At 38.2% G+C, this 72,089-nt stretch overlaps 3 protein-coding genes and 2 long non-coding RNA genes across 7 annotated transcripts; 4 read left to right on the forward strand and 1 right to left on the reverse strand.

The window, feature by feature from the left end:
* Positions 1–17,378: 17,378 nt before the first annotated feature.
* LOC145820302 (uncharacterized) lies at positions 17,379–19,519 on the forward strand. Its single transcript, XR_014361567.1, has 3 exons — positions 17,379–17,503; positions 18,427–18,479; positions 19,245–19,519. It is a non-coding gene; the product is annotated as an uncharacterized LOC145820302 (long non-coding RNA).
* Positions 19,520–19,909: 390 nt separating this feature from the next.
* On the forward strand, positions 19,910–21,980 carry LOC145818969 (uncharacterized). The gene is made up of 2 exons (XM_082912943.1): positions 19,910–19,986; positions 21,503–21,980. Exons 1-2 carry the CDS (start codon positions 19,910–19,912, stop codon positions 21,978–21,980), a joined length of 555 nt encoding a protein of 184 aa, XP_082769069.1.
* Positions 21,981–23,511: 1,531 nt separating this feature from the next.
* Positions 23,512–25,652, forward strand: LOC145820303 (uncharacterized). Its single transcript, XR_014361568.1, has 3 exons — positions 23,512–23,636; positions 24,560–24,612; positions 25,378–25,652. It is a non-coding gene; the product is annotated as an uncharacterized LOC145820303 (long non-coding RNA).
* Positions 25,653–31,373: 5,721 nt separating this feature from the next.
* Positions 31,374–41,205, forward strand: LOC114263493 (Myb/SANT-like DNA-binding domain protein). Its single transcript, XM_028204039.2, has 3 exons — positions 31,374–31,632; positions 39,870–40,225; positions 40,348–41,205. The coding sequence occupies exons 1-3, from the start codon at positions 31,554–31,556 to the stop codon at positions 40,927–40,929; spliced, it is 1,017 nt and encodes a 338-aa protein (XP_028059840.2). The 5' UTR covers positions 31,374–31,553; the 3' UTR covers positions 40,930–41,205.
* A 1,538-nt stretch (positions 41,206–42,743) lies between these two features.
* PDE191 (Mitochondrial transcription termination factor family protein) lies at positions 42,744–50,492 on the reverse strand. 3 transcript variants are annotated; one of them, XM_028204037.2, is made up of 4 exons: positions 50,259–50,391; positions 44,400–44,479; positions 44,149–44,233; positions 42,744–43,968 (listed from the first exon to the last, which is right to left on the reverse strand). In XM_028204037.2, exon 4 carries the CDS (start codon positions 43,961–43,963, stop codon positions 42,977–42,979), a length of 987 nt encoding a protein of 328 aa, XP_028059838.1. In that variant the 5' UTR covers positions 43,964–43,968; positions 44,149–44,233; positions 44,400–44,479; positions 50,259–50,391; the 3' UTR covers positions 42,744–42,976. The 3 variants fall into 3 exon arrangements, with proteins under 3 accessions (XP_028059838.1, XP_028059837.1, XP_028059839.1); XM_028204036.2 differs by lacking the exon at positions 44,400–44,479 and having other exon boundaries at positions 50,259–50,492; XM_028204038.2 differs by lacking the exons at positions 44,149–44,233; positions 44,400–44,479.
* Positions 50,493–72,089: the final 21,597 nt, after the last annotated feature.

Consider the following 72,089-nt stretch of genomic DNA (forward strand, 5'->3'; position numbering starts at 1 on the left):
ATGCCATCTAAGGAGTCTTTCGGCTTTGTTTTAACATGCTAAAAATCTGTTTTTAGTTGTTTAATGCATGCCATGTTTGGTCATGATAAGTGTAGTTCAATGCCTTATCGACTTGCCTTGAACACTTGGACTTTTTGTTGCATGCTTGACTTGATTTATAATTTGATTTGACATCATTTTATAACATGATTTTAGGGCTCATGTTGCATGCTAATTTGTCCATGTTTCCTTCTTTCAAGTGTGCTTGAATGTTGTTTGATTCATGCTTAAGTGTTGGTCCTTATGTGCATGTGTGTGTGCATGCCATTTAGCTCTCACTTTTTAGCACTTTGGCTACTGTTTTAGGCCTATTTTAGAGTTGCCTAATTCATGTATAAGTCCATCTTGCCATCCATTTGCATTGCTCTATGTATGCTTGCATGATTGCATAAGTGCCTTGCCATGTCATGTTGCATTCCTAGCTTGTATGCCTAGGTTGCATTGCATTTTGCATGCATGCCTTGTTCCTTGAATTGGTGATAGGAATTGGGCCTAATTTGTTTGATTGGTTTGCATGCATTTGAAACCAAAGTTGCATGCTTGGTTCCTTGGGCCATCATGCATGGAAATGCGTGATTGGTGGTCCGAGAACCGAGGCACATGTCCCTTTGAGTCATTACAATGATAAGAGACATGTTTGGTGCATACATGCCTTGAATTGTGCTGTCATGCCTTGTTTTGCCCTCTGTTGCTGTGAGTTGCAGGTTCTGCAGGAATACTCTGCCGACCGGCAGTGTAATGTGCCGACCGGCACAATTTTCTCTGCCGACAGACCCTATTTTGTGCCGATGGCCATACTACACTGCCGGTGGAAGTTTCATTCAGCCGGTGATGATCCCCTCTGTCCAAGGATGCAGTCCTGAGGCTTTGACAGCCTCCAGAGGAGGAAAGGAAGGAAAACAGAGGCAGCTTGCGCATGGTGGCGCGTTTCCCGAGACGCTTTCCTGCTTTAATTAATTTAATTTAATTTTTTTTAATTAAATTAGTTAATTTGTAATATTAATTAGCTTGCGTAGTTAATTAATTTGTAATATTTATTCGGTCCCTCCGAGCGAGGGCAAATCTGTAATAAGTGTGTGTGTGGGTGTGTGAATGTCTTCCAATCCCCACTTCTTTCTTCCCTTTTACTTACCTGCTTTGATGGTTAGTATTAGGTCACATTTATTTCAGCATACCTTATGCTATGCATGCGTGCATCCATGCATTTGTATTACATGCATTAGGCTCGGTACATCACGCTAATTGCATCAATACTTCAATTTTCAAACTGAATACGTGATAATTGTGCATTTTCACATGACATGTTTAGGATAGCCGAGCCTATTCTAGCAACATTTTGTATGCGATGCATTAGGCACTTCACATGGACTTGGATCATGCATGTTTGCTAACAAGTTCTTTGTTTTGGCACGGAGTACTATGTAAGTATTTCCGCTTTAGCATATCGCATGCGTGTGAATGTTAACATGACAATATGCTTAAACATGTGGCTAGATGCTTATGTGTTAAACTGCTTTGAATGCCTGTGGGTGAAGGTTGGGTTGTTTGAGTTGGAAAAACTCGTTGAAATCCGTATTTTAGCCTACTTGCGAGTAGCAAATTCCAAAGCATTTTCAAACCAAACGGATATGCAATGTTTATTTCCAAATTAGGCAATCTAGTCTATACTTGTTTGCTGTGCGCATAACATAGTAATTCTAGGCTAATAATTGGAATAAGAACACATAACGTTTTCAAAATTGGATATCATGGTTAGTAGAGGCCGGTCTTCGGACCGGGCGAAAGGGGGTGCTCATAGCTGACCTTCCCCGATCGTACCCAAGCTCCCGAGCCGAGACAACTCCGGTGATGACGGACGTGTGGCCTTCGGCACCGAGTCAGGGTTTCCTAAATTCCCCATTTTAAAATATTTAGGTGGCGACTCTGTATCTGGCAAAGCAGTCCATGTTTGGCACTACTTTTTCAAAAATCTGTTTCTCAAAACGATTTACCAGATTTGGACTCTTTGGTTCAGATTTAGAACCGCGACACAAATCGAGAGTCCGAACTGTAGCACGAGGCCCCCTCCGCGGGCGCCGTCTACAGTTTCTGGCGACTCTGCTGGGGATTTTTAGAGAGTTTGACTCGAACTCGTGATATCCTGTTTTGATCTCATTTATGTGTTTCTTTGCATTGCATGTGCATTGGTGCGCCTAGGAACACAGTGTTTGCCATCTGCCATTCCTGAACGGTTTGCCGGAGGCTTGTCTTGTCAAGGCATGTCCATAAGGCTGACCGGCTATGGGCTCTGACAGCATGGGAACACAAACCCCGGTTTTACCGGGGCACCCCTTTTGACCATTCGACCTAGTTCATATTCGGATCCATAGTGACCATTCCAAGTTAGGACAGGTTGCTTACCCGATGTTAGGTTGTTTGAAAACTGCTGTGTGCGTAGTGAAACCCTAGTTCCTGACGAAATAGGACAGGGAAACCCTACCCCAACATAGGGGTGTTTTGGCTCTCTCTTACTTGCTATGTGCTTCTAGAGTGTATCTCTACAGGAATGCATATACCAGTTTGTGAGTTTGAGTATCGGGCCCGAGGGCACCAGAATCAGTATTGTTGAGAATCAGTTATCAGGAATCAGTTATTCGCGGGTATCGGTTCAGTTTTCGGGAACAGAAATCTGGGAACAGTGATCAGCAGTAGGGTACAGTTGTTTGGCTACACCCGTGTTTGATCAGTTTGGGCTGAAGTGCTGTCTGTTTTTCTTTCAGTTCAGAGAGTTGCAGAGTTGAAACAGAATAGCCAGTGTCCCCCTTTGCTGAGGCAAGATTTATGGCGGCACAAAGTTCAGAAGAAATTGTGGTTATGGCAGCTGCATCGGAGCAGGGGACCGCTCCGCAGAGTGAGGCCAATATCAGTATGTCATACCCGCCCAGGTCGCCCGTTGTGCACCCGGTTTGGGCTCCCCAGTTATACCAGGCTCGTGAGCCCACCACCTTCGAATTGATGGGGATGATAGGCGATCTCCAAAGGTCTGTGGCAGACCTCGCCTATGGAATGTCGGCTTCACCGCCAGCGGCGCCGTACGCCGGGAATTTTGTACCACAGGAGCCCCCGCTACTGGGGCGGATTGTGATAGAGCTCAGCCAGCCAGAGGTGACTTCCGGCTATAGCCACGACATGCCAGTACCAACCCCGACCCTTGATCAGGCTGAGGCCAAAGGGAAAGACAAGGCAAAGATAGACGCCGACCCCATTGAGCAACTGCTGTGGGCAGTCGAGGCTTTGAAGGCCAGAGGGATGAACAAGCAACAAACATCTGCAATAGTGACCAAAGCTGTAGATGATGCTTTCCCCGCTCCAACCAAGGGCAGTTCAAGCCAGACAGAAAACCAGGACGGGCCCCGTCATGCCCAGACAGTTCCAGTAGCTCCCACCCCTACACCGGGAAAGGTTCAAAAAGCCAAGGCTGCGCCAGCTGATCCTTTCGCCAGCGCATCTGGCAAGAATCTTCAAACTGCAAAGTACCTGCCCCGAGGGCGCAGGGTCTTTCACGACCTCCACATGCCTTTGTCTAGGGCATTGATAATATTGGCGAAGAATGGGCATCTTAAGCCTTTGGAGCCCCGGCCGCTCCCGAAGAATCTCCCCGCCACCCATGATGCTACCTTGTACTGCGCGTACCACCAGCAGTCCGGTCACAGCACTGATGGATGTTCCCGCCTTCGTCATGAAGTGCAGGATTTGATCGATAACAAGGTTATCCTACCACCCACCTCAGGCAAGCCCGTTACCACCCAGTTGCTGGATTTCGAGGGCTCAGATACTGCAAGTATGTGAAGAGAACCGCCTGCGGGCAACATTTGGTACATTTTTTATGAAGCGTCTGGCACGCATTTTTGAGTATCGGTGAAACCGAGTTTTTGTAAATCCTGGCTTGGATGTCGAGTCAGTCTTTTGTTTTGAGTCTGTCTCTTTGCCTTGAGTCAGTCTTTTTTGCTTAAGGGTCTGTCTTGTTGTATCGAGTCAGTCCCCGTGGTATATAATACTAGGTGATTCTGGGGTTGTTGCCTCGAACACCGTTTTGTTTTGTAATTATCTGTTTTTGTTTTGAGTCTGTCTCTACCGAGGGGCCAGTCGCACCAACATAGCCGATTGAAACAGCTGTTGCTATCTCAACCTTCATGCTTGCTTTCAGCATAAGGACCAGAGAATTTGAATGGGCTGACAGTACATCTCGCCTGCTCTCCTGCGCGCCAAACTCATAGCATTAACCTAAGTTTTTCAAAAAAAACTTTTGAACACTGCGGTGATGAAAACGAAGGGGAAGGAATTCCTCGGGTTTTGCAAAATTTTGATCATTTTGAGAGAAAGAGAGGCGTGCTGAGCCTTTTTATGAATGAAATCATGCTTGTCGGCGTGAGTACTGAGAAGGACCCTGGCCTGATCCAGATTGGTTCCACACTATCTTCGGCGCGAGCGATTCGTCGCTTCCTTAAAAACTTTCAAAAGCAAATGTTTTATGCGGCCCTGCGAAGACCTGTGTGGAATCGCTCTTGAGATTGCGCAGCCTAGGATCGCTCTTAGCCTCAAGATTCAACCTATTTGTTTTCCGAATTTGAAACCGTTCAGAATGTTCAGAAAGTTCAACGGACAAACGCCATGAAAGGCCCGTGTGGCCAGTTTTGAAGCAGCCCTCGAGCAAAAGGCACCAAAGCCGAATCGGAATGAGTAGATCTCGCCGGAGGAAGCTCGTGGAGTAACCCTGATGGATTCTCCGCGAATCAGTGCAACAGCCGTTCTCCTAGACACAGAGAGGCTTCAATTTCAAAAAACCATTTGGCATGGACTAACTACGCTTTTACCCTTTGAGAGGCTCGCTGGGCCGAAAACCCGGAAGGGCGGCCCAGGCAAAAGTTAGAGCAAGAGAAAAATACAAAAAAAGAAGAAAAAAAAAGAAAAAAAAAATAATAAAGAAAAAAAAAGAAAAGAAATGAAAAAGAAATAGAAAATGAAAAGAAGCTCGCAAGGTCGAAAACCCGCATTGGGCGCCTTGGCAAAAGTGAGAGCCAAACAAAGTGAAGGTTAAAATACCCGAGTGGACCTTAACCGGAACTACGTAAGGCTTGATTCCCATGTTTGGGATACGTAGGCAACTTCATCATGAAGTCCAGCCCCCAACGCTTTCATAAGCGTCCCAGTCCATGCAATGGTTTCGACTTCAAAGTCCAGTGGCCAACGCCCTCCAAAGGCGACTGTGTCCATATATTTGTTGTGACCGTCTTCGTCATCGCAGTGTCCAAGAGCTCGACCACCGCCAATGAAGACTGTCCGCGGATTGCTGCGGCACCGTCCCAAACAAGGGGCAACTTTCCGTTGCCGCGAGTCGCCGTGAGCCGCCACTCAAACTAGGGGCAACTTTCCGTTGCCTCCCATCCCCTTCAAACCAGGGGCAATTTTCCATTGCCTCCGATCCGAGGTTGCGCATCTCGAAGAGTAAGTTCCATGCTTGTCGAGCATCAGCTGTTTGAAAAATAGTTTTTGAAAATTTTTACTGAGGTTGACTATTTTCTCGAAAACTATTTCATTTTCCAAAACCAGACCATTGTCTTGGATCCAAAAGGAAAACTTTCAGTGCTTGCAGCTTGACTTGCATGCCTTTCAAATCAAAAATCGAACGAGTACGTTAATTCGACTCTCATTTTGATCAAAACTGTTTTAGTAGAAAGCAAAAACGAAAAAATGGTTAAAATGATGAACTAGGGGCATAGTTGAGTCAGGCGTTCTGTCTTTCCCCCGTCATCAACGTACTTGCCAGAAGAGCACTCTGCCTGCCGGAAGAATAGCCGTGAGCTAACGATGTTGAGCATGAACCCACACCTTTCTATTTATCCATCAGTCACCCCGGGGAGGGATGAAAAATGAGAGATTGAAGAATAGAGAGGTGTAAGTTGAGAGAAAAGTGAGGAAAAGGGTTTTGAGAGAAAATCCGAGCTTGAGAGCCGAGTGATGTGAGAATCACAAATAAGAAGGGGTGGGAAACAACACCCAGATTGAACTGGCTCCTCGCGGTCCGAGGTCCCCCATCTTCATTTACGCGTCTGTGCGTCGTGTCTCTTTCATTTGATGGTCTCGTCTTTTGTTTTGAGTCTCTCCCAAGCGTGTCTCGTTGTGTTTAGGTCGTGTACCTTTATATTTGAGTCCTCCCCGCTGTGTTCGGTTGTAGGCTCGACATCCCGGTTTGAAAAACCCTCATTCGATTTCAAAAATCGCTTATGTTCAGAATGCTGTGCCATTCTCTACATTTGAACGCATTTCGACTCCAACCGGTTCCATCTTTGAGGTCCGTCCTGTTAGACTGGGCTGTTTGTTTGAGAATTCGCCGTGTGCAGAATGAATCGAATGCTGTGTTATGGGCTGTGTGCAGATCAATCCCCAACAGAGTAAGGGCCGTGTGTCAAGAATCAGGCAGTGGGTTGCTTGGGTTATTTTGCTGTTGGCTGTTTAAGTTATCTGATTATTACAGTGCAAGTGTTCAATTTTCAGACAACCAATCAATTCCATTTACATTGAGGTGTAACATGATGAGATGCGATGCAATGCATGAGATGTGTAAATGTAAACACTTTTTCAGATAAAAAGTCTATTTCATTTCACTATCTTTTCAAATGTACAAGCTTTGGAAACAAAACCTGCCTGCGGCAGTACAAGGTAATCTATCTACCAACAAAAAGAAAAGTACAAAGAAAGAAAGAAAATATAGCGAAAATCTGCATCTATGTCCAGCGACTCCGAAGGGCCGTCAGTCTGTCCTGGTCCTCTTCCTGGACGAGGGTCCAGGAGCATCAACAACGTCGTCATCAGAGCCCGAGCTAGAACCGTCTCCGGTCTCCTCCTCCGATGACCCTGCCTCCGCCTCTGACTCCTCGTCGTCGTCATCGTCCAGGGCTGGAGCTCGCGAACTGCTCCCGACATGAGTACGCCCACCCCTAGTGCGGGGAAATATCCTGCCCTCCTCGTCTCTCCCCCGAGCAGGGACAGCAGGTCTAGCTGGAGCACCTCCTGCCATGGGAATCTGGAAAGGAGGCTGAAAAAGTGCACAAAAGTGAAATGCATCAGTATACTGTGAGCAGTTTATCAGTGTAGAATGCAGTTTGTGAGTACAGTGTATGCATGCCGTGAGCAGTTTAACAGTGCAGAATGCAGTGTATGCAGTGTTCAGATGCTGTGAGATCAGTGTGTCAGGTGTTGTGCCGTGCATCAGATTATGCAAAACAGTGTATGAATGGTTTGAGGCCAGTGTCAGAAGGACATACCGGTATGCTGTAGACGGCCAGGAGGTCAAACGTCCACTGAAGCATCCCCATCATCGAGGCATTCATCGCCAACGACTGACGGGTGTACTCAGAAGAGGCCTGCAAAAGTATCAGATGCATCAGTATTCTGTGGAATATCAAGTAAACTAAAATGAAATGACTGTACGAAGTGCAGTGATACATACCGGCGGAAGGTCGGGGATGTCAGTGAACTCATGCCCAGCCGGTGGAGGGGCGAAGGGGATCTGATAGGTCGCCCCACCCTGCCCCTGGAAAGTCAGCACAGCGGGCAGGGCAGGCCACCCAGCTCCTCGTCCACCCCGCACTCCGCCCCTGCCACGGACTCGGGCCCTCCTCGAAGATCCAGTCCCTGCTCCTGCTCCGGTCCCAGCCGCCGATGCTACAGGCCTGGTCCCCCTCTGCTCGACGACCGCTCAAGGGGCGCATCAGGTACGTCCGCACGTACTCCTGATAGTCGCCGGTGCCTCGGAAGCCGGCCTCCTCCCAGCCGATGGAGTAATCATCCAGCTGCTCAGAGGTCAGCCCCTCGGTCTCCCTCATCTCTGCAGAAGGGTGAGCCGGGACTATCTTCTCAGGTAACCCGCGGGTCTGGCGTAGAAAACGCTCCCCCAGGTACCAAGCCCGACAGACCGGGCCCTCTAGCAAGATCCGGAAACGCGAGGTCTCCTCAGCACCAGGGAACCGACCCCGCATCGCCGACGGCAAGGAAGCCCATGGCCGCCATGTGATCTGAAAATGACAGACAGTTTGTTATCTACTGTTATTGAAACATGCAGTGGGAAAGCGAAGCTAAATGAACTGAAAGTAAAGCATACCTCGGCCGGGGTAATGGTATCGAAGTATCGGCGGAAGAAGCCGAATGTCTCCCGTGGTCGCCGGGTGCATCTCCCGTCAAAGCGAATCGAGAAAGGAACAGCCGGAGGAGGCTCCGCAACTGGCACAGGTGCAAGCCTAGGGAAGTAGGCGTAAACCCACAACTGCAAAACAGATGTCAGTATGACCATCAGATAAAGCAGGATATACAGAATGAAGCAGAAATGGCAGAGCCGTGTGTTGAGCCGTGTATTGTGTACAGTGTGAGCAGTGTACAGTCAGTGTGAAGCAGAATGTATGTGCGTGCCGTGTGTACAGTATACAGTAAGTGTAAAGCAGACTACAGTGTGTGCAGTATACAGAGTACAGAAAGTACGAGACAGAAATGAAAAGCGGAGAAGAAATGTACCTCCCAAGCCCGCCAGTAACCTCCGAGCAGCTGGCCGCTGCCGCGAGAAGCCGAGCTCATGTACCCATAGAGAGTGGCCAGAGCAGCGCCACCCCAGTCATAGTGCAAGATGTCCCGGACGTCCACCAGTGCGCTGAGAAGACAGAGAGGCACGGTGTTCGCCCGGTCGGCGAAGATAGTAGTCCCGAACAGGAACATGAGGAAGCCGCGGGCATACCTCTCCACGTCCTCCTCGGTCATCTGAGTCTCCTCCCCCAGTGCGGGCTGGACCCTGAACTGTGCCTCGAACCAGGAATATCGGACGAAGCCTGGACGAGCTAGCGGTGGCGCCTCCCCCAGTAGATGGACCTGAGCGGCGGTCCACTCATCCATGTCAGTGTCGAAGGGGATCGGATCACCCCCTACCCCGATGCCTGTGAGCATCGAGAAGTCATAAGGGGTCATCGTCATGTCCCCTGCAGCAGAAAAGTGGAAAGAATCGGTGGTGTCCCACCACCTCTCCGCCAGAGCGGCAAGAAGAGGTCTGCAGGTGGACAACCTGGAGAGCCCTCGGTAGAAGGTGCCGAAGCCCGCCCGATCCACGATGCGCTGGACCGCATCAGGGAGCTCGTCATACCACTCCCGTGCACCGGTATTCCCATACCCGCGAATGGTATGGGAACCCTCCTGCAAACAGAAAATGACAATTGCAAGACAACATTCAAAATGCAGTTGTGAAAAGACAGATATGGCATGTATGCAAGTTTGTCAGATTCAGGCAAATACCGGGTGCCGGTGTGCTTACAGAAAATACGCGTGATGTGTCAGCGTGTTTGGGTGTTCCAGAACAGATGTAGCATGTATGCAAATCTAACAGATTCAGACAAATACTGGGTACCAGTGTATGTGCAGTAGAATGCAGTGTGTGCCGTGTGTTTGAGTGATTCAGGGCTAGTGCAGTGTGTGTGCATGTGTCAGTCTCAAGCAGATATCAGTTGTATGTATGTTTACAGTCAACTACGGTCTACGGCATATCAAATTTCAGCAATTAAAGAATACAGCTAACTATGGCAGTTTTGTATCCTACATTGCAGAAAGTAAAGCAGAAGATGAAGAGTTACCTCGGGAGTGCCGAATGAAAGGTGGGAGGTAGACTCACGCAGCAGTAGCTCAGGGGCCGCGTACCTCTCGAAACTCCGGAACTGACGCAGGCCGTCTGGGGGCAGAACGTGAATCGCCGGCCGGTAGGTCACCGGATCGAACGGGCGCTCGCTCAGTGGTAGGAGCTCGACCCCGGGATCCATCTCGTGGTCCGGGGGAGTCCCGCCACGTGGAATGTCGTCCGCCATATAGAGAGTGGTGTGAAAATGGTCGGAAAAGGAAAACCGAGCCGGAATACGAAGAGTCAACTGAAAAGTCAACTCCTGAGAGGGTCGGAAATGGCCGGGAAGGCCGGAATGTGAAGAGGCACGGAAATGAAGAGGAAAGTGAGGGGAACAAACCCCGAGAAGGCGAGAACGCCGAACGAGGCACCGAAACGAGAATGTGATCGGTGGAAAATGTCCGAAACGCGAAGAGGATCGCGAATCCGACGACGAAACGAGCGTAGAACGCGAAGAAACGGGCGAAAAATGAGAGAGAAGCACTCTAGAGAGAGAGAACAAGGGTTTTCGGTGGTAGGAAATGAGGAAATAGGGCATGAAGCCCTATTTTATAACACTCGAGGTGAAAAGACAGAACTGCCCCGATTCAGCAACTGTTTGCCGGTCGGCAATGTTTTGTGCCGACCGGCACTTTTTTGCGCCGATAGAATTGTTTTTGTGCCGATGGCCAGCCGGTGGCCTCCCCTTACTGCCGGTAGGGTTCCCACAGCCTTGTTTAGGCCATTTGAGAAGATTGTGGTCTTCATAGCTCAAGAAAGTGCAAGAAAGTGCATCTCCGACGCTCAACCGGCCTCCGTTCTGACCGCGGACCGTGTCTCCAGTGCGTGGCACTCGAATTCGTACAAGGTGTATCCTTTTTGTATCCTTTTGAATTCAAAAGTTGCCCCATGTGTGTTGCACGAACTCATCACACTACTTCGGTGCATTACATCGCGCTGTCACGCGCCACACATTTGCATTGTTATGCACGTGTTACATGCGTTGCAACACGCACCCCTTTGCATTGTCGTGCACATTTCTCATGCATCATCATTGCATTTCCATTCCATGCGTTGTCATGCATTTCGGAATACATGCGTTGTTGCGCATTTGAGCCCATTTACACTCCGTGTGGCATGCACGTCACACCTGGCATCGCACTTTTTTGTGCATTGCATTTGTTCGCGCTATCTTGCGCACCTTACTTGCACTTGTCAGTGCATTGTATTTTGTTCGCGCTGTTCTGCGCATCGCACTGTTTTGTGCATTGTATTGTTCGCGCTGTTCTGCGCATTGCACTGTTTTGTGCATTTCAAACCTCGCGCTGTTCTGCGCATCGCACTGTTTTGTGCATTTCAAAATTGCTCGCGCTGTCTTGCGCACCTCAATTGCACTTGTTAGTGCATTGCATTTGTTCGCGCTATCTTGCGCACCTTAATTGCACTTGTTAGTGCATTGTATTTTGTTCGCGCTATTCTGCGCATTGCACTTGTTAGTGCATTGTATTTTCCTCGCGCTGTTCTGCGCATTGCACTGTTTTGTGCATTGTATTGTTCGCGCTGTTCTGCGCATTGCACTGTTTTGTGCATTTCAAACCTCGCGCTGTTCTGCGCATCGCACTGTTTTGTGCATTTCAAAATTGTTCGCGCTGTTTTGCGCATCTCATTGCATTTTGCATGCATTCCATCGCACTGTCCTGTGCACTCGCGTTGCCTAACGCATAGCGCTGTCTTGCGCATCATACCATCGTGCAATACCCGCGGTCTGGCGAGACCTTAAACACGCACGGTCTGGCGAGACCTTAAACACGCACGGTCTGGCGAGACCTTAAACACGCACGGTCTGGCGAGACCTTAAACACGTACGGTCTAGGAGACCTTAAATCCTTGGGAGGTGCGAAACCTCCGGTGCATTGATGTGCACGTTTTTTTTTTTTTTTTTTATATATATATTTGGCATATAAGTCCATTTGCATCAACTTACATTCCATACGGCATGCGTGCCTCATTCTTGCATTGTCATGCATGTTGCTAACAATATTGTACCTGTTAAGTTTGTTTTCTTTTCAGGAACGATATTGTATTGTACGGTTCATTTGAGGCCGGAGTGACCAGACGAACCGGACAGGTATTTCACGGTCTGGCGAGACCTTAAACACGCACGGTCTGGCGAGACCTTAAACGCGCATGGTCTGGCGAGACCTTAAACACGCACGGTCTAGGAGACCTTAAATCCTTTGGAGGTGCGAAACCTTCAGCGCATTGTCGCGCGTCTTGTAAATACTCCCGTGGTCTGGCGAGACCTTAAACGCGCACGGTCTGGCGAGACCTTAAACACGTACGGTCTAGGAGACCTTAAATCCTTGGAAGGTGCAAGACCTTTATTGCATTGGTGTGCACACTATTGCTTTGTACATATCTTAAGCCGCGTGTAGTCGCGCATTCCATGCAACATGCATCACGTGCATCATTTGCATTTCAAAAAACAAAAAAAAATGCATTGTCATGCATACATTTTGCATTCCGGTCTAGGAGACCTTAAATCCTCTGAAGGTGCAATTCCTTCGGTGTTTGTCGTGCCCAAACGACTTTTCGGTGGTCTGGTAAAGCCACCTGTCTGTGCTTGCGATGAGTTCCTAGAAGACCAACTGGGACGGTGGAAACTAGAGTTCGAACGGCTTATGCCTAGAACGCAAAGGTTCGGGAGTTCCGAGACTAAAGTCTGGTTTAAATACCCAGAGGTTTACCCTCGGCTTGAAATCTGTATGGAAGCCCCATAGGTTGAGGCGGCATGTCTACGCCTCAGTTCTGGATACTGAACCAACCTAGTATATCACCCTGTTGGTAAGATAGGGAAAGTTGCAATCATAGTCATTGCATCATAGTGCATTGTCATGCATTTGCATTGTAGTTTGCATGCATTCATTGCATCACCTTCCGCCTATGGCTTGCGCCTTTCCAGGTTGAGCTTGGTCTGGTATGTGCCCTTACATTTCATGTTAAAACACAGTTCTGTATGTGTATCGCGCCGATTCCACGTTGATATGTTGGTTGAGGGTTGCGGCACCTTTTCTGTGTTACACATGGCTCGTACGTGTGCATGCCTTTCCTAGGCAAGATTTGGTTTGGCTTGCGTGCCATATCCATTGTATCCATATCCATTCCATTGCATATTTGTAGATATTGCATTGTAGATTGCATGCATTCATTGCATCGCCTTCCGCCTTTGGCTTGCGCCTTTCCATGTTGAGCTTGGTCTGGTATGTGCCCTTACTTTTCATGTTAGAACACAGTTCTGTATGTGTATCGCGCCGATTCCACGTTGATATGTTGGTTGAGGGTTGCGGCACCTTTTCTGTGTTACACATGGCTTGTATGTATGCATGCCTTTCCTAGGCAAGATTTGGTTTGGCCTGCGTGCCATATCTATCCATTACATTGTAGTGTAATTTTTGCATCCGGCATTAGGATCGTAGTCCTTCCTCCAACGGGTTGTTTCCCCACTTATGTCAATTCCACCCAATACTTGTTTTTGCGTCTGTCTACAATACTCATAGTTCAGTTGACCGTTCTATGGTAGACAGACTTGTTACCTCCATCAATCTATTTGACATAGGTGTGGTTTCGAACCGCTCGTGATTGGATCACGATCCAAATGCTTTGCATGTAGCTTGCATTGTTTCAATTACATTGCATCTTCATTTGCATTGTTTATACATTGTTTTGTATATATTGCATTTCGTTTTGCATCCATTTTGCATTGTCATGCATGTTGCTAACGATATTGTACCTGTTAAGTTTGTTTTCTTTTCAGGCACGATATTGTATGTACGGTTCATTTGAAGCTGGTGCGACCAGACGAACCGGACAGGTATTGTATCTCCTGAGTGAGACATTTTGAGAATTCCATAATTCTCTTACATCCTTTCTGCATTGTAGTGTAGTTTGGTATGCTAGCTTAAAACTGTTGCATGTTTGCTTCGTTACAGCTTTCTTTGCATGATCATAAGTTATGCTCGGCTCCGTGCATTGTCTTGCATTTTGCCCCTGCCTCCGGGCGCATATCTTATTTGTATTGCATGTTTGTCTAAGTCTTCGGCCTTGTCAAAAATGGGTCGTCTCTGGGCTTTGACATTCACTCCCGTCATTGTTATGACTTTCGAGTTCTGTCAAAGAGGGGCAACTGTAGACACCCCATTTTTGACCGTCCTCAAGACTTGGACGTCACCGTTTGAACATTCGGTGATTATCCATGTTTGTGTTCGTTTGGAGTTCCCGGAGGTCTCGGCTCGCGCGCCCCGCCTCAGGATCCCCGAACTCGACCGTTTAGTGTCTGGTTTTGCACCAAACACTTGCATCTTGCCTTTGAGAGGCAGAGTGGGGCTTGTAGACCATCCCCACCCTTCACCGGAAGTGGCTAGATGCCACCGGCTGGTTTTTGCTGCCACCGGCAATTTAGTTTGCCGGTCGGCACTATTTGTTGCCGGTCAGCACTTTTTTGTGCCGGTCGGCACTTTGTTTGGCCAAGATGGCATTTTTTGCCGGCCGATTGCTGTTCATCTGCTTTTGCAGATATTTTTGGACAGCTGTATAACTTTTGCTCCCCTCCATACACGTGTATGGAGGGATCTCCCTCTTGCAAAGCTTGTTTGGTAAGCTTTACAAGAGGCTTATAGAGAGGACTCTCTCTAAGGCAAGAGAAGGAGAGGCTTAGACATTTTAGGGAGAGAAATACAGAGAAGAGCTCTGGTTTTTCTAGGGTTAGGGTTAGACATACACTTTCTATCTCTATTTCCCTCTCATTTTGCACACTAGGTGTTTTGTGCCTTACTATTGCACACAAACACCTAGTGTTTCACCTTCCTCTAGGAGCTGAGGTTCTAAAGAGTGTGTTTTGGAGTTTTTGTCTTGGATTCAAGCTCAAGGAGGCCATTGGAGCATCTTTGTTGAAGAAGGCATCAAGGGTGAGAAACTAGTCCTTTTTTTCCCCTTTTTTGCATTGATTTTCTACTAGTCTTAGAGCTGTTTTTGTGATTATTGTATAACATAAAAAAGTTCTATTTTTAAGCCCTCTTTATTGTTTATTAAGAGTGTTTTGTTGTTTGAGGGTTGTTGACCACCCTTAGGCCTCAAAAGGCCTCATTTTGAGCCATTTTGTGTTAGCTCCGGGATTTTGGTTTTGAGGTCTCTTCACCACTGAAATCTTGAGGGATTTCAGTGGTGAAGATGATCCTTTGAAGTCCCAAGAAGGAGAGGGCCACCCCCTCTCCTTGTTGTCCTTGAAAAGGGCACATTTTGGCCTCTTAAAGAAGCCTATGCTTGAGTGTGTGTTGAGCATGTTTGGTTTGTTTTTCATGCTTATATATCCATGATATAACATGATTTAAAGTTGGTTTTGGAACCTTATGCATGTTTAGCATAGTTGCCATGTAATGCCATGTTTATGCCTTAATGTGCCTTAGGTTGTTAGCCTTTGTTGGAGCATGTTTTAGGCTTGCATTTGTGAAGTTTATGTGCTTATTTTGCCATGCTTTAGCTCTGTCCATAGTCGTTTGGGTTGATCTTTGCATGCATTATATAGCTCCTTTGTATTTGGGCTTGTTGGCCTTGAGTATGTGCATGTGTAGCATGCCATCTTTGCATTGTTTTGGTGATTTGGGATCATTCTATATGTCATTTCAGTCCCATTTCCATGCTTGTTTGATTGCCTTGCATGCCTCTTTAATGCTTTGAAAGCATATGTTGCAATGCTCCATGTTTTGGCCATGGTGTGTGCCTTTGTATTTGGGCCACTTAGATGCCATCTAAGGAGTCTTTCGGCTTTGTTTTAACATGCTAAAAATCTGTTTTTAGTTGTTTAATGCATGCCATGTTTGGTCATGATAAGTGTAGTTCAATGCCTTATCGACTTGCCTTGAACACTTGGACTTTTTGTTGCATGCTTGACTTGATTTATAATTTGATTTGGCATCATTTTATAACATGATTTTAGGGCTCATGTTGCATGCTAATTTGTCCATGTTTCCTTCTTTCAAGTGTGCTTGAATGTTGTTTGATTCATGCTTAAGTGTTGGTCCTTATGTGCATGTGTGTGTGCATGCCATTTAGCTCTCACTTTTTAGCACTTTGGCTACTGTTTTAGGCCTATTTTAGAGTTGCCTAATTCATGTATAAGTCCATCTTGCCATCCATTTGCATTGCTCTATGTATGCTTGCATGATTGCATAAGTGCCTTGCCATGTCATGTTGCATTCCTAGCTTGTATGCCTAGGTTGCATTGCATTTTGCATGCATGCCTTGTTCCTTGAATTGGTGATAGGAATTGGGCCTAATTTGTTTGATTGGTTTGCATGCATTTGAAACCAAAGTTGCATGCTTGGTTCCTTGGGCCATCATGCATGGAAATGCGTGATTGGTGGTCCGAGAACCGAGGCACATGTCCCTTTGAGTCATTACAATGATAAGAGACATGTTTGGTGCATACATGCCTTGAATTGTGCTGTCATGCCTTGTTTTGCCCTCTGTTGCTGTGAGTTGCAGGTTCTGCAGGAATACTCTGCCGACCGGCAGTGTAATGTGCCGACCGGCACAATTTTCTCTGCCGACAGACCCTATTTTGTGCCGATGGCCATACTACACTGCCGGTGGAAGTTTCATTCAGCCGGTGATGATCCCCTCTGTCCAAGGATGCAGTCCTGAGGCTTTGACAGCCTCTAGAGGAGGAAATGAAGGAAAACAGAGGCAGCTTGCGCATGGTGGCGCGTTTCCCGAGACGCTTTCCTGCTTTAATTAATTTAATTTAATTTTTTTTAATTAAATTAGTTAATTTGTAATATTAATTAGCTTGCGTAGTTAATTAATTTGTAATATTTATTCGGTCCCTCCGAGCGAGGGCAAATCTGTAATAAGTGTGTGTGTGGGTGTGTGAATGTCTTCCAATCCCCACTTCTTTCTTCCCTTTTACTTACCTGCTTTGATGGTTAGTATTAGGTCACATTTATTTCAGCATACCTTATGCTATGCATGCGTGCATCCATGCATTTGTATTACATGCATTAGGCTCGGTACATCACGCTAATTGCATCAATACTTCAATTTTCAAACTGAATACGTGATAATTGTGCATTTTCACATGACATGTTTAGGATAGCCGAGCCTATTCTAGCAACATTTTGTATGCGATGCATTAGGCACTTCACATGGACTTGGATCATGCATGTTTGCTAACAAGTTCTTTGTTTTGGCACGGAGTACTATGTAAGTATTTCCGCTTTAGCATATCGCATGCGTGTGAATGTTAACATGACAATATTGTGAGAACCCGAATATAAAAATTAAGTAAATAATTAAATAATAATATTACAATCTCAAATATTTTTGTGGTGAATTCTAAGGTGCAAATTAAATATTATTGGAGGATCTTTTAATTAATTTTAAACCTAAAATAAATTTATGGTGAAAGTCATTGATTTAGAAGCAAGATTTATTATTAAAAAAAAAAAATGGAGAAGAGGGTGTGACTTGAACTCTAGACCACATAATTAATAAGTTAGGCTCTTACCATTTGAGTTACATATAACTTATACATATATTTTGTATATTTATTTATTTATTTGACCTATGTGTGCCCACCACTAGTATAAAATAAAATAAACACAAACCCTACTCTATTATTTGTTCACCACATAGGGCAACAACACAGCAGCCACGGGAGAGGGTTTGAGAGAAGGAAAAAAAGAAGAAGATGTTGCAATCAAGGAACTTTTGGGTGTGTTGTGTTGTGTGTGATCATCAAAGGTTAGCCCTCCTTGGTTTTCTTCTCTTCTTTTTGTTCTTCATCCTTATTCTATAATTATTTTGTTTATTGATGGAGAGGTTGTAGGTTTGTGTATTGTGTATATAGATATCCTATTAAGAAACTTGAGGAGCTAAATTTATGTGTAAAGATTGGGTGTAATTTTCAGTCCAAAAAAATTCTGCACAGAATCGCAAACTTTAAAAATCAAGAAACCATATCAAACGGATGAATTTTAATCTGAAATTTTTACAGTAGATCAATTACACATTGAATTGCATATCTGAATTTTTTCATAATTTTTGGGAGTCGAAATCCATATAAATTGAGGTATTCAAATCTGTCCAGGAAACCAGTCCGAAACAGTAATTCGGGAGTGTTGTTCTCTTTGGGTATAAATCCAAAAATTATCAAATTAGTGTCATTAGAACCGGTTACGAGTCTAGTTTCGTACGTTTTTGGCCTTGCATTGATTGCTCTTGTATATTAAGAGAACCGTCAATTTCTTTAAAGTGCTGCAGAAAACAACCTGTTTGGATATAATAAATTGTAGATAATTATTTTGATAAGAAAATCAAGTGAAACCAATTGGGTTTGAAACTTAGGATATACTAGATCATATCTGGAGGTTATTGGAATTTTTCGAATAGCGTGGAGTGGGTTTTGTAATTTTCAAAGTTAGCGAATAGATTGGGAAAACTTGTTTAAAACACTGTTTCATCTTAAAGTTATTTTTAGTTAAGTTTCGATCGGAATCTATGTCTTGGGTGATTTTAAACCTTGAAGAATATGAACTTAGGTAATATTTAAGAGTAACGGTGAGTTGGGTTGAGCCGTGTTAGTGCGCTTTAGTTTGGGGTTACTCAGTTCGTATTCTTTAGTATTTTTAAATTAGCAGTGACGTGTAGTTTTCATATTGGTTCAGGGCACTAGTTGGACTTTCATACTCTATTCGAGGATTACATTATTTCGTTCCAGGTGAGTAGTTTCATGCTACATATTTTTATAAATGTTCCCCTACCCTGAACTGTTGGAAAATTAAATTGTTGTTTCATGATTAAACTGTTTTGATAAATTATTATATTATCAATTGAATCAAATTATTTCTGAAACATGTGTGAACTTGGCATACTGTAAACTATTTGTTTTGGTCTCATGTTTATAATGATGAACTACCATGTTTTGAAAAACTGATGTGTATTGATTATTGGGACCATGTGTGTATTTAGTCCAGGGAAATTATTCCACTGTGTGTGGTGACTCTGGCCACTAGGGAACAGATCCGGGTTGGGCCGTGATGACTCTAGTGCTCAACGATTGTAAGGAACAGACCTTTAAAAACAACTAGGTGACCTTCAATCGGATCGTCTTTGAGAAAAGGCCCAGGTGCCACCCTGAGGATGACTCTTAGTTCGGTATTGGATCCAACGGGGCTTATAGCCTTGAGAACTGTGTGGCAGATTATTTGTTTTTATTGGTACCCAGAAAATTATTGGTGTTCATGTTATAATCTGTTTTAAGTGAAAAATGTCGTTTATCATGTTCTTGCGAGACATGAGTATTTTAAGTGTTGAATTGTGGAACCTTCTTTTCGAAACAGATTGTATTTACCAAACTGTATGCCAATCTAGTTTCTGTGATATATATCTTATTTTGAAATTGAACCCTGTTTTCAAAACTGTATTTACTATCCATGTTGCTACTCACTGAGCTATCAGCTGACTTAGTTTTTATCACTTCCAGGTGTTAGAAGGACTTATAGTGGACTCATGGCGTAGCGGGGACTCAATTGCATGGACCTCTAGGGCATTCCTTTAGTGTAGAGTATTGTGTCAAGTTTGTGCATATTTATATTTATTCTTATCGAAGTTCATTTAGGATTATTTTTGATGTGCGGGTTGTTTATATCCCATAAGTTTGGATGGCTTTTGATTACGGTTGATTTTGCCGTTTATAATTGTGACATGTCTGGATTGAGTTTTGGTTATTTATTATTGGACTATTGTTCAGTTGTTCAATGTGATTGGATTCGTGTTTAGGCTTACGTGTGCCTTGGGCTAAGTCCCTGTGGGCCACGGCCGGTCATGCCCGGATTTGGGGTGTGACAATTGTGGTATCAGAGCTATAGATTTATCAAGTTACATATCTTGCATTTCATCATTTAGACGAGGTCCGAGTCCCTATAGTCCTTAGTAGTGTTTGGTTAAGTTAGTTTTGTTTAAGCTTGTGTTGAATCGTTCTTGATTTCATTTTGAAGGTTAAGAGTTGGCACCTAGATATCTACACTGATTGTCTATTCCTGGTGAGCCTTTGATGTTTGTATTACCTTGTCTACTCCATTAGGTGGAATAGTAATATTGGGAGAAACAGTGGTGTTAGGGGATGATTGTAGATCTTGTGAGATAGAGATGGATGGTAGAATTTTTCCAGTGGATTTGATTTCTTTAGAGATGAAGGATTTTTATGTGATTTCGGGGATGGATTGGTTGACCAAGAATCATACCTCTGTTGATTGTTTTAGAAAGATGGTAGTTTTTGCTATGTTGGGACAACTTGAGTTTTTCTTTTAGGGAGATAAGAAAGGGTCTTCTATCTGTTTTACTTCTTCCCTTTAGGCTAACTGAATGTTGAGAAAAAGGTATCATGGTTACTTAGCTTGTGTGGTGAGTATTGAACTGCCATAATAGAAGTTAGAGGAATTGCCTGTAGTGAGTGATTGTGTTGATGTTTTTCTAAAGGATCTACCTAGACTTCGTCTAGATCGCGAGGTAGAATTTTCCATTAACTTGGTCCCAACACAACACTTATTTCTAAAGTCCCCTATATAATGGCACCATTGGAGTTGAGGGAGTTTCAAACTTAGTTATAGAAGTTGTTAGAGAAATGTTTTATTAAGCCTAGTGTTTCAACTTGGGGAGCACATGTGTTGTTTGTGAAGAAGAATGATGGGGCTATGAGGTTGTGTATTGATTGTTGAGAAGCGAACAAAGTCACAGTGAAGAATATGTATCCTTTGCTACGTATTGTTGACCTATTTGACCAATTGTAGGGAGTTCAAGTATTCTCTAAGATTGACTTGAGGTTAGGCTATCACCAGTTGAAAGTAAGGGATGAGGATGTTCCTAAGACTGCTTTTAGAACCGTTATGGGCATTATGAGTTCTTGGTGATGCCTTTTAGTCTCACAAATGCACCAGCCGCATTCATGGATTAGATGAACAGACTATTCAAACCCCAACTAGATAAATTTGTGGGAGTGTTTATTGATGACATCCTAATTTATTCGAGGAGTAAGGAGGAGCATGAGCAGCATTTGAGGGTAGTATTGTAGATCCTTAGGGAAAAGTGGCTGTATGCAAAATTTAAGAAGTGTGAATTCTAGTTGAGCAGTGTATCCGTTTTGGGTCATATGGTGAGTAAAGATAGGGTATCTGTGGATAGCACAAAGGTGGTAAAAAATCGTTGATTGGCCACGACCTACTTCTGTGATAGAGGTACGTAGCTTTCTAGGGTTTGCTGGATATTATAGACAGTTTGTGGAAGGATTCTCCCGTATTGCTTTGCCATTTATAAACCTCACTAGGAAAGAGGTAAAGTTTGAGTGGAATGATGATTGTGAGTGTAGCTTCTAAGAGTTTAAACAAAGGTTGATATTAGCTCCAATCCTTGCCTTATCTACTGATGGTGGTGGTTTTGTGATTTATAGTGATGCTTCACGACAAGGTTTAGGATGTGTGCCCAGGCAGCATAGGAAGGAGATTACTTATACGTCACAACAGTTGAAAGTACATGAGAGAAATTATCCTACGCACGACTTGGAGCTAGCAACAATGATTTTCGCTCTTAAGATCTAGCGACATTATTTGTATGAAGAGTCATGTGAGATTTACACTGATCATAAGAGTTTGAAGTATATTTTCACACAGAAGGAACTAAATTTGAGGCAAAGAAGATGGCTTGAGTTACTAAAAGATTTTGATGTAAATGTTTTGTATCATCCAGGGAAGGAAATGTAGTGGCGGATGCCTTGAGTAAGAAGGTTGCAATTGGAGATACAGCTGCTTTGTGTATTAAGAGTTGTTTTGTGGAAGACATGAGACGTTTGAGGCTTGAGATTGTTACGCCTGGTGATAGGGCTTATTGTAGTCAATTGACAGTTCAGCCAACCTTTAGAGAACGGATTCGTTTAGCACAGGAGATTGACCACCAGTGTGAGCGTATTAAAGGAAAGATGGCAGAGGGTAAGAATGTAGACTTTGTGGTTAGTGATGACGGGTTGCTTAGATTCCGTAGCCGAATTTGTGTTTCTGTTGGTTGTGATTTGAGGAAGGAGATTATGGCAGAGGCACATAGTTCTAGTTATAGTTATGGCATTCATCTTGGAAGTACTAAGATGTATCGGGATCTTTATGAACATTTTTTGTGGAATGGTATAAAGGGAGATATTGCAGAATTTGTGGCTCAGTGTTTGGTGTGTTAACAAGTTAAAGTAGAATATTAGAAACCTGCGGGGAAACTACAACCCTTACCTATACCAGAGTGGAAGTGAGATCATGTTACCATGGACTTTGTGTGTGGTTTACCTCGTACTAGTAGTAATCACGATGCAGTTTGGGTAGTTGTTGATAGATTAACCAAGTCAGCACATTTTATTGCAGTACGGATGACCTATTCTCTAGCTCGATTTGCACAGTTGTATGTGAAGGAGATTGTTAGATTGCATGGGGCACCTGTGTCAATAGTGTCAGATCGGGACCCTCGTTTTGTGTCTAAGTTTTGGGGTGCGTTACAATCAGCTATGGGTACTCGGTTAAATTTTAGTTCAGCTTATCACCCTCAGACAGATGGGCAATCGGAGAGGACTATTCAAACCCTTGAGGATATGTTGAGGGCTTGTGCTTTGGAGTGGAGAGGTAATTGGGATGATTATTTGCCGCTCATGGAGTTTGCGTATAATAATAGTTATCATTCTAGTTTGGGAGTAACTCCTTATGAGGTTTTGTATGTGAGGAAGTGTAGGTCTCCTTTGTGTTGGTATGAGGTTGGTGAGAGGCAAATGTTGGGACTTGATTTGGTGGAGGATGCTACACAGAAAATTATCATCATTAGAGAGAGATTATTGACTGCTCAGAGTAAACAAAAAAGTTATGCTGATCATCGTAGGAGAGATTTAGAGTTTCATGTGGGGGATATGGTATTCTTGAAAGTATCACCATGGAAAGGAGTCATCAGGTTTGGAAAGGAAGGAAAGTTGAGTCCTAGATACATTGGACCATTTGAGGTATTAGAGAAGGTTAGTGAGGTTGTGTACCGTGTTGTTTTACCCCCTAAGTTGGCAGGAGTGCATAATGTGCTTCACGTGTTTATGCTGAGGACATATGTGCACAGTCCGTCGCATGTGATAGATTATGAGCCGCTTCAGATTAGAGAGGATTTTTCGTATGAGGAGATGCTTGTTCAGATTTTATATTCGGAAGAGAAAAGGTTGCGTACAAAGGTCATTAAATTGGTTAAGGTACTGTGGCGTAATCATCTAGTTGAAGAGGCGACTTGGGAATGCGAGGACGAGATGCGCGAGAAGTACCCACATCTATTCTCATGATTTACTCAGGTTAGTTTCGAGGACGAAACTTTTTTTTAGTGGGGGAGAATGTGAGAACCCGAATATAAAAATTAAGTAAATAATTAAATAATAATATTACAATCTCAAATATTTTTGTGGTGAATTCTAAGGTGCAAATTAAATATTATTGGAGGATCTTTTAATTAATTTTAAACCTAAAATAAATTTATGGTGAAAGTCATTGATTTAGAAGCAAGATTTATTATTAAAAAAAAAAAATGGAGAAGAGGGTGTGACTTGAACTCTAGACCACATAATTAATAAGTTAGGCTCTTACCATTTGAGTTACATATAACTTATACATATATTTTGTATATTTATTTATTTATTTGACCTATGTGTGCCCACCACTAGTATAAAATAAAATAAACACAAACCCTACTCTATTATTTGTTCACCACATAGGGCAACAACACAGCAGCCACGGGAGAGGGTTTGAGAGAAGGAAAAAAAGAAGAAGATGTTGCAATCAAGGAACTTTTGGGTGTGTTGTGTTGTGTGTGATCATCAAAGGTTAGCCCTCCTTGGTTTTCTTCTCTTCTTTTTGTTCTTCATCCTTATTCTATAATTATTTTGTTCATTGATGGAGAGGTTGTAGGTTTGTGTATTGTGTATATAGATATCCTATTAAGAAACTTGAGGAGCTAAATTTATGTGTAAAGATTGGGTGTAATTTTCAGTCCAAAAAAATTCTGCACAGAATCGCAAACTTTAAAAATCAAGAAACCATATCAAACGGATGAATTTTAATCTGAAATTTTTACAGTAGATCAATTACACATTGAATTGCATATCTGAATTTTTTCATAATTTTTGGGAGTCGAAATCCATATAAATTGAGGTATTCAAATCTGTCCAGGAAACCAGTCCGAAACAGTAATTCGGGAGTGTTGTTCTCTTTGGGTATAAATCCAAAAATTATCAAATTAGTGTCATTAGAACCGGTTACGAGTCTAGTTTCGTACGTTTTTGGCCTTGCATTGATTGCTCTTGTATATTAAGAGAACCGTCAATTTCTTTAAAGTGCTGCAGAAAACAACCTGTTTGGATATAATAAATTGTAGATAATTATTTTGATAAGAAAATCAAGTGAAACCAATTGGGTTTGAAACTTAGGATATACTAGATCATATCTGGAGGTTATTGGAATTTTTCGAATAGCGTGGAGTGGGTTTTGTAATTTTCAAAGTTAGCGAATAGATTGGGAAAACTTGTTTAAAACACTGTTTCATCTTAAAGTTATTTTTAGTTAAGTTTCGATCGGAATCTATGTCTTGGGTGATTTTAAACCTTGAAGAATATGAACTTAGGTAATATTTAAGAGTAACGGTGAGTTGGGTTGAGCCGTGTTAGTGCGCTTTAGTTTGGGGTTACTCAGTTCGTATTCTTTAGTATTTTTAAATTAGCAGTGACGTGTAGTTTTCATATTGGTTCAGGGCACTAGTTGGACTTTCATACTCTATTCGAGGATTACATTATTTCGTTCCAGGTGAGTAGTTTCATGCTACATATTTTTATAAATGTTCCCCTACCCTGAACTGTTGGAAAATTAAATTGTTGTTTCATGATTAAACTGTTTTGATAAATTATTATATTATCAATTGAATCAAATTATTTCTGAAACATGTGTGAACTTGGCATACTGTAAACTATTTGTTTTGGTCTCATGTTTATAATGATGAACTACCATGTTTTGAAAAACTGATGTGTATTGATTATTGGGACCATGTGTGTATTTAGTCCAGGGAAATTATTCCACTGTGTGTGGTGACTCTGGCCACTAGGGAACAGATCCGGGTTGGGCCGTGATGACTCTAGTGCTCAACGATTGTAAGGAACAGACCTTTAAAAACAACTAGGTGACCTTCAATCGGATCGTCTTTGAGAAAAGGCCCAGGTGCCACCCTGAGGATGACTCTTAGTTCGGTATTGGATCCAACGGGGCTTATAGCCTTGAGAACTGTGTGGCAGATTATTTGTTTTTATTGGTACCCAGAAAATTATTGGTGTTCATGTTATAATCTGTTTTAAGTGAAAAATGTCGTTTATCATGTTCTTGCGAGACATGAGTATTTTAAGTGTTGAATTGTGGAACCTTCTTTTCGAAACAGATTGTATTTACCAAACTGTATGCCAATCTAGTTTCTGTGATATATATCTTATTTTGAAATTGAACCCTGTTTTCAAAACTGTATTTACTATCCATGTTGCTACTCACTGAGCTATCAGCTGACTTAGTTTTTATCACTTCCAGGTGTTAGAAGGACTTATAGTGGACTCATGGCGTAGCGGGGACTCAATTGCATGGACCTCTAGGGCATTCCTTTAGTGTAGAGTATTGTGTCAAGTTTGTGCATATTTATATTTATTCTTATCGAAGTTCATTTAGGATTATTTTTGATGTGCGGGTTGTTTATATCCCATAAGTTTGGATGGCTTTTGATTACGGTTGATTTTGCCGTTTATAATTGTGACATGTCTGGATTGAGTTTTGGTTATTTATTATTGGACTATTGTTCAGTTGTTCAATGTGATTGGATTCGTGTTTAGGCTTACGTGTGCCTTGGGCTAAGTCCCTGTGGGCCACGGCCGGTCATGCCCGGATTTGGGGTGTGACAAATATGCTTAAACATGTGGCTAGATGCTTATGTGTTAAACTGCTTTGAATGCCTGTGGGTGAAGGTTGGGTTGTTTGAGTTGGAAAAACTCGTTGAAATCCGTATTTTAGCCTACTTGCGAGTAGCAAATTCCAAAGCATTTTCAAACCAAACGGATATGCAATGTTTATTTCCAAATTAGGCAATCTAGTCTATACTTGTTTGCTGTGCGCATAACATAGTAATTCTAGGCTAATAATTGGAATAAGAACACATAACGTTTTCAAAATTGGATATCATGGTTAGTAGAGGCCGGTCTTCGGACCGGGCGAAAGGGGGTGCTCATAGCTGACCTTCCCCGATCGTACCCAAGCTCCCGAGCCGAGACAACTCCGGTGATGACGGACGTGTGGCCTTCGGCACCGAGTCAGGGTTTCCTAAATTCCCCATTTTAAAATATTTAGGTGGCGACTCTGTATCTGGTAAAGCAGTCCATGTTTGGCACTACTTTTTCAAAAATCTGTTTCTCAAAACGATTTGCCAGATTTGGACTCTTTGGTTCAGATTTAGAACCGCGACACAAATCGAGAGTCCGAACTGTAGCACGAGGCCCCCTCAGCGGGCGCCGTCTACACGACCCCACCACGTATAATATTTTATATTTGGTTAATTAAGGAGATTTGGGATTTTAATTAGTCGTTATCCAAATTTAATTTGGGATTTATGATAATTTTGGAATTTGATTCGTATATGATTCTATTAAAGATTTAGTTTGGAATTAGAAATCAAGGGTCCAAATGGCTTAAGGAAGTGAAACTAAGCAGTTGAATCAATTTAATTTTTTAATTACAGACCCATTTGGGAGTTTAATTAAATATCTAATTTAGTTTAGTAAACTTGAGATTCGATTAATTAGGTCCAAATTGGAGTTAATTAAGTTAGTTAAATTATGAGAATTGAGAATTGTGATTATTACGAATTAAATTTATTTATGGGTGTCCAATTTGAATATATAATTTATTAACAAAAATTTGGAGTGTAATCAGAAATTGAAGGCCTAACTGATTTGGGAAATCAAAATTAATGATGACAGTAAGTTTAATTTAATATTTGGAGCCTTTTGGAAGTTTGATTAAAAATCTGATTTAGATTGATAAATTTAAATATAATTAACAGGGCTCTAAAGGAAGTCAAATTAGACTAATTAAATTATGTGGGATTTGTGATTAGTTATGATTAATTAATTATGTGTTAACTAAGATTTATTAAGATTAAAAAAGAATGTGTTTTGAAGCTTTGGAATTGAAATTTAGAGCTTAGAGAGCAATTTGGAAATTCCATAATTCGCACTCTTCGCTCAAGCGGTGGAATCTGCACTCGAGTGAAGAATGCGAGCTCGCGGTACTTTTGTAGAGTTTGGGGGTTGGCTTGAACGGCAGAACCTGCGCTTGAGCGACCACCCTTATTTTTGATCCTCCACTCAAGCGTAGGAAGTTGTGCTCGAGCGTAAAATGAGAGCTCCTAGAAGTTTTGTAGAGTTTTGCAAACCACTCGAGTGACCAAAGTTGCACTCGAGTGAAGACCCTGTTTTCAGAATTTTGGCTAAGTGTTTCAAAGTGTATTTTGACATCCTCATAGCATCTTAAGCATTCCTAAGCGTTAATTAAGACATAATGAGGATGATAAGGATTAGGAACACATCAAGATAGAAAATGAATAAGTTAAGTGTTTTCCAAGCGTGTATTTCAATGTGTACCCATTGTGTGTTTGTGTAGGTCACGCACTATAGGCTATCTGATCCATTTGTTCTGACTATTTTGCTACTGGAGCTATTTGTGAGGAATAACTCTGCAAAGCTATGTTTGATTATAAGTGTTTTTCTGACTGAAATGGTATGATTAGTTTTCTGAAATGTTACTTTCTATATAGATGAATGATTGCCCAGTTTTTTGAAATGTAGTGTGGCATCCTTAGCATCATGTAATATCTATATGTTACCTGGTACCAGAGGTACCATAATGGAACTGGTTAAGCATAACCATTATCTGTCTGTATTTGCTCTACATATAGGTCTTTATGACCGTCTCATGTAATCATAAGTCATCTGTCTGTTAGCGCTAATGGATGTACCATGTATGATTATCTGTGAATTCTGAATCTAAATATGTATAAAAATCTGTTTCTGACTTTTGAATCTGTTATGGATATCATTTATTAAAACCTTTATTTTCTTATTATTCACTAGGCTCCAGCTCATTGTATTATTATGTATGTAGGTGATCAGGCACGTGACCAGGTTCAGAGATGATTGCATGAAGGTTAGTTTGTGTCAGCCAACCAATGCGCCTCCCAAGGAGGTTCCTAAAACGTCCCACGTGGTCGAATTTTGAACCAAGTTTGTGACTTTTGTATTACTTTTGTTTTTGTCTGGACAAGTTTTGTACATTCTATATGTGGAATGTGGTAATGTAAGACCAATGTGAATATGACATCGCGTATATCTATTAAAAGTTTTAAATTTTTTGTCTCATGTACGCCTGCACAACTCTATCATTATGATATCTGCTTCCGCTAGCCCCTTAATTTTGTTAATCCATTCAGAGGCCTTTGATAATTCCAAGATTACTGGCCGGTTAGGACACTAAACCTAAAGGGATGGGTTTGGGTGACAGTCACCCACCCATAGAATTATAGTGCAATCTCTTTTTACTTTCATGTAACTTTTTTCTTCTCCTTTTTTTATTTTATTTTATTTTTTTATTTTTAATGTAATTCTCTTAGCTTTGGGATGTGGAGGGCTTTGCCACCCACCCATATAATGGTAGTGTAACCTCTCTTTACTTTCATGCATTTTTCTTATCTCTCTTTCATTATCCAAGTGTTTTGCTTCATGTGATTCAACCCATACTCAATCCTAATGGATATTTGTGGTTGTTTCATGCAACCCCTTGGGTGATCCTTTGCTATCTTTTTCTTTCCCTTTGTTTTCTTTGAAGTCGAGGTGATTTTTTTTTTATTATTTATTTATCAAAAGTGTTAGAAAACTCTCTTTTCGATCAGCTTCGAGTATGGAAATGGATGTTGAATCCATATTCCATGAGTAAGAGGATGAGTTTCCAATTATTCTTGATGATATAATCCCTTACTTAAGCTTCTCCCTTAAAAGTGGTGGCAATTTGATCTCTCCAATTAATAGTATGGATTTGTATATTAATTTACTCTTGTCCGTAGAGAGATGAATTCAAGTTTCCATCTATTTCTTTGGGCTTGTCTTTCTTTGTAGTTTCAATTCATGCACATATTAGTTTTTGTTCATTTAATAGTTTTTGTACATATCTTATAGCATCTTTTGTTGTGGTATGATGGATGAAGCCTATCTACATCTTCTTTGATCATTGCCATGATAAAAAGGAGTAGAAGGAATGAGCATCCTTTAGAAATGTTTTGTTTGTTCTATTTTGGCTTTGCTGCACAAAAACAAGGTTTTCCAGATCTCCTGTTCGGCCAGCCAGAAAGAGGGTAGGACCAGCAGTCTTTCATTTTGCTAGACCATTTATATGTTCGGCCATATGACTTTTCCAGGCAAAACAAAACAAAGCAAAGCAGGACAATTTTCGGCGGATGATCTTTTGGGCACTTACAACTCCTGTTACATCTTTTCTTTATATTCTCTCATGATTTGTTAGATTCAACTTTTATTTGGTTGAATCAATTCATTGTTGTAATAACTTTCAACCCCACTTCTTTCTGTTCATTTCATTATTGTAATAATTTTCAACCCCACGTCTTTTTATTCCTTTCATTGTAAGGCTTGTTGCAATAACTTCCAACCTCCATTTCTTTCTATTAATTTGTTATGTATGTCTTCTAATCACTATTTCTTTCTATCCCTTTTATTTCCATATTTTCCCTATTGTTGATAACATCACGTTTTCTTTTTCATCATATATATGCCTTGTATTCAGATTCAGCTCATTTGCATTTGTGGGCTTATCATTTCCTATGTAATTTTGTGTGTTACCTCATACTTTGAGATGATTCACATGTCCTCAGTAGTATTCTTGTGTATGTATTGCATTAGCATTTTGCATAAAGAATCATGCATATTTTGCTAACATTTTTCTTCATCCTTTTGCTGGACGCATGAACATTTATAGCTTTAGCATGTTGCATGTGCATTATTTTCTTATTATATCCAACATCTTACCATTTGACTATTTGTTTAATTGATCTATCTCTATAATTGCTGGTGGATGAAGATTGTGTCGCTTAGATTGGAATGGTATTGATTCTTTATGCATATGAAATCAATTTCCCTTGAGTAATACATGTTCCAAAACCCCTTTCAAAATGCATGAGATCAAAGCATCCCCAAATGAATAACATAGTCTATACTTGTTTGTTTCACATATATCATTAATAATAATTAGAATATGAACATATATTATCCATAAAACTCATATTATGGTTTAGTAGAGGCCGATTCTGTGATCAAGTAAGTGAGAGTGTTCAATTAATGACCTTTTCCTCTCATACCCAAGGTTTCAAACCGAGGCATCTTTGGTTATGACGACAAGTGGTATTTGGCATGAATCATAGGTTTTTAAGTTTTTCAAAAGATTAAGTAGCGACTCCGAAATGTGGTAATACAATTTATTTCTGGCAAATCTTGCGATTAGTGAACTTTTTATAAATTTGTCAAATCTGAACTCTAATTTATGTTTCATATTACACTCTCGTAAGCCTACATAAAAAATCAAGAGTCTGAATTGTCGGGCGTACTCGGCCACCCCGGGACATCCCACAAGGTACAAGTGAAAGTATCACTTACAACCCTCTATATTTGTGTTAGGGCTGAGCAAGGAATCCGTGAAATCCGTAATCCGTAATCCGATCCAGTCCAGTCCAATCCAGTAGGTTTTGACTGGTTTTTTGAATCCGTGGTTTGGTTTTGGATTGAAAAATTAAAAATCCGTAGTTCACGGATTGGTTCCGGATTGAACCCCACGATTCCGGATTGGAACCGATCCGGACCGTATACCAAATAGTCTATATTTTTATTATACACCCTCCGAAATAGTATACTCTCTTATTTTATATAAAACTTAGATTCAAACCTAAACTCGCATAATATCTTCTTTTATTATTTTTGTTTGCTAATTTTTAGTGTTAATTTGTAATGGTCTAAATACTTATGGTGGAACTAATTTTCTTATGGTTATTTAAATTCTAGAACAGTACGTCGCTATTATAAAAAAAAATATGTTGCTATTGTGAAAGTAATATGGTGCTATGTTTATATTTTTATGAAATGAAAGTGTTATATATATTTTTTGTTATTTAATTATGTAAATCTGTGGTCCTAAATCGATCCAATCCGTATTTAAATGGATTGGTTCGGATTGGTTCCACAATTTAAACGGATTGGATTGGTTCTAATTTTTCAAGAACCGTAAATAACGGATTGGTCCTGATTTTACCTCAATCCGATCCAATCCGGACCATGCTCACCCCTAATTTGTATTTTAAAAAAAAAAAAATTTAATTCACTGTAATGTAATTCTCCTTATTTGTTATTTTTCCATAAAAATTACCGGATCAGTGTAAATTGGAAAATAGTGCATACCGTGATGCACAGGAACCCTGAAATACTATTTAAATTGGAAAATACACTACTCCAGTGTACAGTCATTTTTTACACGCGTTTGGTTTTCGAGAAAGTGCGGAATTTTCTCGAGAAAACCCTAACCACTGAAGGAAATGAAGTGTTATGGTCGCGGCGCTTGCTCCTCTGCTCGTCGTTGCTGCTGAGACTTAGCGAACCGGCGGCAACATGCGGTCCAGAACTCTGGTAACCCGCAAGAGAACTCCACCTTGCGAGAGATCCGACTCTCCTCTCTCATTTCCCACTGGTATCACCTCTCTCTCTCACACACACACACACACACACACACACACACATTTTGTTCATAACACACTTTCTCTCTCTCACACACACTCAACGCATACTCAAATTGTTGGCGATGTGTTAATTGTTTGATAATTATTGGGTCGTAGCTTCCAATTGCAAAATTGGATTACCATGTCTCCCACTTGCTTTGTGTTGTCTCTATATAATTTGATAAGTTTTGAGTGTTTTTCATTTGAATTTACTATGTTCTGAATCATGGTGATCATACATTCATCACAAAATGGACTGTTAAATTTGGTGTGCGTGTATCTGTTTTTTTTAAATTTTTTTTTTTATTCTCTTATTTGCTAAACTGTAGCATAAATTTCCTTGTTATTATTGAAAAATGACAAGGAGTATCACGCCCTGCGAATATATTAATTGAATAAATTTATAGTTCCTATGGAACTGCAAACTCTGTACTCATTGTGACAAAAATTTTACAGTTCCACTGGTTTTGTTTCATTTTAAGTACATGTGTAATTGATAAGTTCAGAAACATGGACATTTTTAAGTCGGTGCCGACATGAAGGTTGTGCATATTTTTTTTCGAATATATATAATGTGGAAGATATTTTTTTTTACTATCTTGATATAATAAATTATTGTAAATGTGTTTGTGATGTAATAAATAAAGATGTAGGAAGCTCAGAAACCTGGGGTTTGTAGTGGATGTAAGGACTTGGGCTCAATGATTATTTTTTATTTCCATATCTTTTGAATACTGAAATTGTTTGGGATGAAAACCTTTTCATTGTAGGATCAGTGGACATATCTAAGGAGACAGTTTCAGAAAGAAACTATTGTCGTGTAATAGAAATTTTAATCATGAAGTCGATGATCATTTAGCAAATTTAACTTGATTAGTTTTCCACTTCTTCTTTTGTTTATTTTTATTTTATTTTTACTTTTTACTTGGAATCTCTTGGCTTTCTCTTTTTCTTGCCATTTGCATTATTGTTCATCTTGATATTTATAAATCATGAGGTCACATGTCATTCAATGGGCTAGTTACCCAGCAAGTTTTAGGAAACCATTTCTGTTGCCTTTGAAGGTTCAATGTTAGTATAAAGCTTTTGGGTTGTGCATATCCCCTAGAATTATCAATCTCAGATGTTGAGGGGGAAGTTTGTTGGTCTATGCTACTTGCATTAGTACTAATATAAGTGCCATGCAGTAGGATTAGGTTTGGTTGAGATGTATGCGTCATTATTTTTTTTCTCTCCTCTCATGCTCTAAGCCTTTGAAGGGATCTGAGCAGGCTTTCTTGCTTGTGATTCATTAATTCCCATAAAGTTCTAGCTTGTAGGTGTTTTTATGAAACTTTTTGGTGAAACCTCCTCTCTCCATTTATTACACATTCCCACGTGTTGGATTTTTAATTGTGGTAAAAATTTCTCACTTTGATTTCAAATAAATTATTGATTGTTTATGTAGATCTTCTTCTTGTTATGCTATAATTAATAAGATTAAGACTTAGATTTAAAATTTTTGTGGGAGTTCTAATATATTTCTTTATTTTTGGGTTAATTAACTTTTGTTTTTCAAGAAATTATAAAAGATACAATTGCATTACATTGCATTGCATTTTGATATACTATGCATGAGCAGATTTGTTAGAAAACCCATTCATGAATTTAGATTTCAGCCAATTATACCCATATATGTAATACTTATTCCTTTTGTTGATTTGAAGTTTTTATTATGCTTTTGAATTTCTCAAATTTTCCTTGAAAATATTAAAAATATTAAGTCACATGGATTGGGGTTCTTAATCTTTCAGCATGTTAAAGAGATGATCATATTAAACAAGGATTGTTGGCAAGCGGGAAAAAAATAAATAAAATAAAAGCACAAACAATGGACAAGTGAGGGAATCAGCTAGTTATATCAAATTGCAATACAGAGAAAATGACATAAGCTGATGCAAATTGTATTTGAAGTATTGCTTTAGTTCTATGATGTTGTAATGCAGTAAGAATGTGGTACCAAAGTCTCGTGTGAAATATTTCATTCATTTGGTTTTAGTCATACTGAGAGGAGATTACATGTTCGTCTTTTAGTCGTTTTATTTCAAATGTAGTTGTGTTAACCTTAAGAGTTGTTTTATATTTATTCTCTCTTATTGGTTTTTTTATTGTTTCAACATGCATTATTTATTTTCTAAGAAACCCGGATATTTTTAAGAAGGTGAAGTGGTGTGGCATGTCGTGTCGGATAGACACGAATTTACATTTGTCGGACACTTTCCAACACTTGTTGGAGACATGTCCAAACATGTCCTATTTTGAAAAAATTTTCAAACTCGGACACACTTACATGTATCTATCGCTTATATATATATATATATATATTAAAGACATTACAAGTTTGAAAAAAATAATTTGATGGAGATGCTACAGGGAGGGGAAGACCTAAGTTGATATGGAATGCTATAGTGAAAAAGATATGAATTTATTTAATTTAATTGAACACATAGTCCTTGATAGATTTAACTGGCAAAAAAGGATTCATGTAGCCGAACTCATTTGATTTGGGACACAAGGCTTAGTTTGGTATGGTTATATATGACATATATTTACAATTGCTTATCCTTATATATGCTATATAATAAATATATAAAACTATATATTTGACGTGTGTTGCGCACTTGTCGTGTCCTACATTTTAAAAAAATTGTCATGTCAGTTTGTTCGTGTTGTGTCATGTGCCCATGCTTATTACCTCATTTTCTGTGTCTAATTCTATTGTTTTTTTCTAAATTTCCCTTGATTATTGGTGTTGAAGCATTTGATGTCAAGTGGTATGTATGAGTTATTATTACTGATATGGAGCCTACCTCAAATATCATTTTGGGTTGTTTCATGTTGCTGTCATGGGTTCTAACTATTCTTCAACAAGGAATAGGACAACCTCCCTTCTCTTCGTTGATCATTCCCTACCATCTTTCTTCTTTACATTGAATTTGCAAGGTTTATTACATTCAATTATTGTAGCTGGTATTGCGTTGCTAGCTCCCAATTTGTTGTTTCCTTTCTTCCATTGATTCACTATCTGAAATTTGATCAATGCTTTCGACATTTCTTATTTCAATTTCGAACCATGTAATGGAACTACAAGGTGTTTTTTCTAGTTAAGAGGTTTGTAGGTTTATTTGGAAACCACAATTGAGGAAATGCCATAAATTGGAAGCTTTGTGTATGATCAGTTGAATGTTTTCTTCTTTACTGTTCATGTACTATGGTTATAGTTATGGTTGTCGAATCGCGAAAAGAACCGTGAATCGTTTTTTTGTATTAAATATATTTAAAATTTATATATATTTACATATAATGAAGTTTTTATTAAACAAATAATTTACATATTAATCTAATTTATAATTTTTAATAAGTAATTATTAGTTTCTACATTAATTAATGAGCAAATGCTAGCAGGGTTGCACTACTATTAACCAATAGTGTGTTATCCAAAAATAAAGCCTTTAAACTAAAGGTATATAATGTAACTAGTTGATGTATTTATCTATGCACAACTTTATGGTATTGGTCCAAGCACATTTATTTTCAACAGCAACCAAAGCAAGAGCCAAAAAAATGAAGAGTCACAGATAGACACAAGTTCATATATTCTCTTTCTTTTACTAGATACATGTTGTGCTTGTTTGTCAAAAAAAAAAAAAAAAAATTGAAGAAATTATCAATCATAATAAATAAAAAGAGGGAGAAGGAGATATAAAGAAAAGAGAAGAGTGAAGGCAAGATGCAGACCTGATGGAACTAGATGGTGAAATCAGTGAAGAATAGGTTATAAGTATGTTGATTTGTTCTCTCATCTTCTACATCTCTACGATCGGAGGTTCTTCTTCTTTGATTTGGTCTGTTCTGAGGCTTGTTTGAATTGTGGGTTTGATCTGAAGAAAACCCTTGTAGGAAATTGATCAAAAAAGAGGAGGGAAAAAAAAAAAAAAAAGGAAAATTATGCTTTTTATCATTAAAAAAAAATTTGGAATTGCTAGATTCATCTAAATCATGCGATACGCACGATTCCGTGTGATACATTGAATCTTGCGATTCAAAGGAATTTCCAATACAAATGTGCGATTCGTATCATGTAACATGAAACTTGTATCGAATCGTAAAAATCGAATCGCTACTTGTACGATTCTAACAACCATGGTTGTAGTTTGGTGTTTAAGTTGTTTATAACTAGTATATATTTGTTGAGCACTTGAGCACGCTGCATTGATGCTTGCTGAAGATGTGTTTTTATGCACCTAGATAGCTAATACATGAACGTGGTATACAAATACAACATGACACAGACAATTTGACATGGAAAATTCTAACACATAGGACAGACGTGGCAAGGATATATATAAAATCTTAGTTCTTATACATATTTATGGGTATAATGTAAATGGAATTCTAATTTTTTTATAGTAAGAATTATATAATGAAGATAACACTTACTATGTTCGCAGTCATAGATATGGCAAGCGTGTTTCTCTAGCCACTATGGCTGTGAAGATAACAATTACTATCTCTGAAGTCATTTAGCTTGTTATATTGTGTATAATACTGCTACTCTCTTATATTATTGTCTTACACAATTTCACCTTGATGTGTTATATTATGTATAGTATTAATACTCTTTTTTCACTGATCAAAATAAAAAAAAAAAAGTATTCGTAATCTATAAGATTGTCTTTATAGTAATACTCATATATTAGAAAGCATCAATTAGTGTTAGACCCCTCATGTAACCCTTGTGCAACGTGCAATACATTCTTAAGTTTTTTAGCATGTAATGCCCCTCGAAATAATGGCCATGTTTGGCAAGTGGGTTTTTGGCCTTTTTTTTTTGGGCTAAAATTTAGAAAAAGACAAAATAGGCTAATTTAGCCAATAAGACAAAATATCACATCAAATTCATAATCATTTCAGTTTTTCTCTCACAAACATCACTTCCAATTATAAAAAAATCCAATCATCTTTCCAAACACAAAAGTTTTACCCTACTAAAATAGTCTACTAAAATAGCCAACTTTCCAAATGAGGCCAATATGTTTGGGATATGAGGGCCACAAATTAAGTATAATTTCTTGAGGTGATTTCCCTATTGTACAGTGAAAACAACACAATTGATGTTACATTCCATAATTGAAAATTTTGAATTTTGAATTTTGAATTTTGAATTTTGAAAAACTATCAGTTTTTGTTGGGAGTGGAAATTGAAAAATTCTCAGTTTTTGGTGGTAGTGGCCTATGAAGCACAAATACAGATACAATATGATACAGTCTACAGATATAGTGATATGAAAAAACCTAAAAAAATAGAATATGGGTATATATAGGATACGTTCCTAAAACTATATATTATATATTTTATTGACTTTTAGTATTCTAATTAATATATATATATATATATAAGGTCAAAGAATGGTGAGGAATCATTTTTTAGAAGTTAGGTATTAGTTTAAGAGCCCGTAACAACTACTTTATTCTTTTTGGTAGGTCCTATAAAAATTTCATTTCAATAGCAAATCAGAATTGTTTATATTACCTTGGTGTTTTACCCTTTCACATTATAGGCAAATGTGTTGTCCTCAAATTTACTCGCTTAATTGTTTTAATCCAATTTTTTAGTAAATATTTTTTGGTTCTAAAAAACTATTGTATAAATCATTTTTATTCTTGTATGGATATGGGACACATTAAGGATATACGTCAATTCAGAAAATTCTTAGAAAGTAGGGTATTAAATCTCACTATTTTCTTCTTCTCTAAGAAGTAAGCAAAGTATTAAAAAACTATTCTTGTATTTATCCTAGCAATCATACATACTCTAATGCTATGCAAGAATTCTTCCAATCTCAAATTTCATAGCAGAGTATTTGAAAAACATCCAATACTTTCAAAATTGAAGAAAATTAATTTCAAGTATTTAATATGTTTACAAAATATCAGATGTGAATCTGATGAGTATTGATATCCAATACGAGTATGTTTTGGATACAACTCCCTTCTAGAAGTACTCATTCTTCATAGGTGGCAGCGACGTTGGTGGTGTTTGGTTATGGTTGTGGTGGTAGTGAATTTTCTTTATTCAAATTTCAAATAGCTATGATTCTTTGCTCATTTGTCTGTTTTGGACGAATATTCTTTTTGATCACGAATTTATTGAGATCTGGACGTTGCAAACACCATAGGCTGTTGTTTAAGAAAGAAGAAAAAGAAGAATGTATGCTGTGTTGATGGAAGGCCTAGTCTGCATGTGTTGATATTGGCCTTGCATTGGGAGAGCTCCTCCCTGGTCTGCATGTGCTGATGGAAGACCTAGTAGCTAACTGCTGAGGTTTTGGTGGATTTGTTCTCCCAAGATCATGAATAAAGCGGCAGGGTTGATGGGTTTCCTTCCAAAGTAATGGCATAAATAATAAGGGCTGGCCTAAAGCCGTCCTAGGATCGAGAGGGAGTGCGTTCTGGGGCTGAAACTGATTAAATTAGCTTGCTTTTCACCTTCACTCACGGCTCTTCCAAAGCGATGTTGGAAATTGGACACTTTCTCAGCCCAACATGTTTAGATCAGAGCATGAAAAACTCCCATTTTCTAGTTGGGGTTCTTAGGAGCTTCCTGTTCATTTGCCATGTTGATTTTCCCTTCTTTTATGAAATCTAGGATTTTTTGCTTCAAAGTCTAGCTTGCATCTTATCAATGGAGAAATTTGCAAAAAATAAAAATAAAAATAAAAATATATTATTAGTTTCAATAGAGAAATTTGTCTTTTGGAAATTTTTGTGGTGGTAATTAGTGGTTATAAAGAAATTTAGAAATTGTGGTGTTTAAACTTCAAACAACCATAACTTCAAGCTCGTTTGTTCATTTTGACTGAATTCTTTTTGATATGATGTAATTTTTCAAGATCTTGATTTTGCAAATGCCAAAGGCTTTTTTAGCTCCAAAAATAATGGTAATCATTTTTACACAAAATTGGTTCGAGTCAGGTTGATGGCTGCATGTCCATGCAAGGCTTACTAAGCTTGCTTATAAATGGTGGTGTATGAAGTGAAGCAGCAATTTCTACATTCAATAACATGAGTGTAGGGGAATGTAACTTATCCAGATACACTAGACGACACATTTACATTATAAAGCCACTATCAGGCTGCAGTTACCACACATTACAGGCAGATTAGCAGTTGACTACACTTTTATGTACTATTGCCCCATTATTTGGGAGTTGGTATTTTTTTGTGCATTTCCTGATTTGTAATGGGGATTGCTTCTGAAAGCATTCTAAACCTACTTGGTAGACACTTAATGTCAATAAGTTGTAATTCTATAGGATTATAGTGAAATTTAGAATTTGTATGATTTTGAGGTGTGCAATGGATATTTGGTCCAGGAATTCAAACTGAAAACTCGTCATCTACGAAGTAGAATGCAATAAATAAAAATGTTTGTTTAGTAGACTGAGCATTCTTAGTTACTGGATGGATGTGCAAGTGCTTCCAATGTTTGGAAGATAAAGATTTTGAAACCCTAGGAGATCAATTCCTTTTTGTTTGTCCTTTCTTTCTTTAATGCCTTTATATTTTTAAGTTTTCTGTTTTGCATCGCTGCACTTGTTAGGGCCATTGCTTGGTGCAGTGGTAAAAGTTTTAGGCCGATCAACTGTGAGAAGCAAGTATAACCCAGGGCTGCACTGCCATTTCATGCATATTAATGTTGAAGTTTAGTAACTGTACCCTGAACTGGCAGGACCAGCACCAGGCAAATTGTCTATCCCATGTGCACTTGTTACAAATGAGACAACATTGGCTAGTATACAACACTTGGTATTATTATTTGTTTATAAAGTTTGTCTTGTTGATTAAGGTTATTCCTTTCTCTCCTTAGATCGTCCACAATATGTTAAGAGACGTGACATGAGATGGGCACATGACAAATCATAAGGGCTTGTATGTAATACCATGGTGGTACTTAGTTACTGCATTTCTTTGTTTATTGTAGATAAATGTTCTTTTATGCCTGATAATACATTGCATATGTTACTGCTGTTACTAGGATGATGTTACTTTGCTGCACTGTCTTCTTAGAGTTGTGTGTGTGTGTGTGTGTGTATTCATTTTAAAAATAAAAATAAAAATAAAAAAATTATTGTGTCAGATAATATTTTATGGTTTCAATGAATTATAGGATTGGACCACAATGATATGCAAGGTCAAAGAAGGGAGATGAAACATAAAGGGAAGAATGTTGTGTGGTCTGTTGCAATGGACAAGTGTCTAATTGAAGCCCTCGCTATACAGGCTAGAAATGGGAACAAAATTGACAAGTGCTTTAATGAAAATGCATATACGGCTGCTTGTGTAGCTGTGAACTCTCGTTTCAATTTGTCTTTAAATAACCAGAAAGTTGTCAACCGTCTCAAGACAATCAAGAAGAGGTACAAGATAATGAGGGATATGATGAACCAAGATGGGTTCACCTGGAATCCGCAAGCAAAGATGATTGAGTGTGACAATGATGATTTATGGAAGAGATACATTGCTGTAAGTAAATTTTTTTTCTTATTTTTTTTCTTTTAATCTGTTTTCTTTGTGTCTTCTTTGTTTCTTTTCTAACCTTATTTACATAATGGTGATTGTGATCATCAAATGCATCAATCAAATAGGCACATCCTGATGCAAGGGGATTCCGAGGGAAGCAAATTGAGATGTATGATGAATTGAAAATTGTTTGTGGAATTTATCAAGCCCCTAGTCGATGGGCTAGGATGACAGGGAACACGAATGGAAGCCGACAAACGGAAATAAAGAATTACGAAGATGATTCTGCATCATTCCTTTCACCAAGTTCAGAAGAACTGAGCGACACAGATGGAACTGAGACAGAGTCATCTAGCCGGCAGCCTGAGTATGCCCAGATGCCAGCTGAAAGTCAAGACATCCCTTTTATCCCTCCTCTGAGACAACTTCCGAAGCGGGCTCGGGGCTCGGAGGCTCTTCAGGATGCAATGTTAGCTGTGGCATCAAGCATCCGACACTTGGCTGATGCACTAGAACAAAGTAAGAACACAATAGATGCCCAAGGACTTCTACAGGCCGTAATGGAAATTGATGGGTTGGAAGAGGCGAAGCAAATGTATGCATTTGAGTACTTAAATGCTGACCCAATCAAGGCCAGAGCATTCATGACATACAATGCCCGAATGAGGAAAATATATTTGTTCCGGCAGTTTTGGTGGTGGAAGTGATCGGGGGAACTAACTTACTTTGCCGGTGGTGGATATATATACGGGATATAATCTAGTTTTACAAAGGCTGGTTTTGGTTTGATGGAACTCAACTCATAATTCTTGCAGATTTTTATTCGGTGGATATCTTTATCTAGGGATGAACATTTTCCGTAATTTGTACAGATTTTCTTAGAATCAGCAGCAGGCAATATGATGATGAAAATAGTTTGATCTTTTCTGCATATTCAGAAGTGGAGGAATGAATTATTAAAATTTTAAGTAGGTATTTGAAAATGAAGGTTCTTGCTTTTATCTTTCCCAGAAGGTAAGAAACATGAGTTTTTCTTATCTGGCTGTGTGATAGTTTGGTTGAGAGCAGAAGCATACAATACACATTCTCTTTTCAGGTTTCGCATATTGTAGTAATCATCATCTTCTTCTGCTTTTTAATTATTATTATTATGTAAGTTCCATCTTGTAAATTATTGTATTAGAATGTAACTCTTGAACTTAGAATCACCCCCCTCGACATCATCTCATCACTTTCTTCATAATCACTATAGTCCCCTCTCAAAAACCTTTTTGTTCATGAGATATAATCTAACAGACAATGAATGGCCTCGTTTGGGAAGTGGCTATTTTAGTAGGTTATTTTAGTTTTTGGCTATTTTAAGTTGGCTAAAATTTTTGTGTTTGGGAAGATGATTGGATTTTTTTGTGGTTGGATGTGATGTTTGTGAGAGAAAAAGTGAAATGATTATGGGTTTGATGTGATATTTTGTCTTATTAGCTATTTTAGCTTATTTTGTCTTTTTGTGATTTTTAGCCTAAATTTGGCTATTTTTTTTCTTCCATTTCTTGTAGCAGGGCTTGAGTGATGGTATAGTAGGGTTGGTATCATTTATGTTGCTTTGTTAGCCAATTCTTCAAACCATCTTTTGGTGAATATATTGACATTAGAATGCTAGATTGTGTTGAGTTTCCACTTTCTTGGTGACAAAATGACAATCCGATTGCTCGTACTTCTAATCTTGTTCAAATCTTCAATTTTATTTTCTTTCTTTAGGTATATCATTCACAACTATGCATGGCAAGTGGGACTAGAACTCAAGAAAACTCGAGCATTATGATAACCACTTGTTAAGCAGCTGACAGTCTCACAAATCATAACAAAAATGAGAACAAACTGTTCAGGGAATCCTTCAAGAATACAAATTGCAATTACCCCTTTTCATCTGCCTTCTTACCTATTATATGATATAATCCTATTACAATATCTCAACTCTTCTCAGATCAAAATATATATATATATATATATCAACTCTTCTTACTAGTCAATCTTTTTATCCACCAAACAAAGTCACTCTTCTTAATGGTGAGGAGAATTAACAACACATCAGATTAGTGTAGATTTTGTTATCTAGCTTGATGTTTGTTTTGCAATCAATATGCAAATATATAATCTCAATTTTATATTTGTTTTGCATTATTAGTTGTAGGATTAAAAAAAATCGTCAAATTTGTTGGATAGAATGCCTATTGGAATTTAATTTGGATAAAAAACATTGGAACCAGATATTGACATGTATATGCAACTGATATTGCCATAATCAGGAGCTAGTTGCTTGGGTAGTAAAATCATTTTGCTGCCATAGAGGTGTACTTGACTCGAGAGTTTATAGGCATAAAAGTTATGCATAATGTGTACGTTGTCACACTGAAATCACCAAACCTTGCACAAACGAGTGTTGAACGTATAATCATCATTCTTGTGAAAAGGCATATAAGAGAACACCGTACACATTCATAGAAGGAAACTCTAGTCACGAAAATTGGGTGAGAGCATTAAAACTTTGCATGCCTCAGTACTTTAATTCACCTACATGAGTCAGTCGTGAAACACAAAGCTTTATCCTCAATGGTCTATCAAGAGATTATTACAGAAGTTAAATACAAATGAAAGATGCTCACTGCATGATCAAACTATGCTAAAAAAAAAAAAAAAAAAAAAAAAAAAAAAAAAAAAAAAAAAAGGGAAGGGTGTGCAGATAGTACTCGAAACAAATTATTCAATTAAACCAAACTTCAATAGGAACTTTTTTTGATTACAGTCTAGCATTTCACTCAGGCTACAATATATATTCTTTTGTTTCAAAAGCTTTTGCCTTAACTGCAACCTCTTCTTGAAACCATGCCGGAAAAAATCAGGATAATCAGTGACTTCTTCAAGTCGTCTCCCCATTACCTCTACCAAAAACCTGATCCTCGGTTCTAAAGAATTATTGATACTCTTGATCAGAATAGGGGGATAACCAGTCACCAAAGCTGCTATCTGTCCACCTTCAAACCCGCATCCCTTTAGGTAAGTAAAATTAGGTCTCAGAATCTTGTTCACATCTCTACACACAACTTCAGGAAAGTTAACTGTGACTCTTTGAAGATCCAGTTTTGTCAGGCCTATTGATTTTAGAAATTCCAAAGTGGGCTGTAGCCTTTTTTCAACACTATAACCCATAATGAAAGGGTTTTTCACCAAAACCTTCCCAATCATCCCTTCTTCAGTCAGGCCAAGACTCGCAAGAAAATCCACAATCTGTGAAAGCTTTGATTCAATGCTGTAGCTAATGATTCTCGGATTGAACAGTAGCATCTTACCAAGTTGCTTTTCAGGCACCCCAAGAGCTTGAAAGAAAGCAAGGAGTGGACAAAGCTTCTCTTCCACACTGTGGGAAAGTATGTGAGGAAATTTGGTAATAGCAGAAGCAACCTCGCCGGGTTTGGTTTCCAATGTAACAAGGCACTGAACCATGGGGATAAGCTTCTCATCCAAATGAAGAGTAAGGATTTTGGGGCACTTTGCAACAACAGAAGGAAGCTTTCTATCTTGAATGCCGATGCTTCTCAAATAATCCCAGTTTTCGTAGGCTCTTTCTCTTTGCACACCATCGAGGCGCTTGCACTTTTTGAACATTTGATGAATACTTTTATCATCAAAGCCTCTGTCCTTGAAAAACCACATAATGCTACTGTTGTGGCTGCTGTTAATTTCCATATTTCCTGGGAAGATATTAAATAGCAATTTAATCTTCAGAACATGAGAGGGGTTTACTTAGAATCAAATGTTAAATTAGTAGACAAGCCAATGAGATAGATAGCAAGGGGACAATATAGTCTAAAAAGTCTATGATTGTATACTAGAAATGGCACCAGCCTCAAGTAGACAGATAAATTTTCTACCTTGCTGATTTGCAAACTGTTGTCATAAAGCCATCTAATGTTGAACCCCTTCCCGATATTCAACGGAAAGACAATCAAGAGCTACCTGGAAAAATAAAAGGAAATAAAAGCAGTGATGATTTTTTTTTTTTTTCCTGGTGATCTTAGCCATTTTTAGTCTGGAAAGAAACATTGACAGGAATAGTTTACTGGTAAATATCAACAACAATTTACATCATCCAGGTCAATGTTATTAAAGGCTATAGGCCCACCTAGGCGCCAAGGTCTCCTAGGGCCTGGGTGCAAGGTGCAAGGCGAGGCGTGGCGTGGGCTTCATTGAAGTAAGGCGCACCTTGAAGGTTAAAAAACATATAATTTAATATAAGGCATATAAGCAAATAATTTTGGGTTCAACAGAAGCAAAATGAAATATTGAACATTTTAAACCATAAATACTTTAGTCAACATAAGCAAATAATTTATTGAACATTCTAGATGTGTACAGCACAGAGAAGGAGGAGAACAAAAAAAAGGCCAGATAAAGAGGAATTGGAGAGGGGAGAAAAAGAAAAAGAACAGAAACAAAACAGAGCAGTCCAGAGAACAAGAAGAACAAGAAGAGGAGAAAGAGACAGCAAAGGCAGAAAAAAAGAGAATGAAACAGCAACGTAAGAAGAAAAGAAGCGGCAAAGAAGAACAAACTGATTATTCAGAGCTGCTGGACTGGACAACGAAGGCAGAGGCAGCAGCAAAGAGTTCAAGTTCTTCAGAGATTAGGAATTAGGGAAAAATTTTCTTCATGCCCAATGTATCGGCATGTATACTTAAGAATAGGGATCTGCTGTAGCTGACCAAGGATAAATCAATGGTTAGACTTCAAACAAAACCAATCAAAACAAAGGGGAAAAAAAAAAAAAAAAAACCCTCAAGGCCTGCGCCTTGGGCAAGTCATGCACCTTAAGCGCGACTTATTGAAGTCGCCTACCCTAGAATGGAACACTGCAAGGTGCAAACACTTGTGCCTGGATGGGACTTGTGCCTAGGCGCTCTTTCAATAACACTGATCTAGGCAAGGTCTAAATTGAATCTCTCTCTATATATTATACACACACACCACCACTAGTATAAAATGTTTCTCGAGACAAATAGACATTTTAGGACACAATTACATCTATACTAGGAGAATTGGAGAGGTGAAATTTGAAAACAATAAATTAGGAGAAGAGGATAATTTGTTGGGTGAGAAGCAAGGCGAGCAGAATGAGAGAAGACGATGTCACGATGGGAGTGCTCAATTCGACAAAGTCTCTTCTTTCCCAATATCACTCTATTATCGAGCTAGTGCATTATCACTCTGGTTATCAACTCTGGTTGGTGCATTTAAACCCTATTTTAGGTTTATTTCAGTTTGACCCAACATTCTTTTATTTATTATAATTTGCCTCATCAGTCCTCTTCTTTGTTTCTGGTCCATTACGATGTCGAAAGATAAAATTTAGGCTATCAAATGCAAACTCACCGGTGACGATTATGCTAATTGGTCTAGTGTTATGAAAAATTTTCTTCTCAGCCAAAAAAAATTGGGATATGTTTCTGATTCTATTTCTCATCCATCAGACTCGCAAAAAGATGGATATCTGATTCAATGTTTGAAAACCGGACCGGTGAGCGAACCGGAAAAAAGACCGGGTGGACGGGTCACCGATTCAACCGTCGGGTCAAACCGGTCGAACCATGACGTCATAATTAATATTATATAATTAAAAAATATAATTAAAAATTATAAATAAATAAAAATATATATAAATACTCAAATAAAAATAAAAATTGTTGTATAATATTTATTAATAATATTTAATAAAGTCATAATTGATAAAAAGAAAGTCACTTGTTTTAAAGAAATTAAAATTTTTAAGCATTCCCTCCAAACAAATTGATTCAATGTTAGGTTTAATTTTGGAGGGAAATGAAATTTTCAACTCTCCCTCCCATCAATATGTTTCAAATAGTTTGATTGAATCCCACATAGAATTTTGTAGGTTCTTTTTGAAATTTTTTTTCCTATAAATAGGAATAGACCTTCATAATCTTCTCCAACTTCCAACGAGACTCTTCCTTATGAGAAGAGACTCTTGAAGTAAGAATTTTTAGTCAAAATTTTAAAATATATTTATAATATATATATATATATATATAAATATAAATATATAAGAAAGAAAGAAAGAAAAGAAAGAAAGAAAATATCAAAAAAAAAAAAAAATCGCCGGTCTAACAGGCCAAAACCCGGTCCGGTTCACCGGTTATCCCGGTTCAACCGCCAGTTCTGGCGGTTTTCAATTTCCAGGCCGGTTTTGCTCATAGTCCGGTTCTGGAGGGTTGACCGGACCGGAGCCAGGCCCGGTTCCCGGTCCGAACCGGTTCGACTGGCCGGTCCGGTCCGGTCCGGGTTTCACAACATTGATCTGATTGCTTGTGATACTTGGGATTGTGATAATGCCCAAATTCTGACCTGGTTTCATAACTCAGTGGAGATCGCATTGGCATGATGTTCTCCAAATACACTACTGCCAAGGAAGTGTGTGACTGTTTACTCGGGGTTTATCAACATTCTAACTTTGCCAAGCGGTATGAGTTAGAAACAACTATTTAGAGTACTCGTCAACGGGATCAGTCTATTCAGAATTTTTACATTGAGATGACAGGATTCTGGGATCAACTTGCTCTCATGGAACCATCTAGTAGTAAGGTATTGGATGCCTATTTGTAGTTTCGAGAGGAGGGTCGTTTGGTATAGTTCTTAACGGCTCTTTTTCTCTAGTTTAAGGCTATTCGTGGTGGCATCCTTCACTAGTCTCCCCTCCTTTCTGTGGATGCTACTATTTGTGAGCTCCTCTCTAAGAAAACCCATCTCAAGATGACCAGTCAGCCTCTGTCTCCCTTTGTCTTCTTGGCTCCTACTCAACGATCACTTTTGTTGCAACGTTTGTCCATCAGTATCCGAACTTTGCAAAGCCCAAGAAGAGACCACTAGCTTCAGATGAGTGTGCTTTCTACCATCAAAGGGGCTAGGTGGAAGGAAAGGGTGGCGGCGACAGTGGTGGGCTAATGGAGGTGGTGGTGATGGGTGTGAGGTGTAATGAAAAATTAGGGTTTTCAAAATATAGGATGTGAGGTCGTTTTGGTAATTTTAGATAGGAATAGAAATAAAATTAAATTAAACGATGTAAAGAGTTAAAAGTATGGTGTAAGTAGAATTGCCATACCCCAAAATACCCTCAAAGCAAATCAAACTGAATAGTATAAAGAAGGGAAAAATTGACCTTTTATAGAGAATGAAAATTTACTATTCTTTGCACATAGCTGCTGTATATATGGTAAGGATATATTAAATAAGCTGTTAAGATTTGCTTGATTTTTACCTGTATTATGCTCCTAAGATTTGGATCATCATGCAATGGCTTCCCTGCGTTTGGGTTTAATTTATTTTTATCATTTTGGTAGGGGTTACGTATGAAATTTATTATTTCACTGGATACACTGCTAGGTTTAAAGTATTTGTGGTCTACTACGGTTGATGTTCTTGGATTGATTGACATTGGAGAATATATGACTCAAAAGTTGTTTCATAATCCTTCTCAATATCCTACCCTTAGGATATTGGTTTATGATGGAAATTGGAGATGATAGAACATATACAAATTTTCAAATTTATTCGGAGATAAAGATGGAAGGATGGCTATAATGTCACCGCATTTGTGTTAGTGAATGGATATTAGAGGTGGTCTGTTGTGGCTAGACAGCTGTAAATTGAAGGAACGTTTTCCTCGTGAAATGAATTGTATAACCTTCACTGTTAAGAGAAGAACAATGTAAAACCAATCATATCTGCGGCACCCTCGGAATGGATGACCTTAAAGAATTGTTAGAGAGCCAATATAAGTAACATTATGGATGACAAATGCTACAATATTGGTAGTTGACAGTTTGTTGTGCCTATTGGTGCCGGAACAAGGAATGGAGCACTGCACTCTTTTCAAAGTGTGATTGCATTAGTGGTGGAGGTGGTAATTGTTGCTGAAAAGAGTACTGACTTATGCTGGTGTGATGTACAAATGTTGGAGGAATACATAACTTGGATAGTCTGGTAGATAGTCCACTTCAACAAATGGTATAAGAGCTAATGGTTGCCGATCCTGACACACAGTGGTAGACTCAAGCGAGGTCAACCATCTCGGGGATAGCGATTCAAAGCCACAGTTGCAGATTAGAGCCTATGTTGGTAGTTCTAATCTAAGGAAATACACAAGCAAGAAAAGAGGAACAATTGGTGTTGCAGTTTCATTGGTGGGTGTGGATCTTGGAGATTATCCACAGTTTGGTGAGGCTGGACTATAGAGATGATTGGCAACGTATACACACTCGTGGGAAATGTTGTGACATATGGAGCGACTATCAAACATGAGACGAGTAATATGGGTCGTGGGTGAACAAGTAGGGTAATAGTTCCAAAGATGCACATGTGGTAGGTGTATGTGGGAATGTCATACCAGAGCAGGCGTACATGAGTGCAGGTGTACATGAGAGTGTCGTGCAAAGGCTCAGGTATAGTGTGCAAGGATACTAGCCAAGAGGGACAACAACGGGTGTGCAGGAAGTTAACAAAAGAAAGGTCCACGTAGAGAAATTAAGTGAAATTGAAATTACTTTTGAAGTGCAAATATGTCTGCCAATAATAAGCTTTTCAAAAAGAACGAGCAGAGGCCAAGAAGACATTTGATAGAAGTAATGACAAAGCCAAGGCATTGGATGAAACTCACAAGAAATAATAAAGAAGAAATGAGGATTACATAGAGGGAAGGGAAGAACTAGAATTGCAGAAAACAGAATAAGGAAAAGACAAACAGAATGTGGAGAATTTTTTTTTGTTTTACATGCTCCAGAAATTAACAGTTTTGAAGAATAAAAAGAGACGTTCAAGAAGAAAAAAAAATTATGAAAAAACAAGGAGAATTAATGAAACAACAAAGGAGTTAACAAAAAAAAAAAAAAAAAAAACGAAAAGGAAAAAGACTGAGCCCGAAGAAGACTCTTATTTCTAGACAGAGATATACTTCTCCACCACAATCCATAAGGATCCCAATCTCGTAGGGGCAAACAATTGACAGGTCAGAGAGCACCCTTGCATCTCGATTTTCTCCTCCAATAAATATTTGATCTTCTACTCTTTTACATAATTCAATTGCTGGATCCTTTATGGTTGCCACAAGACCCAATCTGTCAATCATCGTGGCAATGTGATTGAAGGCCTAAATGAGGGAATAATTGATGTTGAATCTATGGTTCTGCAAAGGACCCAAGCTGAAGGAGACCTAGTAGCCGGACTTGTTGGTGAAAGTGAGATTTTGTAGCTGCAGTAGTTCTTCCAAACCAATTGATCCAACACTACCTCTGTTGCTCTCTCATTCTCCAAGCACTGCAATTCCATTTATTCTGCCAGTTCAATTCCAATTCCTTCCTCTTCACAACTTAATTCCTTGATAAAAAAAATTTGAGGTAGTGAATATTTTCCCTCATTTCCTGATTGGTTACTTTTATTTCTTGAACATTTTCCACCATTTCAGAGAAAGCATTGAGCTTAGTACTTGTTGTGACACCAGTGTCTGATACCAATTGATGTGAGTTTAAAATAAAATAGAATTGAAGAATTGGGGAAACTTGTAGAAAAACAGAGCACAAGGGTCTCTCTATTTCTTCTTTTTTTATTCAATCCTACATAAAATTCAAGAATACAAAATCACACCTCTCCCTAACTTACCCCCTTAAAATATACTATTTATGTGCATCCAAACATAGGCTGACTGAGGACAAGCCAACTCTTTAACTACATAAAACTATTTTGCTAACTACTTAGTGACAATAAATTCTTTAATTACCTAATTGCTTTTTCCTAGCTTAGCACAACTAAGTCTCAACTGAGCACCCTTTGAGCTCTTCTTCACTTCCACCATTATTTGTATCAGCATATGTACCAGAAACCACCCAACCAAAATCTTTTGAGCCACACCAAAATGTAGACAAAAACATTACAATCCAGAAGCACTAAAAGGGATGGTGTAGAAACATATACTTACACTCAGAGTTGCAATCCCAGAGAGAAGCAGACTTTGATGCCGCCGACTGCAATAGAGAGAGAGAGAGAGAGAGAGAGAGAGAGAGAGAGAGAGATGTGAGGATGAGAGTTGGGGCAACCTGAACTGGGAAGCCGATAAAGGATTAATATGCATTGGCTTATGAGGGCTTGATCAAGGTGTGGATAGGGGTGCTCATTTGTGGGGTCGACTCGGGTCGACATTTTGTATTTGTCTAACTTCGATCCGATCTTAACATCGGTTTTCTATTTTTGTCCAAGTTTAACTTAAACAATAATTTTAAATTTTAAACCTATCCCTGCGAAATATATATTAAAAAAATTAAAATATTTTATAATTAAATTCAATTACTTATTATATTTTTTAAAATGAATACGTTGATATTATTATAAATTGAAGAATTTCTTCAATAAATTTAATTAAATGTGAGTTTTAATAAAATTAATAAAGGTAAAATGTAGGTCCCAATAAAAATATATACTTTTTAACATATTATAATTAATTAATTAATTTAATAGCAAGTTGGGCCTATTAATATATCGGGCTGAAAATATTAACATAGTCTGGCTCTATAGACTAAAACAACCTTTCTAAATTCTAAAAATATAGGGTCTAGCCGGTCAAGCTAGACAGGCCAATGGGCCAATACCCACCCTAAGTGTGGGCAGTACGTACTTTATTGAGCAAATTACATATAGTACTTCTCCATAATCTTATTTTAATTTATTCACTTTTAATTATAACAATCAATCCCTAATACTTTTAAGTGAATTTGAAATATCACCTTTCTATTCATTTACTGTTAACAAAATTAAAGAAATTTATCATTTGAAACATATGTAGCATTTTTATTGTTTCATTAACACTCTTATACTTTTATTAAAATCTCACTATTGTCGTCACCTTTTTATTAAAAATCACTTTAATTATTTTAGTTTTAATTTTTGTTAGCTTTATTAAAGATAGATGGATGGAAATGTGAGATTGAAACTTGATTTAAAGTGTAAAGGATTAACTGTTACAATTAAAAATGAAAAAATCAAAGTGCAATTTTTGTGAAAATTTAAGACCCAAAAATGTATAGAGGCTTGGAGTTTAAGGCAAAGAAAGGAACCACAGAAACTATGATTATGGTGGTTAAGAGTTTTGATGGAGAGAATAAGAGAGATGGTGGAGGTAGAGAATGTGTAATGCCCATTGGTGGCATTGATGTGTGATTTACCATCACCATCTCTCTTTTCCTCCGTGTTGATTATTGTGGTTAAGAGTTTTGATGGAGAGAATAAGAGAGATGGTGGACGTAGAGAATGTGTAATGCCCATTGGTGACATTGATGTGTGATTTATCACCACCATCTCTCTTTTCCTCTGTGTTCTTATGGTACGCATTGGCTCTCTCTCCCTTAGCCCTCGATAATTATCACAATTTACCCCATTATTCATCTTAACCACCACTCCATACATAGCCACCTCATAGCTAGGCCACAATATTTATCAAAGTGATTTGTGGAGAACATTTTTATTTTTTTTAAATGATTCATTTCTTTATAAATGAACTATTTCGCCATTGAATAATGTGTAATATTTTAATAGATGTCATTAATTAGAATAGACTGGCACACTAAAAAATTGAATGATACAATTGAAATTATAAAGAATAAATTGAGACGAGATGAATAACAATGACCACATGTATAATTTAACAATAAATAAAAAATGAGAGATAAAGAGTTAAAAAATTTGGAAAATGTGAATATTTTGATAATCCAAATGAGGATGGAATACGTGCGAGGGAGAAGCAAATACTAATACGAATAGTTCTACTAACATAGAAGAGGAACACAAAATTATTCACAGAAGTTTATGTGAGTAAAGGCGGACCAGGAGGACTAGGGAGGCTGTGGCCCCTGCTAGAGTCTGGAAAATTTGTATTATTATAGGTAGTATTTTTTGGTTTCTTCTTTGCTAATTGCAAAGATGGTTGTCCATTTCAAAATACTTTTAATTCTCACCATAATTGTTGGCTTATTTTTCCTACGAAGGAAAATATCATAAATGCGAGCGTGCCAGCAAGGATTGAAAAATCCTTACAGATTAAATTCAAGCCAATTATCAAGCGATTGTGTTGACGGTTCTTTTGCCTCAACGAAGAGGACTTCAAATTTGCCAAGTGTAGCGAAAAGAAAAAGTAAAAGAAGAAAAAGGGACGGAGAAAGATGATTGAGTGAACAATCAAAGTAATAATTACTTACCTCTACTCCTATGCTTCGAAAAGAAAGTGCATAAAATGCTTCGAAATGGAAATACTGAAAATAAATGCTTCGAAATATAAATCTATGTTAAACTACTCCTAAGATAAAGAAAATGACAAGAAATATTGAAATCAATTGTCTTTGATTTATGTTGTGGATCCTTTACAATGTAGCCATTAATGGCTATTTATAGAAGAAAAAATACAGCAATAACTACTTAGTAACTACCCATTTCTTCCATCTTCATTCTTGTCTTGCCATGTGTCCTTCCACTCATCCACTTTGTCCTCCCACTCATCCACTTTGTCCTTCATATTCTCCATTATCTCTATAACTTCTTTTGACTTCCAAATGAATAAGAGGATGCCACGTGTCCTGCAATTATATAAATAATAATAAAAATTGCAGATTTATGGTGCTAACACCTTCATATTCTCCATTATCTCTATAACTTCTTTTAACTTCCAAATGAATAAGAAGAAGTCACGTGTCCTGCAATTATATAAATAATAAATAATAATAAAAATTACAGATTTATGGTGTTAACATTACCCCCCGCGGCCCTTAAAAATGATGTTTACTTGAATTTTTGAAGGGCCGAACCAAGCACATGACTAACCTAAGCAGCAAAGTGCTTCGAATGATGTAACAACACCAATAAAGTGCTTCGAATGAGTATGAAATTATGACTAGATGACTCTAATTATGACTAGTAACAAGCTTCGAAAGTGGTATAAAGGACCAAAATCATTCTTCGAAGGTCGATAGAGCCGACAAAAGACGAATTACATCCTCAAAAATACTCGGCAAAGCTTCGAAGGTTCACAACCACCATTATTATTTCTTCGAAGTTGTTGTTGATGCAAGATAGAGTGCTTCGAAGCTTACAAAATTATGGCAAAACGGCTTTTGAAGCAACTTATGGCAAAACGACTTTCGAAGCTATTTTTGGCCAACATTGTGGTTATTCAAAACTTATATGTTCTGGTTCACACAAATGAAAATATTAATTTTGTGCTTCGAACCAATTATTAATTCTTCGAAGACACCAAAACTGTTGTTCTTCGAGCCAACCTATCATGCCAAAAACAGGCATTATTCGACAACTAATTAATTGTCATTTTACATATATTTGAAGAGATGTATACATTCCGAAAGTTTTCAAAGCTTTATACAGTTTCGAAGGTGATGTAATCAACCTTCGAAACAACTTTTGATGTTTCGAATGTATCTTCAAAGCTTTATACAGCTTCGAAGGTGAAATAATCAACCTTCGAAACAATTCTTGATGCTTCGAATGTATCTTCGATGCTTTGATTGTGTACATACAAACAACTGGCCATCAATTTGAAAAGATAAGCCATTCTCAACCATTTATTTAAATGCACAGGCTTTTTCTAGCCAAGTTCATGCATTTTAAATGGTCATCCCTTGTTCTTAGTGCTTCGAACTCATAAGAACAATTTGTTAATTTTATTAGCCACATCATCATAATTATATTTTGATGTGAACCACAAATCCAAAAAGGATTTTGAACACCAAAAGTCATGGTATAGTGTGACCATGAAAATTTATACTTTTTGACATTTTGAAAAATATCAAAAATTTTGAATTCATGAACAGTGGCTTGTTCATTATTTTTGACCATGTTTGTTTTAAAAACATGACTTTTGCCGAATAGGTTTTCATAATTATTTGGCAAAGTGGGTTGTTTTTCCATGTTAGCCATTAATGGCTTATGAAAATCACCCATAGATATATTATTTTCATGACTTGACTCTCTAAAATTTGGTTTTTGGACCCCTCGAGTCATACATGGAACATCATCCTTAGCCAAATTTGGCTCAAGAACATGCTCTTTCGTTGTATTAATTTCATAATTTGGCTCTTTTAAAACGAACTCTTGAACCTCCCGAGCCATTGATGAAATCAATTCTTTGCTTTTACTATTTTTAACCATGGAAAAATTCAGAAAAAATTCAACAATTCCGACCATTAAAGCCTCAGTTAAAGACTTGGTAGTGAGAGTTGATAACTCATCATTCCATTGGCGAATTTCCATATCAAGTTGATGAATTTCTCCAATTAAATGGTGTCTTTTTTCTTCCACCAAATAATATTGTAAGGGATGAAAGTTTATTTCATCAAGAAAATGGATCTCTTCTTGAAGATCCAAAATTTCTCTTTCACGCCAATATATTTCATATTGACAAGTTCGAATGGCGAAATCCAAATCATTTGTCATTTCTTACACTTAGCTGTCCCACCGGGCGTGCCAAAAAATGTTGGCTTATTTTTCCTACGAAGGAAAATATCATAAATGCGAGCATGCCAGCAAGGATTGAAAAATCCTTACAGATTAAATTCAAGCCAATTATCAAGCGATTGTGTTGACGGTTCTTTTGCCTCAACGAAGAGGACTTCAAATTTGCCAAGTGTAGCGAAAAGAAAAAGTAAAAGAAGAAAAAGGGACGGAGAAAGATGATTGAGTGAACAATCAAAGTAATAATTACTTACCTCTACTCCTATGCTTCGAAAAGAAAGTGCATAAAATGCTTCGAAATGGAAATACTGAAAATAAATGCTTCGAAATATAAATCTATGTTAAACTACTCCTAAGATAAAGAAAATGACAAGAAATATTGAAATCAATTGTCTTTGATTTATGTTGTGGATCCTTTACAATGTAGCCATTAATGGCTATTTATAGAAGAAAAAATACAGCAATAACTACTTAGTAACTACCCATTTCTTCCATCTTCATTCTTGTCTTGCCATGTGTCCTTCCACTCATCCACTTTGTCCTCCCACTCATCCACTTTGTCCTTCATATTCTCCATTATCTCTATAACTTCTTTTGACTTCCAAATGAATAAGAGGATGCCACGTGTCCTGCAATTATATAAATAATAATAAAAATTGCAGATTTATGGTGCTAACACCTTCATATTCTCCATTATCTCTATAACTTCTTTTAACTTCCAAATGAATAAGAAGAAGCCACGTGTCCTGCAATTATATAAATAATAAATAATAATAAAAATTGCAGATTTATGGTGTTAACAATAATTAATTAAATTAGGAATGTTTGGTTAATGAATTACAGTTGTGTTTGATTATTACTTGTAGTGGTTGTTTTTATTTATAAATTTAGTGATATATCGCCATAATTTTTATATAGAGTTTACTTTCAAAATAATGTAACAATGATAAAAATTATGTTCATATAGCTTGTAATGTTTGTATAGCACAATATAATTTTTCTATTTATATAGCGTTACTTGTTCTATAATATGAAAAAAGAATCCATATAATACTATTTGCTTTTTTGTTTTTGTTTTGCACATATACATCTAATATTGACTGAAAAATTTATTTAATGATGTTTTCAAAAAAAAAAAATTATAATTATAACACAGTATCATGCCTTCTGTGAACAGTTGTGTATTCCATATTCTATGTTAACAGAATTATTGTTTTAATTTTCTTCATTTTTTTCATGGTTATCCCTATATGGGGGGTATTTATTCACCATATTTCTTTCTTTTTACACTAATTATGTCCATTAAAAATACTTGAGCCTGGAAAAAAGGGCATATTTCACTTTCTCTTCAACTATTACCGTTTTTCACTTTATCTCCTCAAACTAAAAATTGATACAATGAATCTTCCTCATCTTCTGAAAGTTTTCAATCTAACCCTTATGTATCTATTTTGTTAACAAAACAGACGGAAAAATGTGCATCTAATGTGCAATGTCATATTTATGACATATTTTTAATGGGTGTTTGCATTATAAATATGACATGTGGATTTTATATGCACTTTAACCATCCAAATAAGTAAAAGATTCCCTATTCTTACCAAACTCCTCAATTCAAACAGAGTGTAAGTGTGTATTTAGCACGTTCTTTGATTGTTACTCACCACAAAACCCTAAACCCTTCTTAGACAATCTCGTCTCCCCTCCCCCCAACACACACACACACACACAGATGTGGGAATCAATATAGCAACAAGGTTTGTGATGATGACGCTAACATTGAAGGGTTGGGTTTCTAAGCTTTTGTTATATCAATCGCCATCGATTATTCATTCAATGTTGCTTCTTTTGATGAGGTTATGCTCCTTTAGTTTAATCGATATCGATATTGATGGTGGTGGTGGTGGTCAATGACAACCCTTGAAAGGAGAACAGGGCACAATCAACAGTGGTGCATGTGGACGTCGTGCCTTTTTCGAGTATTGATGAGGTTATGCATCTTTAGTTCAATCGATAACGATATTGATGGTGGTGGTGGTGGTGGTGGTCGACGATAACCCTTTTGATGAGGCTACGCTCCTTTAGTTCAGTTGATATTGATATTGATGGTGGTCGTGGTGATCGACGACAACCTTGAAAAGAGAAGATGGCACAATCTCTAGTGATGCATGTGGACATCGTGCCTTTTTCGAGTATAAGGTAGGTTTCCACCCATGTTGTGCCAACTTGCTAATCCTATATCAAAAAAGTCACCACTTAATTTTTATGGGGAATTAAGAAACCTTTAACAATGAAAACTAAGCTAAGAACCTGATCCGTCATTACCAAAGATTGCCGGTTCGGGAGCTAAGGTACAAAAGGGGAAGGTCATGAAATGAAAGCACCCCTTTTTGCCCAATTCAGAGATTGGCCTCTACTAATTCTCTATTTTATGATTTTAGTGATTAATTATTTCATACAATTCATTTTCAACATAAAACCATTACTACCTTAAAAACTAAATGACTTGAATCAAAATAAAGATCACTCAATTTAGATTCCATAAATAAGGCCACATCTTTACCAAAAACAAAGATTTTTCTATTAAAAATATATTTTTAAAGTTATATGGCCATAAACTTGAACCAAACTAAGAAATATTCAAAAAAGCATTCAAAACAAACAATTTTGTATGGAAAGAGCACATGACTTGGATTATGGAAAAAGACAATGTAACAATGACAAAGTACATACTATGGGGATTGAGAAACTTACCCGGATGCCCACTCAAGCACTTTTCATGCATTAAATTAAATAAACATGACCTAATGCACACCTATTTATACAAACAATGACCCTAAGCTCGTTTGAGGCTACTTAGAATGATGTATATGCAATAACGAGCAAATAACAAGTAAAAAGGAAAATATAGACTAACTACATGATGATTCAAACCAGGCTTAATGCATGATTTCCACATGATTAAGCAAGGCTAAACATACAGATTGAAAAAATAAAGAAAGCATGCGAAATAAGGTGTAAAACTTAGCAAAACTAACACCCTACATGATGAGGTGATAACCTAGCACCCTAGTAATGATAGACTACTGAAATAAAGACTAAAAGAGTATTGAAATTAATAAAAGAAAGGATTTTACTTGTTGGTTTGAATCAACTGAAGGCAAGTGAAGAAAAGTGCAAGAAAAATTGTGTTTTCTTGCTTGCAAGCCTCTCTCAAGCTAAGGTTTCTGAGTTAGTCCAATAGTTCCAAGCTTTAGATGATTTTCAGTTGTTAAAGTTGTTGTAGGAGGTGATATTTTCAGAGCTAAGGCAAAGGGAGGGAAGACGAGGTGATAGAACTCTATCAAAACTCACCAAATTCTCTCAAAATACTAACCATTTTGCAAAGGAGGGGGATGGGCTCCTTTTATAGGCAAAAAGGAAGCTTGGGGAGCACTATAGGGCTTCCTATCGCATTCCCTTGCCGCCTCCTTCCTTGATTTCACCAAGATTGAGTTTCCAAAACTAGCTCTACCATGAATGGATGTGCATGCATACAACTCATGTGCGTGCGCATAGCCTGTCTCGGTATGTATGTCGTCCATGCATGCACTAGTGTGGGGTCCCATGCCCTTAGCTTGCTTATGGCCTAAATAATTCTGAATTATCTCTCAAGCAATGTTTCTTTTATAAAATCTGCTACAAATTTTGGAAAATGTCATTAATCAAGACACAACCGTGTTTTCCTATTTCTTTGGGGTTAAAAAGTTAGTTTTTGGCTAAAAATGATTTCAGGGATAAAATGGTCATTTTTGTAAAAGTCAATTTTTGGCCAAAATGACTTCGTACAGCAACTCCGAACAACTTTAATCATTCTAAGAATGAAGTAATTACTAGTTCATCATCAGGAGGCTTGCAAGCACATGAAATCGTAAGGTTAATCAAAATAGAGTGTCTACAATGCAACAGTTTTTGCTCGTAGTACCACCAAGTTTGTTGGTCTAAACAAAAATGATAATAACTACTATGACTGAATCAAAGAGGATAAATGGAGAATGTACAACACAGGCCATCAGAATCCTTTGGATCCCACACCCAATATGCCCCTGCGGGGTCGTGGTAGTAGCAAGGGATATGATAATTCAACCGCCGCCACCGCTAACACCGACACCATCAACTAGAGAAACAAACTTGTTGGAGTGGCAAGAAACAGAATCGGTCGTCAATCTCCCAGCACTAGCGACAATCTTTTCTCATTCGATAAATTTAGCAATGATAAGGACGAGGAGAAAAATACAAAAAATCAATACTCTCAATATTCCTAATCTCAACCGTAGGACCAGGGCTACAATTGTTTTTGAAAAATTCAATATTAGGTTTGACAAAGGGGACAAGTATCTCCTAGAAGAACTGGTGGCATACACCCCGTTGAGAAAACAAGAGGACAATGAGATGAAAGCTTCCCCACCTCCTTAAGACATGGATGAGATATTCAAGAAAAACAAGTCTCATTCCCAATGTCGTGGCAATGCTTGATGGCCTCTGCAAGGATAGGCTAGTCTAAGAAGCCATGAAGCTTTTTGGCCCAATGCGCAAGAAAGGTACCATTCTTGAAGTTGTGATATACACAACCGTGGTCGAAAGTTTTTGCAAGGCCCAAAAAATGGACGATGCCAAGAGGATTTTCAGGAAAATGCAGAACAATGTGATCTTTTCCAATGCATTCAGTTACACCATCTTGATCCAAGTCGTTTACAAAGGTAAGAGACTAGAGGATGCACTTGATTTGTGTGTAGAAATGTTGGAGGTGGTCATTCCCTCAACTTGGCTACTTTTGTGGGTTTGGTTGATGGGTTTTGCCGATCTAGGGTTTTGGAGAGTTTTAGAGAGAGAAAGAGATGATGAAGTGATGTAAAAAGTGGCTATTACGAATTGATATATGCACAGTCCGCTCAAGCGCAAGAGTTGACGCTTGAGAGTCAGACACAATAAGTTATTTCGTTCAAGCACAAGAAATGATGTTTGAGCGCAGAATGCACACTCCCAGCAGTTTTATAGATAACAGACCAACGCTCGAGCACAAGAAAGGCCACTCGAGCTGAGCCTGCTCGAGCGTAGAAAATGTCAATCGAGCGTCAAATACACTCTCCCAGTAGTTTTGCAGATTTGCAAAAATATTGAGAGTTCACAAAGCCTGCTCGAGCGCAAGAAGTGCTGCTCGAGGGGAGGAGCAAAATCCTGGGCAACAAAAGGTTTGAAAACCAAGCAACCAACCTATTCCAAACACAACCACAACAACCCAATAGCCAAATTCAAAGAAACACAAGGGAAGCAAGATATGACTAACAGTATAAAACCATTAAACTTGAGTCCGGGATACAACAAGAGTCTGGTCAAAACCAAAATCGGTATAAATTTTTGTATCAATTATTGTACAAATTTGTATGAAATTTTAATTAAATTTGAAATTTTTTTATACTCAAATTTTAAATTATGGATTTGATTTATAAATTTCAGTGTGGAATTATTTTAAAAAAATATGTCGAATCTGTGTCATGTAATTTCTTGTAATTTTACAGAATTATTTATAACTTATTTTTGGGAAATTCTTTCTGAAAAATGACCATAACATGTTTGTTGAACATTCCAAAGAATTACATGAATTTTAGAATTGTCTAAATAATTTATTTGTACTTTTAACTATGAAAATTATGTTCTAAAAATTCTGGACAAAATATTAAAGAACCAAGATTACCACTTTAATTATTTATTAGAATTAAAAATAAGTGTTGTGCTAGTCTATTTAATTTGTGTAACACCCTGCTGTTTCATCAACAATTCACAACGCCAATACAAGAACATTATACCAATGACGAAAAATCCTCACAGTAAATATTTTGTTACATGTCTCAAAAGTTATCTCTACCCCCTTGAATTATTCATGCGATTACATCATTGTTTTAATACATTATCGAAAGAATAAATAGTTCAAAGCATAAGAGATAATATAAAACAAAATGCCTAAGGGCCCATATCTTTTCAAGGATTTTTTTCCTTGAGTACACAAAAGAGGGAGATCTAACTCCATGCAAAAATGAACCAAGGCTTCATCACATAGCACAAAAAGGTGCCTCCGCACTTCCATCAAAAATTACTTCTTAGTGCCAATAGCATGTCAACATCATCCAATGAGAGGTTGTTAGTTTTGGGGTGAGTAATTGCCTAGTAGAAAATACCATTAACAAATTATATAATTAATCGAGTTACATATGATCATGTTATGCAATGGATGAGAAAACACATGTCCATTCCTTTGTAAAACCATGAAAATCAAATTAAACAATGTCCATAACAAATTTATTTCATCCAAATCACGGGGTGTAAATATGCTATGACATCCAGATATAAGAGCCATAAACTACAAGTACATAATTATGTATGTATATAAGCATATAAAAATATAATCCCACATTTGCCAGCTCTAAGAATGGCGGGACAATGGGCACCCAAGACCTCACTTCTCCACATTTGCCGACTCTAGAAACAGTAGGCTCGTGGACACCCCAAATCATGTTTTTCACATTTGCCAACTCTAAACATGGCAGGCTCGTGGACACCCTAAAACCTTTCCCACATTCGTCTGGCAATAGGCAGAAGACAGGGCAATTGGGCACCTTGACTCCCTATGCAGGTACCAATTATACATAAAAGAACTCAAACCAAGACTCGACTCATAACCTGGACTCATACGCTATTTACCCCCTTCCAATATGTTCCAATCATTGAAAATTCCAAGCCACAAGTATAATTAATGAATGCATATGATACAAGAGTTTACAAATCTCAATTTCCCTAAGGTAGTTTTAATTCACAACAATCCATCAATTTAAATATTTCCAATTTAGGTAATTCTCCAAGTCATATCCATCATCATCTCAAAATTTTGTGATAAAGGCTCTCAACATTTCATGTTCCAACATAACAATCAAGTCAATATATCTAATTTCATGATTAGAAGGCCAATTAAACCAAATCCCCTTTATTGAGCCAATTTGAAAGCTAGGGTTTTAAGAAAATTGGGAATTTTCCCTTTTAAGGCATTTAAAGGTCAATTCTCATCACCCATAACATAATCATCAACATAAAACATAGATCCTTCAAGAATTTCATAAGAGATTACTCTTTTTTAACCAAACCCCTTAGATAACACGCCAATCCTCATACCTCTAGATATCTATATAGATATAATTGAAATACCACATATATATCCCAAATCAAAGATATAATGAATTAAAGGTACCCCTACCTTAAGATTAAAGACAAGAAGTTGAAGGCCCAACTCTAAACTCCCAAAATATAGTGAAACAATCGGTAGATTCTTTGAATAAAGCTTGTTCTCCAACCCCTTAGGAGTATCTAGGATGGATCTTGGTAAAAATCAAGAGAATCGAGTGTTTTAGGGCTAAGGCTTCGGAAAGGGGGTGAGAGAGAGAAGAGATATGGAAAAAGTGAGAGAAAAAGTGTTTAGTTCGACTTTTAAGTGTGTTGTCCTGTACAGACTGCTCGAGCGAACTTTCCATCACTTGAGTGAAGTGCAAAATATAATGAGACTGCTTGAGTGAACTCTACACCACTCGAGTCGTAAACGCATGGTCCCAAAAGTTTTACAAAGCTACAGTGAAGATACTGGGGGCCTCTTATCACTGTTCGAGCAACCACTTCATCGCTCGAGCGGTCTCACCTGTAAACATGTAAGATATAGAGAGCTACACATCACCGCTTGAGCGACAAATTGGCCACTCAAGTGGTCACCCAGAACAGATTGTTACGATTTGGATCTTGTAAATTAGAGGCTCATGCATGTGTGAGGTTGTGATTCATTTTAAGTATCTAAAATTATTGTTTCACACCATGGCTTGATTTAACTGTTTACTATAATTTTGTACATTGATTGATTATTGTAGAACGTATGTGTTGATATTTTCTATTGAAAGTTGTAATAAAATGGTACAATATTAATGGTGATTTAATTTTGTAATTATTTATGATTATTATGAAAATTAAATAAAATGATTAACGGCATGTATGAAATTAACAATTGATGGTTAATATCGATTGTTCAGGGATGAGCCTTGATTTTGAGAATTTTTACATAATTTGTGCCATGAAACCCTAAGATGGTATGAGACTTATTTGAACCTTTATCGGTATTCGGTTTTGGAATAAGGATGAATATGCAGGTGACACACAGGGAGGTTATGTACCCTTGGCAAACTTTTCTCTTAGGGCAGACCACGGATGCCACAACTCAGGTATGTAACTCTGGGTGTGGGCATCCTTGATAGTGTAAACACCCCATTTTTGACCGTCCTCAAGACTTGGATATGCTTGCAGGTACATCCAGTGACAAGTTCGATTGCTCGTCGAGTAATCGAATTTCGCAGTGGAACGTCACAGGTTTGAGCTTTCCAAACCCTGTATCCTTTCTGCCCCATTTTTGGACCATGTGTTGGTCCTTTCAGCATACTTCTCATGGTGCACTACCGGCTACTCTTTGGCACTGCCGACCATGCATTTATCCCTGTCTGCCATTGATGAAGCCTGCCGGCCATCAATGAGGCACTGCCGGCCACCACTGATGGCCGGCAGAACACCTTGCCTCAGCAGATTTCATGTCAGATCTTTTAAGCTAGCTGGTTTTCACTCATCCCTCCTCCATACACGTATGGAGGGATGAAGCCCTTTTCAAGCTTGTTTAACAAGCTTTGCATTGCATGCCTCTATATAAGGGGAGGCTCCTTCCCCTTTACAAAGGTTCAGCAACTTTGGAGACAATATATATATATATATCTCTATATTGTGCTAGTTTGAGCCTTGAAGTGTATTTTCTCTTCACTTTTGCACTACAACACCTAGTAACACACCACCATCTTTGAGTTGAGGTTCTTGGAAGTGTTATTTGAGCTCTGAAAGTTGGTTTTTGCCTCAGAAGTTGCTGGTTTCAAAGTTATGCTTCAAGGGTGAGTATATTCCCCTTTTAAGCCTTTGTTTGTATACCATATTGGCCATCCTTGCATATTGTTTTAAGCCTTGCTTTCAACTAAAAAAAGTTATGTATTTAAGTGCTTGTGATGGTTGTTTAAGGCCTCTTTGGTGTTGAGGGTGTTCTACCTTCTTGTGTACCTTTTTTGGCCTTGTTTTGAACCATCTCTTAAGGCCCTTGAGACAATCTGTATTTGGCCTTTTAACCACTGAAATCCAGTGAATTTTCAGTGGTAGAAATGTGGTTTTGAGGCCTCAAATGAGAGGGGGTGGTTCCCTTTCTTCTTGTCTTGTTTGTTTGTGTTATTGGCCTACCAAATGGGCATGTATTTCTATCCTCTTGAAGCTTAGTGTGAGCATGTTTTTGTGAGCTTTTAGGTTTGATATAACTCTGTTCATGGCTGGTTTGGTCACCTCATGTATGCTTTTTACACTTGTAGTGTAAATTTACCATTTAGCCTTGTGTGTTCAATGACATGACCCATCATGCTAGCCTATTTTGGTTCTATCTCCGCATGTTTTTGGTGTTATTTTGGCATGATACAACTCTGTTTTTGGTTGGTTAGAGCATCCCTCATTTGCTTCTTACACTTGTAGTGTAAACCTTGCTCACTAGCCTAGTATACTTGGTGTTTTGGCCCATTATTCTAGTATGTTTTGGCTCCATTCCAGCAAGTTTTCACTCATGTTTTAACATGCTTTAACTCTGTTTTGAGGCTTCTTGGTCATATGATGCTTGTTATGCATGCTTGTAGTGCAATAGCTTTGACTAGCTTTGAGTTTTGAGGTATCTTGCATGCTTGACTTGAGGTATTTGCATGTTTTGGCATCATTTGGAATGATATTTCAGAGCATATAGTGTTGTCACACTTCCATATTTTTCACTCTTTAAGTGCTCTTGAGAGTTGTACCTTTATGCCTTATTTGTGAGCCATTGCATGAGCCTCATTTTCTTGCCTTTCAAGCCATCATCTCAGTCCATTTTGGCCACTGTTTTGGCCTGCATAAGGTCTGTGTGGGGCTGATTTGGCCATTTGAGCATTGTCTTGCATGTCTCTAGTGTAATACACTTCACTAACTTTGACGCTTAAGCCTTTCAACATGCATTACATGGTTTGTTTGCATGATTCCAAGTCATTTTGCATGCCATTTCAATGCTGGAACATATGCCATTGTACTCCATGTTTCACTGTTTCAATGCCTTTGGAGAGTTGTGCCTTGTGCCTTAATCTTGGACTAACATGTATGCATGTTTGTCTAATCCTTTGAGTCTCCATTTCAACATGTTTTGCCACTATTTTGGGTATGATATAACTCTGTTTTGAGCTGGTTTGGATGTTTGAGCATTGTGATGCATGCTTATAGTGTTATCCTCTTCACTAGCCTTGGTGTTCTTGGCCCCTTAACATATTGTGCATGAGTGTTTGCATGATAGTCTTGCATGCCATCTTAACATGTCAAGATTAGCATGAGAGCTTTGCATGTCATGTTGTTTGCGTGCATTGCATTGTGTTCAACCCGGTGTTGTGTTTGAACACAAGGTGGATTAGCTCATTTCATACTTGAAGTGATGAAATGCGCCAATCTCCCTTGGTCTCCATTGCCTTTGATTTCTCATGATAAGGAGATGGTCTTGGTGTCTTATTTATCGTGCATTTATTGAATTCGCACATGTTGGATCTTTGGCCATCATGCATCGAGATACGTGGTTGATGGTCTTGGATCCAATAATGCCCACTACATTGATGTTTTGAAGTGATATGGAGTGGCATAGTGCATACATACCCTTGGGAGACCCTCTATTTTCTCTATTTTGTGCTCTGTTGCAGCTTGGTGTCACAGCACACCAGTGGCCGGCACCCTCTTATTGTTGGCTAGCAGCTCTTCATTTGTGGCCGGCAGTGTGCACTCTTGGTCGGCAGGGGGGTCGGCAGCATCTCCTCGTGGCCAGCAGGCCACTAGTGCACTCCTCAACACTGTTTTGGTGAGATCCAATAGCGCTAGTTCTCAAGGACACCCTACAGACAGAGCCTCTTGAGAGCAACCGGCGAGCTTTTCGGGGCGGAAAACCGAATGTGTGCATGCATCTTCAAACAGAGCTGGAGCAGCTTAGTTTAAAGCTTTTCTTATTAATTAGCTTGAATTTGTAACTTAATTGATTTGTTTAATTAGTTAAGGTTTTGTAATAATTAATTAGCTTAGCATAGTTAATTAGTTGATTTGTAATAATTAGTTTAAGTAGCTTAGCTTAGAATAGCTTAGCTTTCATTCAGACCCTCCGTCGAGAGGGCACATTGTTGTAATAAGCGTGCATGTGTGTGATACATGTCTTTCGACCCCATTTCTTTCTCCCTTTTATTTACCAGCTTTTAATGGTTAGTTTTAGGGCATGTTTCAATTAGCATACTTATACTTTGCATATTTGCATCCATTCATCTGTCTTGCATGCACCAGGCTCGGCGTATCATACTAACTGCATTGTATTTCAATACCAATTTGAATACATGTTATATAGTTACATTCACATGACATCTTAGAATAGCCGAGCCTATCTTAGTTACATTTTTGCATGCATTGCATTAGGCATCTTAACATAGCTAGGATCATGCATGATTACTAACTAGCTTTTGTTTTGGCTCGGAGTACACTGTGAGTGTTTACGCTTTAGCATACTTGCATGAGTGTGAGTGTTGCCATGATAGCATGCTTGCCATGAGGCTATTTGCTTAACTACTATAACTGCTTGAATGCCTGTAGGTGAAGGCTTTATTGCCTAGATTGGGACAATTCATCAAATGCGAGTTTTAAGCCCACCTGAGAGTGGCAAATCATCATGTTTTTTAAGCCCACTTGAGGGTGGCAAATCCGCCTCTTAGCCTACTTGAGGGTAGCAACTTCAAACCATTTTCGAAAAACAAACATAAGATGTTTTGTTCCAATTCTTGTGATTGAGTCATGCTTGTGTGCTGTGCGCATCACATAGTAAGATAGCTAACAAATCGGAATAAGAACACGTGTTTTAAAAAACAACATATCATGTTTAGTAGAGGCTGATCTTTGATCAAGCGAGCAGGGGTGCTCATTTCAAGACCTTCCATTCTCGTACACAAGTTCCCGAGCCGAGGCAACTTTGGTGATGACGGACACGTGACCTTAGGCACGAGTCAGGGTTTCCTAAATTTCTCAAAACAAAATATTTGGGTGGCGACTCTGAAATTTGGCAAAGCAGTCCATGTTTGGCACTTTTTGATTAAAATCGATTTTCCAAAACGATTTGCCGGATTTGGACTCTTTGGTGATTTATCGGTCTTGCATTGCACTTTGTGAGATTAGATTCAGAACCGTGACAGGAGTCTGAACTGTAGTAGCTAGAACTACAATTCGCGCCCTCGCACGTGGAGCGGAGTTTCGGCCGGTCAACAGGTAGTTACAGTTGGTAATACTTGAATATTTGACCAAGTGAGAGTTTTCAAATTAACCGTTGCCATAGCTTAGTGGTTGGTAAGTCAAATATCTTTAGTGAGATTTTAAGTGTCACCTAAATTATTAAAATTGTTGAAATTATTTTAATATTTGTTATATTGTTATATTGTTATATCATGTTTATGATCTTGTTATTTTCTCTTAAAAAGAAAAAGGTAGGTTTATTGTGTTTTCTTACTATGCTGCAAAATTTATGGCATATGTTTTGTTGCCCCGGTGCTTTATGCCAGATTTTGACGAGGAAGGAATGGAAGCTGAAAATGGAGCTGACGCTAACATTGATGTGTTGTAGAAATGATTTGGAATTAGGAAAATTGAAATATTTGAAAAAAGCATGCATATCATTAGCATTTCATGGCTCACACTTGTCATCTCTTTTTGCATTTTGAGGAAATGTGCTGTGTTGATTTTTATACTCGAGAAACTTTGAAAAGATTGTGAATGAGGGTAAATAATGTGATAAATCTAGCTAGGGAGGTAGTTGTTGTGATAAGAATTAAGTTGGTTTGAGATCCTTGGTGAAAGTCCAAAAAATCGCACAAGGTAGGTTCTAATTTCCTTTCAGTTAATAGTCGGTAAAGTGGATGAATTTGATAGTTCTTTGATAGACAACCGGTAGACACGTGACATGCCTAGGGATTTTCAATATTGTATTTACCGTCCAGTGGTTTTGATGTAATGAAAGTTATTGAATCGGTTGTGTTTTGGAAAGTTGCATTGCATATTCCCATGGGAAACAAATTTTGAGCATGACATGTCACTATATGTCATGATCATGGTTATGTTAAGACTCATGCATATTGCATGAGTCTTATGTTAAGATTATCTCTACTGCGCTTTATACTCATCCCTATATGGAAAGTCATTTTCAGGTGTAGATGGTGTGCCTCTACCAAGATGAAGACTTGGAAGATTTTGGGAGCTAAGGGTCATGTTTTGATCATTTTGTAAAGCGCACGGCTTAACTTGTATTTGGGTTGAAACCCTTTCTTAAATTGCGATAGGGCAAAGCCCTTGAAATGTGTAAGCCTTTAGAGCATTTATCTCAGATATTTTTGGCTTTCTATTTAGTGTATTGCTATAGATTCAGGCTCTATGGTTATGAATGTATTATTGCATGTAATTACCTTTTTGTAAATCTCATACAACAATGACATGAAATATAACGAAAAGAGATATATCTTGTTTATGAATGCATTTTCAATTGGGAAAAATATTAGCTTCTACATGAATAATCTAATTGAATTTAGGAAGGATTAATAAATATAGTTTCATTCTAATGTAAATAGGTTATAAAATTTGGGGCGTTATACCTCTACCGATTGCCACCAACATGAATTTCTAGGCATGTCAAAATATATTTTAATAAAGAAAATTCCTCAAATTTTTCCAAGGCACAAAGTCAATCCATAACTTTACATTTTTGAGAAAACAAATTCATTGCAATAAAAGAAACTTAGGATTTTTTTATGTTTTCATGTAAAATCTCAAATCTCATTCCAAGAATTGTATTTTTTTATATGAAAATATTGTTAGAAAATTAATATTTTAAGAAGCCCTAGTGTAGACACCCCATTTTTTATCAGCCTTAAGACTTGGGAGCTCCATGAAGAGCTCCTAATAATGAAAATAAAGATCATTCCAAGCAACAAGTTAGGGGTAAAGAGAGACAATCCTTCCTATACCCATTTTGGACAAAGAGTTTTCCAAACCTTCAAAGCCTATTTTAAAAAATGTTCTTAAGGTGAGTGGTACCTTCTCGTTCATTTTGGCCATTCTTGGCATTGTGTTTTCCAAAATGTTTGATCTATTTGTCAGAAAAGAGAGCTTGAAAAGCAAGAATGAACGAGAAGATAGGGGAAATCTTTTGAGAAAATTGGTTGGACATCACTTGATCAACCGAACAACTTTTGAGCAGAGAAACGGACAACTTCGATTAGGGTGAGCACATCCAGACAGATTCTATTTGGATGAGTATGCTCGAATTGTTTTTGTCCAACCAAACTGATTTTGGAGAAATACGATGGACAGCTTGTGGCCGGTTGGACAAGTGTTATCTGGCGAAAACTTTTTGATGCCAGCCAAATAGGTTTCTCATGAGGTGTCCCCTAGCATCTTCGAATATGCCATCCAGATCCTAAGGGATCAAACGGCATATTCCAAGCCCCCAAGCCTATTTAAACCACCCTCTTTAGAGAATTAAGGGTTCCGATTTTTGATTTTTGAATTCCCCAATCCACAATTCCTATGAGTGAGAGTTCATAAGATTTGGACATTGATATCCTTTGATATTTTCTACACCTAGACTATCTTATTCATCCCTTTGCTTGGAGACTTGAAGCTAGAGATCTCTACTGGCCAGAGGGAGCTTGGATTGGAGTTTGTGACTAGCTTAGGCCCTATCTCTACTAACTTAGAGGTAATCCCTACTTCCATTCTTGAACTTATTGCATTTTCTATCTCTTTTTCTTTATTATTGGAGTCTTCTTGAGATCTTAAACTTATTATTGTCGAGTTGTTGGTAGCTTAGTTGGATTATCTCTTCTTTTTTTCCTTTTTGTAGCTAATGAAGGCCTATATAGTGACTTTAGGTGAGTCTGAATTGCTTTTCTTCTTGTTGTTGGTAGCTTAGTTGGATTCCCTCTTCTCTATCTCTTTTGTAGTTAGTGGAGGCTTGTCTAGTGACTTTGGCCAAGTCTGAATTCCTTTTTCTTGGTTTATTATGGATTAAAAGCCCATGCACAGTTTCCTCTATAAGAAGGGACCGGATCTCCCCTCCCAAACCTCTTTTACATGGATTTAAGTAGTTTATACTCATTTTCATGAGTAGTTGGAAGAGAACCTCTCTCTTCTCATTAGAGTCTCCCATTTTCTGTTATTTTGGTTGATTTTTTTTTATTGATATAGCAACCCAAGTAGGGTTTCCTCTATGAGAATATATTGAATCTCCCATCTCGTTACTATTTTATGTATTTGGGTAATTTATACCCCTTTTATGTGTTAGAGGGTGAGAATTTCTGTATCCTTGTTGGAGCCTTTTTTATTTTACTATTTTTATTGATTACTATTTAGGATGTAAAAACCTAGGTACGGTGTCCTCCGCGAGGATAAGTTGGATCTACTCTCTCGAAACATTCTATCATGGATTCAGTTAATCTATATTCTTTTCCATGCGTATGAGGGTTAGGACCACCTTATCCTCGCTAGAGTTTTTATTTTTAAGATATAATAGTTATTATGCTTGTCGTGTGCATTGGGATGGGTTTCTCTTCTCTGTACCCTTCATCTCTTCCTCTTTTTAAAATTCATCTTTGTTACTTTAATTTTATTATTTTGTCATCATGACATTCACACGTTTAGAGTAGAATCATGCATCTGAGTTCAAACCATTATACCTTGATAATTATGTGGTGTGTATCTTTCCACGATTCATATGCCATTCTAATAGTGTCTGGGCTCATAAGACTCATTTGTGTGAAATATGCATTTATAGATTAATGCATCTAGGATCATGCATATTTCTAATTAGTTTTCTTTTGTTGCACTTGGCTAGAGTTCCCGATGCGTTTCTTTTCCATTTTACTTTGCATATCATTTAGTCTTGCATCTAAGATCATACATGGATTTCTAACCCTTTACGCCCATGGCATGGTGCAAAGGATTACTCGGTGAGCCTTTCTCTTTAATTTTGCATCCTTTGTGTGTTTGCTTCTTATTATGACTAGCATACTACAATGAGGCTATGTGCTTACATATTATACTTCTACGATTGCTTATTGCATAGAGGCCTCACTGCCTGAGTTGCGATGATTCGTATCTCTTCGCGCTTTAGTTATCTCATATTTTCCTTGAGATTTTTACTTTCAAACCCTTTTTCAAATGGTGAGAGATTAGAATATTCCAAAGTAGGTGATTTGGTTTATACTTTTCTACTTCACATAATAAAGATAGCATTAATAATTGGGTTACATGATCATATTGTGTTAATAATTCTCATATCTAGGACTAGTAGAGGCCGATCTTTTAATCGGATGGGCAAAGATACTCAACTCATGACCTTCCCCTCTCATACCCAAGCTTCTGAGCCGAGGCACTTTGGTTGTGATGGACAGTGGCCTTTGGCATGAGTCAAGATTTCTCAGTTTCCCTAAAAGATTAGGTGGCAACTTTAAGTCTGGTGATGTAGTCTATATTTGTCATTTTTATGATTAGTGGACTTTCTATGGATTTTTAAGATTTGGACTCTTATTCATTTCACATTGCATACTAGTGAGCCAGACGGGGGTTAGAACTATTAGGTGTACTCGGATACCCTACGAGGAGATCCCACACCTAGTTTTGTATAATATATGTACAAAATCTCTATATTTCATTCAACATTCATATCTAAAGAAAATACCACATACACTTCAATCCATATTTACAAGAGGAAGAAAACCCCTACATCAAACTATAAGAGGAGAAGGAAAACGTAACGCCCCATCTCAATATAGTGCTATAATTGATGAACAATCTCATAACCTCTATTTATTATATCATTGATCATTACAAAAGATGACATATGCAATATATATTCACCAATCCTAGATTATGAATCTATAGCATATGGCATGGATACAAGTGTAAAAAAAAAATAAAACCAAGTAATGAAATGCCTTAATGGCTTCAACTTTCCAAGACAATGTTTGATTACAACAAAATGAGTTTCAACTCAATACAAGTAAAGCTCTAGGCTTAAACAAAAATAATTACATCAAGAAACTAAAAATGAAGCCTTAAGGCTCCAAGTCCTCCC

This window comes from Camellia sinensis, chromosome 2 (genome assembly GCF_055761805.1).
Source record: "Camellia sinensis isolate YWXY chromosome 2, ASM5576180v1, whole genome shotgun sequence".
NCBI classification, from domain to species: Eukaryota; Viridiplantae; Streptophyta; class Magnoliopsida; order Ericales; family Theaceae; genus Camellia; species Camellia sinensis.

Excerpts from the sequence above, each read along its gene's own strand:
- LOC114263493 (XM_028204039.2), top strand. The coding sequence starts at position 31,554 with ATGCGGTCCAGAACTCTGGTAACCCGCAAGAGAACTCCACCTTGCGAG. Across the intron at positions 31,633-39,869 it reads TCCTCTCTCATTTCCCACTG|GATTGGACCACAATGATATG; the intron begins GTATCACCTCTC and ends AATGAATTATAG. Across the intron at positions 40,226-40,347 it reads TATGGAAGAGATACATTGCT|GCACATCCTGATGCAAGGGG; the intron begins GTAAGTAAATTT and ends TCAATCAAATAG.
- LOC145818969 (XM_082912943.1), top strand. The coding sequence starts at position 19,910 with ATGGATGGTAGAATTTTTCCAGTGGATTTGATTTCTTTAGAGATGAAG. Across the intron at positions 19,987-21,502 it reads GTGATTTCGGGGATGGATTG|GGAAGGAAATGTAGTGGCGG; the intron begins GTTGACCAAGAA and ends TGTATCATCCAG.
- PDE191 (XM_028204036.2), bottom strand. The coding sequence starts at position 43,963 with ATGGAAATTAACAGCAGCCACAACAGTAGCATTATGTGGTTTTTCAAG.